The following is a 72,089-nucleotide window of genomic DNA, read 5'->3' as shown; positions in this document are numbered from 1 at the left end:
CGGCCACTAGCCCAGAAATCCGGCCCCTCCGAACCCAAGAGCAACAAATGCCACCACTCCAGCCCGGACATCCGTCCCCCCCCCCCAGCCCGGACATCCGGCGACGCTTGAAAGCCCGGACATCTGGCCCGACTAGCCCACGTCCAGCCTCCCCTGTCTGCGCATAGTGAAGGGCCGAGGCCCGTGTATCCCTTCTCCCCACTAGACTATTTATACTCCACCCCGTACAACTTTCTAGGGTCAGCAATGGTTTAGCTCATTTTAGAGATAGAGCATTGCTCATCCACATCGGATCTACTCCACGAGAGAGACCGCGGCCTCTTCGGAGAAGATCCCTTTGGATTCAAGACCTCCTTTTGGAGAAGAACTTCAAGACCTCCTCATGGAGAAGACCGGTTACCGTGTATCGTCCCTAGTTGATTGTGGATCGTGTATCTTACTTTATGTACTCGAGGATCTAGCACATGTGTGACTATTTCTTGTTGGTTGAGTGATTCTCTCGTGTTTCCCCTTGTTATTTCCATCATTTTCTCCTCGAGTTCTTTGCGGGATCCGCTCCTTTCGTGAAAGATCGGGTGATTAGGGTTCTACCCTACAGCACATTGAAAGTTGACAGGTTCTTCCATTTGCACAATTATGAAGAAGAGAAGAAGATCGCAATGGCATCCCTTGAGTTCCAAGACTATGTGCCCATTTGGTGGGAACAAATCATAGAGCGCCGAGAGGCAAGAGGTGAACCACCCATCACTACTTGGGCGCAAATGAAGGATGTCATGAGAGCACGCTTCGTACCTACCTACTACAACCGCGACCTCTTCAAGAAACTCCAACAACTCAAGCAAGGAACCAAGAGCGTTGAAGAATACTACCAGGAGATGGAGATTGCAATGATAAGAGCCAATGTCACGGAAGATGATGAGCAAACAAGATCTTCCGTTTGTCATCTTCTCCTTGGACGGCCATGGAAATTCGATAGAGGAGTCGTCCAGAACGGCCGAACGAACCACTACATCTTCAAGATGAAGGGTAAGGAGTATGTATTCCGTCCCCTGTCCCCAAGTCAAGTGACCACCGAGAAGCAGGCCACCCATCGTGGAGAGAATAGTGAGAGAGCGAGCCACCTAAAAGAGAGTGAGCGCCACAAGCCCAAATCGAACACCTCCACGATAAGAGAAAAGAAGAACTTAGTCCTATTTTCCACCAAAAGTGAGATAAGAGGAGTGTGTGAGAACCCATCTAGTATCCTACACTATGTCCTTGTGTGCAAGGACAATGCACCACAAACTAAAACTTCTCACACTCTTCCTCTAGTGTTGTCTTCTCTTTTGCAGGAATTTCACGAGGTTTTCCCCGACGAGCTACATCCGGGACTACCTTCACCCCGAGGCATTGAGAACCGCATCGACCTCATCCCCGGAGCACCGCTTCCGAACAAAGCTCCCTACTGCATCAACCCCGAAGAAACCAAAGAAATACAAAGGCAAGTAAAGCATCTCATAGACCATGGACATGTGCGTGAAAGTTTGAGCCCTTGTGCCGTACCGTTCATTCTTGTGCTAAAATGTGACCGTAGCTTTCGCTTGTGCTCCGATTGTAGACCTATCAATGCTATCACCTTTCGCTATAGGTATCCAATTCCACGCCTAGATGATATGCTAGATGAACTTAGTGGTTCCACTATCTTTTCAAAAATTGATCTTAAGAGTGGTTACTATCATATCCGCATACAAGAAGGTGATGAATGGAAAACCGCCTTCAAAACCAAGTTTGGTTTGTATTAGTGGTAAGTCATGCCTATGGGTCTCTAGGAAGCACCGGGCACTTTTATGCACCTTATGAATCATGTCTTTCGCCTTAAATTGATATATTTATTGTTGTTTACTTCGATGACATTCTTGTGTTTAGCAAATCTATCAAAGAGCATGTCACCCATGTCCGCACCATTTTGCAAATTCTTAGAAAAGTGCGCCTCTATGCTAATATGGACAAATGCCTTTTTGGTGTTGTCGGTTTCAAAACCGGCCGATCTCAGGTAGGGGGTCCCAAACTGTGCGTCTAGGCGGATGGTAACACGAGACGGGGGACACGATGTTTTTACCCCAGGTTCGGGCCCTCTCGATGGAGGTAAAACCCTACTCCTGCTTGATTGATCTTGATGATATGAGTATTACAAGAGTTGATCTACCACAAGATCGAAGAGGCTAAACCCTAGAAGCTAGCCTATGGTATGATTATTGTCCTTGGTCCTACGGACTAAAACCTCCAGTTTATATAGACACCGGAGGGGGCTAGGGTGACACAGAGTCGGTTACAAGGAAGGAGATCTACATATCCGTATTGCCAAGCTTGCCTTCCACGCCAAGGAGAGTCCCATCAGGACACGGGACGAAGTCTTCAATCTTGTATCTTCATAGTCCAACAGTCCGGCCAAAGGATATAATCCGGCTATCCGGATACACCCTAATCCAGGACTCCCTTAGTAGCCCCTGAACCAGGCTTCAATGACGATGAGTCCGGCGCGCAGATTGTCTTCGGCATTGCAAGGCGGGTTCCTCCTCCGAATACTTCATAGAATATTTTGAACACGAGGATCGTGTCTGGCTCTGCAAAATAAGTTCCACATACAACTGTAAAGAGAATAATATTTTCACAAATCTAATCTGCCGAGGCATTCCGCAGTGTGACATCACACCACAGCCAGGTCACCATTCGTATCATTCTTCACAACCAACCTCAGCGTGTTTCGCGAGGCAGTTTCCTTGGCACGTCTTGTCGAAGTAGAGATCGTGTCCCCTTATTACGGGATTCCCATCAATACGGACGTGGGTAACCCAACCGCGCCATCAATTACGGCGCATGGGGGATAAGCGAGTTTTACCAGGCTGGTGGGGGCGCATAGTTTCGTCCGCCCTTATAAGGGATAAGGGTTCACCTTTTTCTACCCACACCTTCTTCCTCCTTGCTCATCCATCCTTGCACACTCAAGCTCCAGTGCCCAAGTCCACATCCTTCTCCTCAACCCTCTCCAAACATGTCCGGAGCGGGAGGCAAGTGGATGGTCTCCTTTGTTACGGAGGGAGACATCAAAAAGATGCACGGGGCCGGATACTTAGCCGTGGATATTGCGCACCGGCTGCCAGCCGCGGGGCAGATCGTCCCTACCCCAGAACCTTACGAAAGGGTGGTTTTCCTCACCCACTTCATCCGCGGACTGGGGTTTCCCCTCCATCCATTCGTCCGCAGCCTTATGTTCTATTATGGGCTGGACTTCCATGATCTAGCTCCGAATTTCATCCTCAACATCTCGGCGTTCATCGTCGTGTGCGAGGCTTTCCTCCGCGTCCGGCCCCACTTCGGCCTATGGCTGAAGACCTTCAATGTCAAACCGAAGGTAGTAGGCGGCTGTCGGTGTCAAAACCGGCAGATCTCGGGTAGGGGGTCCCGAACTGTGCGTCTAGGCCGGATGGTAACAGGAGACAGGGGACACTTTGTTTTACCCAGGTTCGGGCCCTCTCGATGGAGGTAATACCCTACTCCTGCTTGATTAATATTGATGATATGGGTAGTACAAGAGTAGATCTACCACGAGATCAAGGAGGTTAAACCCTAGAAGCTAGCCTATGGTATGATTGTTGTGTATGGAGTTGATTGCCTACGGACTACAACCCTCCGGTTTATATAGACATCGGATAGGGTTAGGGTTACATAGAGTCGGTTACAATGGTAGGAGATCTTGAATATCCGCATCGCCAAGCTTGCCTTCCATGCCAAGGAAAGTCCCATCCGGACACGGGACAAAGTCTTTAATCTTGTATCTTCATAGTCCAGGAGTTCGGCCGAAGGTATAGTCCGTCTATCCGAACACCCCTAATCCAGGACTCCCTTAGTAGCCCCTGAACCAGGCTTCAATGACGACGAGTCCGGCGTGCAAATTGTCTTCGGCATTGCAAGGCGGGTTCCTCCTCCAAGTCCTTCATAGAAGATTCGTAAACACCAAGAGTAGTGTCCACTTCTGCAAAATAAGTTTCCACATATTGCCATAGAGAGAATAATATTGACACAAATCAAATCTGCTGACGTATTCTGCAGTGTGCTATCACGCTGGCGCTTTTTCTGTTTCTTGGGGGCGTCATCCCCCACTGTTCCCTCGCCATCTCCACCTTTTGGAGTATCCACCATATATATGTCATATGGCGAGGTGGCCTTCCAGCGCCCTACAGGTGTTGGTTCTTGTTCGTCTCCTGCATCGTCGTCCATGCTGTCGATGTCTTCGGAGTCGAAGTCAAGCGTGTCGGTTAAGTCGTCGACAGTGGCTACAAAGTGGGTGGTGGGCGGGCTTTGAATTTCTTCATCGTCCGTATCCCAACCTTGCCGATCGTCGTTCGGCCAGGGCTCTCCTGATAAAGTGAGAGACTTTAGAGAATTCAGGATGTCGCCGAAGGGCGAGTGTTGAAAGATGTCCGCGGTGGTGAACTCCATTATCGGCGCCCAAACAGATTCGATCGGCAGGGGCGCGGGGGGCTCGGAGTTCGGAGAGGAATCCGGCTCCTCGGAGTCACGGGCCATGCGGAGTGTGGGGCTAGAGTTCGGCTCGATCGCCTCTGAGATCGCAGCCCCTGAGGCAGCATCCAACCGCTGATCCTCGATCGGCGCAGTAGGCTCCGAATCAATGGTCGAAACCGATGCGTGTGCGGCCTCCAAGGCGTTGTTCGGTGGCAGAGCTATATCATGCCCATCGAGACAGTGCAGCGCGCCTGGCTGTGGTTCGAATCCGTCGAAGATCAAGTCCCCGCGGATGTCAGCCGTGTAGTTTAGGCTTCCAAACCTGACCTGATGGCCAGGGGCGTAGCTTTCGATCTGCTCAAGGTGGCCAAGCGAATTGGCCCGCAGTGCGAAGCCGCCGAAGACGAAGATCTGTCCGGGGAGAAAAGTCTCACCCTAGACTGCATCGTTGTTGATGATCGAAGGAGCCATCGGGCCTAAAAGCGACGAAACAGAGGAACCCTCAATGAAAGCACCAATGTCGGTGTCAAAACCGGTGGATCTTGGGTAGGGGGTCCCGAACTATGTGTCTAGGCCGGAGGGTAACAGGAGACAGGGGACACTTTGTTTTACCCCGGTTCGGGCCCTCTCGATGGAGGTAATACCCTACTCCTTCTTGATTAATATTGATGATATGGGTAGTAAAAGAGTAGATCTACCACGAGATCAAGGAGGCTAAACCCTAGAAGCTAGCCTATGGTATGATTGTTGTGTATGGAGCTGATTGCCTACGGACTACAACCCTCCGGTTTATATAGACATCGGATAGGGTTAGGGTTAAACAGAGTCGGTTACAATGGTAGGAGATCTTGAATATCCGCATCGCCAAGCTTGCCTTCCACGCCAAGGAAAGTCCCATCCGGACACGGGACGAAGTCTTTAATCTTGTATCTTCATAGTCCAGGAGTCCAGCCAAAGGTATAGTCCGGCTACCCGAACACCCCCTAATCCAGGACTCCCTCAGCGGCCAACAAGCGGAATGCGGCGGAGCCATGCTGGGTAAAATACCCAACGTTACATGGCTCGAGGGCTCCTACATGGAGACCATAAAGGGGTGGCAATCGGAGTGGTTCTACATCACCGAGCCGCACGACACCAACTATGTGGCGGCCCCCGAGTTTGGATCTGGAATCCCCACGCGGCTCACTTCCTGGAAGGAGAAGGGCCTGTCCGGGGGCTCATCGGTGGAGCTGGACGGACTCCAGAAGTGTATCTGAAACATGATAGCCAAGAAACTCAAGCTTGTCAACATAGTCCAGGTCATGCTCTTCCGCCGGATCCTCCCATGTCAACGACGGGCTTTCAACTTATGGGAGTTCGACTTGGCCCAGCACCAGACTCTACACGAGCTCTTCGACACAACGCATAAGGACGTCTGGAAGGTGCTGTTCAAGGGCATCGAGGTCCCCCCCCCTTACCGAGGACTGCGGGCTATGCGTGACGAGCCCTGCGAATCCGGTAAGTTATGTACACCTCGTAGGGTATTTATTTTCCATAGTTTAACCATGTGCGGGGTCTGAGCTCCCATGCCTTTGACAGGACTGGGTGGAGACATCGAAGCAGATTGACTGTCCGGCCCCTCTGCCCGAAAACCCTGCAGACACTCTCCTGACGGAGATGCGGACTCCGGCTCCTTATGAGGTGCCGGAGAAGAAGATCAAGAAGAAGGCCACGGGAACCCGAAAGAGTTCTCGGTGCTAGGTGGTATCGGACTCATCGTTCGATAACTCCGAGACGCACTCCTCCCATGAAAATGAGGAGGAGGAAGATGATGGTTCTCCCCTTCCAGCCAGGGGAGACAGGAAAAGGAAGGCCGCCCCAACCGGGGAGGCCGGAGGGTCCAAGAAGGGAAGGACTCTCCTTCCGGACTGTTCCACCACTGCCGCCGACAGCGAATACAAGTGGTTACTCAGGGCCAAGCCCCTGGTGAAGTCGTAAGTATTCAGATACCAGAGTAACTCATAGCATACTTTTATTGCACTACTTCTCCTAACGTCGAATACGATCATGCAGTCCGCCCTGAGCCCGCATCGACGTATCCTCATCGAACGGTTCCTTGGACTCGTCGGATATGAATAGCAAGTCACTTCCAACCGCCTCCTCTCCTTGCCCTACGGACAATGTCGAGGTATTGTCTCAAGGGGCACCGAACCGAGGGGAGGTAGTCCTGGAGGCGCCTCAAGGCGACCTTCCGGACTCCAGGCGCAAAGGGAGCAAGACTCCCAAGGGCTCCAAGTTTGTCCCTCAGCCGAACACCGCATCGGAACCTCCAATGGTTCCGGACTCCGGCAGGCGGCCCCCTGCCAAGAGGGGCAAGCCGCCCGTGCCGGTGACCTCTCTCTATCCAGAGGCACCGGACAACCTGCTGGGAGCGCTTCGCGGCGCTTCCATCGACGAAGAGCACCGCACTATTAAGAGTGCGGTGATCAAGAAGGTTTAGTCCGCCAAGAGCAGACCGACTGAAGCCCGTGCCAGCCTGCTAACAGGCTTTGAGGTAAGTATTTAAAATATAGGAAAATATTACCACATAGACAGTAGCCCCTGATGCTCTGTTTGTGTTCACAAAGAAAAGCCAAATAGAGGACCAAATAATATCTGCAGGAGTCTAATACAAGTATGTCTATATGCGTATGCAGGCTTCACTGCTGACCTCTGCCGCACTGACTGCGGAGGTCGCCGCACTGAAGCAGAACCTCGAGCGGTCCGAGAAAGAACTCGGCCTTGCCAAGAGGCAGCTCGAGGAGAACAAAGGTAAGTAATACCTTGTCTATATATATATATATATAAAGATGTGGTTGCAAAATGATAGGATCATCATGGATGTGCCAGGGGCCACGACCAAAGTGGCGACCCTGAAGCGAGCGCTGTCCGAGGCCGAAAACAAAGCGGCCGAGGAGCGCACCGAGCGGGAGAAACAAGAGGCACGGGTGGGCGAGGTGCAGCAAGAGCTCCAGGCTCTTGTGAAGAAGCACGAGACTTTGGAGCTTGACTCGAAGATGCGAGAGTCCGAGCTTGCCGCGGCCCTCGAGAGCACAAAGCATGCCAAGGCTGAAGCCCGAAAGGCCCTCCGGGAAATTGAGGTGATGAGGAAGATAGCTGCGGGTAAGGCATTCATTATGCAAAGCAAGCATGTGAAAGTAAATTACTTATTAGTTACCCGTGTCCGGAGCTCTCCAGGAGCATTCGCAGATTTGCCCCGCAGCGTGTCGGATGCCGCAAAGTACTACCAGGCCGAGGAGGGAAGCTCGACGGAGAACTTGTTCTGGTCTCAGTATACTGGGACCGAACACCCAGTGCCTGTGAGCGACCAGCTGAAGCAACTGGTCGAGCTGCACAAGGCGGCCGAACAGGCCATGAGGGGCCTTATAGTCCGAATGTGGCCTGGCGACTCCCTTCCCAATAGCTACTTCGGCCTGGTGAGGTGGCTTGTGGATGCCTGCCCACGGCTGGAAGTCACAAAGTAGTCCATCTGCATCGAAGGTGCACGCCGGGCTTTTGCCCGTGCGAAGGTGCACTAGGCCAAGATGGACACCAAGAAGCTGGTGAAGGAGGGGCCGCCATAGGGCAAGGAGCATCACCACCCTGAAATGTATTATGAGGGTGTCCTGAAGGGTTCCCGTCTTGTGGCGGACGAGTGTGCGAAGGATGTAATTTTTGAATGAACTTGCTTGTGTGATCCTGTATTATGAAAACTTGTTCATGTGCGCTATGCAACGCTTGTTTCAATTTAAAATATCACCTTATGTGTGGCTGTTTATCAAATCTGAGAGATGGCCAGTCGTTGGCTTCTGCCCCCATGCCACGAGTGCTGGGGTGTTTGGGATATATCGGAGCACTCTTTTTCCCATTGTTGGGTCCTTCGAGGGAGGTGCTCAGCACAACGAAAAAGGCAATCAGACTATAATACTTTATCAATCTCACTTAGCCATAGAAGTCTACAATTTTAAATTTTGGTGAAGCCCCTAGTATTCAGAAGGCCGAATTCGGGGCGCTATACACGCCTAAGACGGACAAAGCCGACTCCTCGCCCTAAGCGGCATAAGTCTTTAGGGACTCGAGACCTCTCGAACAGCGACCAGCTCTCACCTTATCATGATAGTCAGTTTTAGCTTTCTCTACTGAGGTGCTTGCCCAGATGAACCGGGGCACAAACATAGTAGTTCTCCCAGTGCTACCTTAGCCAATATAGCGGAACGTAAGGTACCAAAACATGGGAGCCGGGAAAACCCAACTATTGACCCAAGACATGATTCAGAGCTGATGCATATAATGCTATAAGTTTGGGGTGCCGCACTGTTGAAAGTGTTCGAACTTCTCACGCCGTATTATGGGGTACGCTTAAGCCCCTGGCGTATTGGCCATACCAGAGTGTACGGGTGCTGAATGTCATGAATGAACATATATATAAAAAAGAATAGAGAATGCAGTAATAGTCTAGTGCTATGCATTGTTTATTCAAAAAGGTGCGTCGAAGCATAATGATATAAGTAGTGCGATAAGCAAAAAGTAGGACTATTTGACATGTCCCCTCCAAGGGCAAGCCGAGGAATGGTATTTAAAGTAGGTATTTCACTCGTTATCAGAAATCACATGGGAGTTCCATGGTGCAACGTAGCTTTCTGCCTCCTTGGTTGTTGTATCGTGTGTCCGGCAATCATACTGTCGGACGGGGTTTCTAGAGAGTAAAGTCCTAAAAGAGAGAAAAAATAACAAAGCGGGAAGCCCCTAGTGCAGTTGAGCCGCGTTTTGGGGTGTGCCATAGTCGTGCCCCCCGCCCCCACCTATGCCCATGGTATTTTCAATGCGTAATTATGTACGCGTGGCACGGATTTCATCGTTCGGCTAGGACTGGGGTGGGGGCCGCATTGCTATGCGAGATCGGAACATGCCAGGCGGTCTTGTTGCAGATTACTCTGGGCGTGCTTGACGTTGTCCGGGTGTTTAATCGCCGAACTGGTGGATTGGCTGAAGAGGCTGCTTTGTGCTTCTGTTGCGAGGGCCACAGTGTGCTCCTCCGTGTGGAGAGAGCGCTCTATGTTTCCATTGACTGTGATGACCCCCCGAGGTCCGGGCATCTTGAGCTTGAGGTATGCATAATGCGGTACCACATTGAATCTCACAAATGCGGTTCGCTCGAGCAGTGCATGATAGCCACTGCGGAACGGGACTAAATCAAAGATTAACTCATCGCTTTAGAAGTTATCCGGGGATCCGAAGACCACTCCGAGTGTGACTGAGCCTATGCAATGGGCCTCTACACCTGGTATGACGCCTTTGAATGTCGTTTTTGTTGGTTTGATCCTTGAGGGGTCTATACCCATTTTGCGCATTGTGTCCTGATAAAGCAGGTTCAGGCTGCTGCCGCCGTCCATAAGGACTCGAGTGAGGTGAAATTCGTCGATGATTGGGTCTAGGACCAGTGCGGCGAATCCGCCATGACGGATACTAGTGGGGTGGTCCCTGCGATCGAAGGTGATCGGACAGGAGGACCATGGGTTGAACTTTGGGGTGACTGGCTCCAACGCATATGCGTCCCTTAGTGCACGCTTCCGCTCCCTCTTGGGTATGTGGGTTGCGTATATCATGTTCACCGTCCGCACTTGTGGGCGGAACCTCTTCTGTCCTCCGGTGTTCGGCGGCCGGGGCTCCTCCTCGTCATCGCTATGTAACCCCTTATCTTTGTTTTCGGCATTTAACTTGCCGGCCTGCTTGAACACCCAACATTCCCTGTTGGTTTGGTTGGCTGGCTTGTCGGGGGTGCCGTGTATTTGACATGAGCGATCGAGTATACGGTCCAAACTGGACGGGCCCGGAGTGCTTCTTTTGAATGGCTTTTTCCACTGACTGGGTTTAGAGCCTCTGAATCCGGCATTGACTATCGTATCCTCAGTATTGTCGCTGTTGATGCGGCGCTTGTGTTTCTTGCAACGTGACCTGCCATTGCTATCCTTGGTATCTGAAGTACCATGGTTCTTTGATATGTTATTGCTGCGAGCCATCCAGCTATCCTCTCCCGCGTAAAAGTGGGTCATGAGTGTCGTGAGGGCAGCCATAGATTTCGGCTTTTCCTGGCCAAGGTGCCGGGCGAGCCACTCGTCGTGGATGTTGTGCTTAAAAGCTGCTAGGCCTCTGCATCCGGACAGTCGACGATTCCTCTGGCTGCTGAATTATGTGGCTCAAGTCATCGGCATCTGGTGGTCGCACATAAGTGCCATGTAAGTTGTCGAGAAATGTGGCTTCCAGATCTTCCCAACAGCCAATGGATTCTGCTGGCAGGCTGTTGAGCCAGTGCCGACATGGTCCTTTGAGTTTGAGTGGGAGGTATTTGATGGCGTGTAGATCGTCACCGCGGGCCATGTGGATGTGCAGGAGGAAGTCCTCGATCCATACCGTAGGATTTGTTGTGCCGTTGTATGATTCAATATTTACGGGTTTGAAACCCTCTGCGATTTGGTGATCCATTACTTCGTCTGTGAAGCATAGGGGGTGTGCGGCGCCTCTGTACTGGGCTATATCGCGACGCAGCTCAAATGAGTCTTGTCTGCTGTGTTCGGCTTGGCTGGATTTACTTTTACTGTATCCGGCGTGACGGTTATCATCTCACGTAGTGGCGCGCCCTCGTGATCCGTAGATCGATCTTGCATGTTTTGCTTTGTCCTCCAATACGTCTCGCAGGTCTAGCGTGTTTCCCCGTGCCTGGACATTTTTATTTGAGTGGCATCGGGGTGCGGGCTAAGCTTTTGGCTGAAATGCCTCTCTGTCGCGGCCATGAGGTGGCCGATCAGCCGCATCATACGTTGGAGATGTAGGTTTTAATGCTTCCTCCTCTAGTCGGGGTAGCAACCTGCACTTTGGGTAACTCTTGGAGGGGCGTTCAAGTTCATATTCCTCGGCCGCAAGGACTTCAGTCCATCTATCAGCTAGCAAATCTTGATCAGCTCGAAGCTGCTGTTGCTTTTTCTTAAGGCTATTTGTCGTGGCTATAAGCCGGCGCTTGAAGCGCTCTTGCTAGACGAGATCCTCAGGCACGACAAATTCGTCATCGTCGAGGCTTGCCTCGTCTTCGGGCGGAGGCATGTAATTATCATCCTCCGCCTCTCCATCTGCCACTCTCTCGGGAGGGATGGCTTCTCCATCCTCCTGCTCTAAATCTTGCTGGAGGGGATTGTCGTCATCTTTGGCACTGTCCAGAGTGTTATTATCTCCTGTGCCGGCATCACCGCTTTTGCCTTGGCGAGACTTAGAGCGGCGCCGCTGACGTCGGTGATTGGGTTACTTCTTGGAGGGGTCATCCTCCGCTATCCCGTCGCCATTGCCTTCTTTGGGTGTGTCCACCATATTTATCATATGATGAGGTGGTTGTCCAGTGCCCTGTGGGCAGTGGTTCTTGTTCGTCTCCTGCATCGTCGTCCATACCATCGATGTATTCGGAGTCGAAGTCGAGCATGTCGGTCAAATTGTCGACAGTGGATACTAAGTGGGTGATGGGTGGGCGGTGAATTTCTTCATCATCCGCATCCCAATCCTGCCGGACATAGTTCAGCCAGGACCCTCTTGACAAGGAGAGAGACCTTAATGAGTTCAGTATGTCGCCGAAGGGCGAGTGCTGAAAGATAACCGTGGAGGTGAACTCCATGATCGGCGCCCAGCCGGATTCGATAGGCACGGGCACCGGCGGTTCCGAGTCCGTGGCCGCGGAAGAATCCAGCAGTTTGGCGTCACGACTCTCATGAAGGGTAAGGTCGATACTCGGCTCGATCGCCGCTGAGAATGCGGCCTCCATGGCGGGGTCTATTCACCCGTCCATGGATGGCGCAATTGGCTCCGAATTGAGGGTCGGAGCGGTTGCTGGTGCGGTCTCCTAAACACTGTCCGATGGTAGAGCTAAATCATGCTCATCGTGACCATGTGGCGCACTCGGCAGGGGCTCGAATCCGTCGAAGATCAAGTCTCCGCGGATGTCGGCCGTGTAGTTTAAGCTTTCAAACGTGACCTGGTGGCCAGGGGCGTAACTCTCGATCTGCTCCAGATGGCCAAGCGAGTTGGCCCGCAGTGCAAAGCCGCCGAATACAAAGATCTGTCCGGGGAGAAAAGTCTCACCCTGGACTGCATTGCTACCGATGATCGAAGGAGCCATCAAGCCTAACGATGATGACACAGAGGAACTCTCAATGAAAGCACCAATGTAGATGTCAAAACCGGCGGATCTCGGGTAGGGGGTCCCGAACTGTGCGTCTAGGGGGATGGTAACAGGAGACGGGGGACACGATGTTTTTACCCAGGTTCGGGCCCTCTCAATGGAGGTAAAACCCTACTCCTGCTTGATTGATCTTGATGATATGATTATTACAAGAGTTGATCTACCACGAGATCGAATAGGCTAAACCCTAGAAGCTAGCCTATGGTATGATTGTTGTCCTTGGTCCTACGGACTAAAGCCTCCAGTTTATATAGACACCGGAGGGGGCTAGCGTGACACAGAGTCGGTTACAAGGAAGGAGATCTACATATCCGTATTGCCAAGCTTTCCTTCCACGCCAAGGAGAGTCCCATCCGGACACGGGACGAAGTCTTCAATCTTTATCTTCATAGTCCAACAGTCCGGCCAAAGGATATAATCCGGCTGTCCGGATACCCCCTAATCCAGGACTCCCTCAGGTGTTGATCAGCTCGTTTTCTTGGGTTTTGTTGTTTCTTTCAAGGGTGTTCTTGTTGATGTTTCCAAGATCAATGCTATTAAGACTTGGCCGCAACCAACCAACTTGCATCAAGTGCGTAGTTTTCTTGGCCTTGCGGGTTTCTATCGTCTCTTTGTGAAGGATTTTAGCACCATTGCTTCGCCTTTACATGCTTTGAGCAATAAGAATGCGCCTTTTGTTTGGGGACCATCCCAAGATACCGCATTCAATGATCTTAATAATTTGCTTACTCATGCTCCCGTGCTTGCTTTACCCAACTTTGACAAGCCTTTTGAGATTCATTGCGATGCTAGTGGTAATGGCATAGGAGGTGTGTTAACGCAAGATAAGCGCCCCATAGCTTACTTTAGTGAGATACTTTCCAGAGCGCAACTCAATTACCCCATCTATGACAAAGAGCTATATGCTTTAGTCCGTGTTTTGCATGAATGGGAATATTACCTTCGTCCCCATGAGTTTATCATTTATACCGATCATGAGACTCTCAAGTATCTTAAGGGCCAAACCAAGTTGAACAAGCGTCATGCTAAGTGGAGTGAATTTATTGAGTCTTTTCCTTATGTCATAAAGTACATCAAGGGTAAAGAAAACATCGTAGCGGATGCTCTTTCCCGCATATGCATGCTTGTTACATAGCTTGAGTTAGATGTCATTGGCTTCGAGCATATCAAAGACTTGTATGAGCATGATGCAACTTTTGCTACTCCTTATGTCAAGTGTTTGTCGCACACCTCTTGGGAACCCTATTACATCAAAAATGGATATCTTATGCGAGCTAACAAACTTTGCATCCCCGAGTCTTCTCTTTGTTTGTTGCTTTTCCAGGAATCTCATGGAGGAGGCTTAATGGGACATTTCGGACGTGACAAGACGTTCGCCATGCTCTCGAAGAACTACTTTTGGCCCAAGATGTTTCGGTACGTCAATCGTTTCACTAACCGATGCTCTACATGTCGCAAAGTTATGTCCAAAGCTCAATCTCATGGCCTCTATATGCCTCTACCAATTCCATACCAACCATGGGAAGACATTAGCATGGACTTTGTACTTGGTTTGCCTAGGACTCGAAATGGGAAAGATTCCATATTTGTCTCCGTGGACCATTTCTCTAAAATGGCACATTTCATTCCTTGCAACAAGATAGACGATGCTTCACATGTTGCTAATCTCTTTTGTAGGGAAATTTTGCGTCTACATGGTGTGCCAAAGGCTATCGTCTTGGACCGCGACGTCAAGTTCCTTAGCTACTTTTGGAAGACCCTATGCGCCAAGCTCGGAATCAAGCTACTCTTCTCCACGGCTTACCATCCTCAAACCAACGGCCAAACGGAGGTGACCAACCGCACACTCTCTGCTCTACTTCGAGTACTCATCAAGAAGCTCATCAAGGAGTGGGAGGAGTGTCTACCTATCGCCGAGTTCGCCTACAATCGGGCAAGACACTCAACAACCGGAAAGTCCCCTTTTGAGGTCGTTTACGGTTTCAACCCATTGTCACCATTGGACATTCTTCCCCTACCACTCCAAGAGCGCATCAATTTGGACGCAAGTGCACGAGCGACACATCTCAAGAAGGTGCATGAAGATACAAGAAACACCATCGAGCGCCAAGTACAACGCCTTACGACCAAGCTCAACGTCAACAAGCAACCTATGGTCTTCAACATTGGTGATCTCGTGTGGCTACACCTTCGCAAGGACTGTTTCCACAAGAATGCAAGTCCAAGCTTCGACCACGAGCGGATGGACCCTTCAAGGTGCTCACATGCTAAAACGTTACACTTAAAAGATCGACCTCCCGCGCAACAAGTACTACGTGAGCGACATCTTCAACATCAAAGATCTCTCTCCCTTCCATGGTGATGAAGAATTCGATCCGAGGACGGATCTTCCCCAAGGGAGGGGAGATGATGCAGAGCATCCCACGATCATCCCCATGGACACCACTTCAACTATCCAAGCTCCAAGTGGGCCATGATAAGAGCTAGGACGCGTGCTATTCAATCCGAGGTGACATCACTCCTACTTGAGTTTCCCTCCTCTTCAAGTGAGACATGACTACTGCCTAAGTCCGAGATGCTATGTGTGATCAGTTACAACACTCAAGTCACGGAGCCAAGGGCTGTAGAAGAAGAGACATGCGTCAACACTTTGGACCGCCCGGAACCTCCAGCTAGAGCCCGGAACTTTTGGCCCCTGGACCCTCCGGCAAACCCGGAGCTTCCGGCCTCCGACGTCTTCGACCAGCCCAGGCGTGCCAACTCTCTAGTTAGCCCGGAACCCGTCCCGGACCTTCCGGCACCCGGAACCTCCGGCCAGCCCAGACCTTCCGGCCAGCCCGGACCTTCCGGCCACCGGATGCCAACCCAGCTCCACCCGCGCCAACTCTCGGGTTAGGCCAGACCCTCCCCGGAACCTCCGGCGCCCGGAACTTCAGGTCTCGCCCGGAACTTCCGGCCCTGCATGCGTGCAGTGACTTGGGCAGAGGCCCGTGTACCCTTTCATCACCTAGACTATAAATACTCTTCTCCTACCTACGTTTTAGGGTTAGCAAAGAGATAGCTCATGTTTGTGTGAGAGCTTTGCTCATCCAGTTGGTTACCTTCTCCTTGGAGATCGCACCTCCTCGGAGAAGATTCCCCAAGCGGATTCAAGACCCCTCTTTAGGGAAGAAAATCAAGACCTCCTCACGGAGAAGACCGGTTAACGTGTATCGTCCCTAGTTGATCGTGGATCGTGTATCTTACTTTATGTATTCCGGGATCTAGCACATGTGTGACTATCTTGTTGGTTTGAGTGTTCCTCTCCTATTTCCCTTGTGTTTCCCTCATTTTCCCCTTTGTGTTCTTCGTGTTCATCGCGGGATTTCGCTCCTTTCGTGAAAGATCGGGCGATTAGGGTTCTACCCTACATCGATTTTCACTCTTATTTTTTTCCGGTTTTGCTTTATTAGCTCTATTAATATCATCTTTCAAAATGGAATCAGGAGTCATAGGAAGCAAAGTACTATTTTATCCTTATGAACAAGAGTATACTGATTGTTTCTACCATGGTGTACAGAATTTTTATCAAATTGCCATGGTCTACTAAGTAATAAGGAACATGCTTGCATAGGTACCACATCACAATCAACATAATCAGCATATGTAGAGATACTAAAATGCACATGAACAGTACGTGTTACCTTAACCTTGTTGCTGTTGTTGAACCATTGGATGTAGTAAGGATGTGGGTGTGGTCTTGTGGTGAGAGATAGTTTCTCCACCATCTCCATGCTAGCCAAGTTATTGCAGCTCCCTCCATCTATGATGACGCGAACAGAACGTTCCTTCACAACTCCCTTTGTATGGAACAAATTATGCCTCTGATTTTCCTCAGCTTGTGTAACTTGCACACTCAAAACACGTTGAGCAACTAAACATTCATACCTGTCAGCATCTTCGGCAGCCATATATTGTGTCTCATGATCAGAATCCTCTCCACCGTGTTCTTCATGTGTAATAAGAGCCAAAGTCTCCTCATCATAGTCACTAGCAGACTCATACCCACCATCCTCAGTAACAATCATCACACGCTGAGATTTGCATTCTCTTGCAAAATGTCCTCTTCCCTTACAACAACAACAAATAATATCACTTGTGTGCCCTGATGATGCCATGGAAGAAGAAGAACTCTATGCAGGCCCAGCAGGTGTGCTGATGGCAGATAGTGGTGGTTGTGCTTGCTTTCTTGTATCACGGATGGAGGTGGCACCTGATGGAGGTGTTGGTGCAGTGGAAATAGAGGATGCATGTGGTGTCCATGATGTAGATCCACCTGCAGAACAGTTAGTTCACGCCAATGCCTGTCGATCCTGCACTTCACGTTCAGCTTTACAAGCAAGATGGAATAAACGAGTGATATTAGTATACTCCTTATACTCTAGAATGGTCTGAATCTCTCTATTTAATCCACCCATAAAACGTGCAAGCATAGCTTCATTCTCCTCCACAATATCACATCTAATCATGCCAGTTTGTAATTCCTCATAATATTCTTCTACATAATTTTTTCCTTGTCTTAAACGCTGCAATTTTTGAAGTAATTCACGTTGATAATATGGTGGAACCCAATGAGTACGCATAGCAGTTTTCAAAGCAGCCCAAGTACGTTGATAATAGGATATAATGTACAATGTTCAGACCACAAAACACATGCAAAGCTAGTGAAAGCACAAACAACAACACGAACACGTCTCTCCTCAGGATATTGTAAACATGTAAATCATTGTTCAGTTTCTAACTCCCAAGTAAGATATATATCAGGAATATATCTACCCTCAAATGGTGGAATGTTCAATTTCAGTTTAGGGATATGGTCATGATCATGTACCTGAGGTGGTTGTGGAGCCCTACCATTGCGATGATATGCATCAGGATGACCTGGTGGCGGTGGTGCTGGTGGTTGCACGTAGTTCTGATTTTTATCAACCTCATCCTCGTAATGGTCCTCCACCTCTGAAGTAGCAGTAGGAGCTACAGAAGCATCAACAGCGGCACCAGAATTTTGACCAGGCTCAAGGGGAATGCGCAGTACCCATCCCACTTGATTTGGAAGGCGATGTTGATGTTGTTGTTGTTGTTGTTGTAGTAGTAGAGGTGCGTTAGGTGCTGCCGGTGGTGGTGGTGGAAGACGCGCGAGCAATTCATTAAACTTGTTATTGAGCTTTGTTTCGAACGTCTTATCCCTGCCATCTATCTTCTCCATGGCCTCTTCAAATCCGTTTAGCACATCTTGCACTTGTCCACTCATCATTTGCTGAAATTTATCATGTAGCTCTTTGTTCGTCATGTTCTCCCAATCTGTCTCATCGGCTTGTGATCCTGCCATGGTTAGCAGCAATAGAAACACACAAGAATATGATCCTATGGACTACTAGGAAGTGGTGGTGGTGGTGGTGTATCACAAATCCGGCAAGCGAATCTCAAATTCTTACTAGTTCTTATCCAGCAGCAGGTGGTGATCGGCAACCGTCGTAGTCAAAACTATCAAAGATTGGATAGAACGATTGCCAGGTGGTGTCAAACACACGATGTAGATGTATGTGGAGCTGGGAAGGCTTATGATATGGTAGTAAAAATGTCAGCAATAATCAATTCAGAGATGCAAAGTTGAATAAATGCTCAACGATGGTACTATGCTAGTCGTAGGCTAGACCATACTAGAGACGCGAGCCTAGAACACGAACAAAATCACGGCGCGGCACGTAAACAAGGGAGGAGCACTCTTTGAATTTTTTTTCCTTTTTTTCACTTTTTTGCACTTCTTTTTTCCTCTTTTTTTTGCTCCGCAAAATTTTTTTTTCAAAAAAGTCTACAAATGGTCTAAAAACTGCCTAGGCAGAATTTTCCAGACTTGGATTGGTGGTGGTATATGGCGATGGTATATGTGGACTCGGATTGGTGGTTGTATATGGCAGCGACGAAGTATATGGTGGGGTGGTGGTATATGGTAATGATGATGACGATGGTGCGGCGGCGGCGTGACAACCCGTGAACAGAACTCGAAACTCTAAGGGACTAGACGCTAAGACCAGCAACTCGACACGACAATGCAACCGCAAATTCAACAAAGCAAAACTCTAAAAAGACTATGAAAAGGCTCAGATTGGTTCGGATATGATGGCCTAACCCTAATTTTTTTTGGTTTTTTCGTGGACTATAGGTATGAAGAACAGACTCGATCTAAACTATGAAAAATTGTAAAATATCAGAGAGCAACCTGGAAATCTGATACCACTTGATAGAGGCAAAGGTGTCCCGTCTTTCGATGAGATGGTGGCTATCATTTTAGAGGAAGTCTACTTTGACGATCCGACTACGAACGTACGAGGACGTCGCGCCTTAGCAATCGCTAAACCAACTCCGAGGGGTTATTGACCACGCCGGAGCATGATCAACCTGACCACGAGGGCCTGTTTCCTGCGAGCAAACGAAGAACAAGCAAGAAACTGAGATTGCAATCTGGATATTGCGAATATAAGATGAAAGCTTTATTGATCAAGGTGGGGTTCTGTGACGTCTTGGTCTGGTTGCTGGACACAAACGAAGTACGCGAAGTTGCAGCTATGGTGAACTTTTAATCTAAACAAAACCCAAAGTCTAAACAACGACCTAAGGGTTGTATATATGGAGGAAGAGGGGGGATTTCGTGGCCCTTGGAGGAGGGGTCCGAAACCGACCCTAACTCTTGTTTCCCCAGACATACGGACTCTAAAAACAGCCTATGCATAAGTATTTCGAAAATACATGGGCCTGGCCCAATAATAAGGTGGCGCAGCACCTAAAATAGCCTCTGGACGTAATTTATGAAGTGGCATCTTGTATATTTCGTCCACGGCTTCATGCACTCCTTATGGTGGCTTCAAAGTCCTGAAATCATCACTTGTAACTCCGTTCTTGATCCCCTTGCGCATGCCATCATCTCCATGCTTGAACATGCACCAAGGTTCATCTTTCTTGTCCAAGCTAGGCCCTTCATTTGTAAGAAAAACAAATGTATCCAATTTAGTCAGCATCATATTCTCATGAACATTAGAATCGTTACCAAGAAACGAAAGTACCTGATAATTCAATTGGCGTGCGCGAGCTCTAGTAATTGGTCCAGTATGTATAGCAGCAGGGGCTGTGGGTGTAACAATGGTATTGATGTCCTCATCAATCCGTCTCGATATACCATCACCAATCCGTATGCATATACCACCACCAATCCGTATTCATATACCACCACCAATTTGAATCCATATACCACCACCGCTGCCATATCCTACCACCATATATCCACCACCAATTCGAGTTTCTTTCATATTAGGTTTGTTTTCGAGGTCCGTCTAATTTCCGATTCGTGTTTCCTTGCCTGAGTAGGTTTCGGAAAAAAACATATCATATTCAGTGATCCACAAGTTTTATGTACGATTTCATCACTAACCATGCAAATGACCAATTCATGTTGACTCTCTAAATATATATATATATATATATATGTGAAGCATGAGAGTTTAATTCTTTCTACAAAATACCATTCTCTAATAAATATAGGTGAAGCAAGAGAGCATTCTACAAACAACGGTTTTCCATGTGAAGAGAAATAGGCAATCCAAACTTCAAATGATATAAGTGAAGCGCATGAAGCATTCTATAAAGCCATACTCAAAAGATATAAGTGAAGTGCAATGAGCATTCTATAAATCAACCATGGACTATCTCATACCAGCATGGTGCTTAAAAGAAAAGTAAAAACTAAACACAAAAGACACTCCAAGATTTACACATATCACGTGAATGAAAGAAAAAAGAAAACATACTGATACTTGTTGAAGAAAGATGCGATGCCTTCTGGGGCATCCCCAAGCTTAGACGCTTGATATCCTTGGACATTTACTTGGGGTGCCATGGGAATCCCCAAGCTTGAGCTCTTGCCTCTCCTCCTTCTCCTCATATCAAGACCTCCTCGATATTTGATCACTTCATCCACAAAAAACTTAACCAAACTTTTAGTGGCGGGGTTACTGAATATGGTAGTCAAATCCCATCATGTACTGCCATAACATTATTGTATAATTATAATCAAACATTACCCACTGTATGCTATCACAATTCTATGGCCCCAAGTCAAAGGGGGCTCAACAAGATTTCAAACATACACAAATAATGAAGCTATAACAACAATCTATGAAAACAGGAGAGTCTATAAATATCTGAACATTTGCCATACTTCTGTAACTCTAATTTTTTTGAAAAAATAGGAAAAAAATAAAAACAAATTGTATAGAAATGCTGCGCAAAAAGTTTCATAACCTTTTGACGTTCCAAGTTTCTGTTTTTACACCGCACATACCAACAAGTGATCTAATCATCCTAAAGGCAAATCTTAGCACATTATTTTTGTAATACAATGGATTTGTACAAGGGGAAATTATTTTTGTGAGAAACTTTGATGAAAAATTTACATTGTTTCCATGAGTGTGAACACAAGTGTTCAAGGTTGACCCTCACTTTTCCAATGGATCACCTTTCAATCGCTACTCTTTTTGAAAAAGTTTTTATGTTCCCTGCTATATTTTTTGTTTTTGAACTTTATAAAAGCACTCAATAGAAATAAATTACTCTGTAAAACTTCCGGGTTGTCTCCCTAGCAGCACTTTCTTTAAAGCCATTAAGCTAGGCATAAAGTGCTCGCGTAATGGATCCACCTGGATCCCAAGGTACATCAAAGCCAATTTTAATTAACAATGATTTGGCATTTAGTAGTGAGCACAAAGCAACATATATCATGAAATGACGAAGTCTAACTCTCTTCCTATGCATCGACACGTCATACAAGAACAATTCATGAACATCAAGTAAAGGCCAATGCATAGTTTCTTGCAATTTTATCGTGTTGGAATCATAGAGAGGTGGAGATATAGTTCCTCTCTCATAGTAATTGCAAGTAGGAGCATCAAGCACATGCATATTATATTTATCAAAATTATTATGTGCAATGGTGAAAGCCAACCCACCAATATAATCCTTAATAAGTGCAAACTTCTCCAATATAGTGTTGTTGGGAGAATTCAAAAGGATAATAGGACTATCATGTGTGGGTGCAATAGAAACAATTTCTTTCTTAACCTAAGGAACTATAGTAAGTTCATCTCCATAAGCATAATTCATATTGGCATCATGGCCACAAGCATAGCAATCATCAAGTTCATCAAAAAGCGATATTTCAAAAGAATCAATGTGATAATAGAAATTATCATAGCATTCATCCTTATGTAAGAATGAAGGGACATTAAACAATGTATGAGTTGAAGAGTTACTCTCAGTAGAAGGTGGGCACGAGTGATCAATCCGCTCTTCCTCCGCTTTTTCTTCGCTCTCCTCATCATCTTCTTCATCCAATGAGCTCATAGTTTCATCAACTTCTTCTTCCATAGACTACTGCAAAATATTAGTCTCTTCTTGGACAGCGGAGAAATTCTCAATAAATATATCAACATTGGAATTGTATTTGTAATTATCATAGCAATATTTAAGGATAGCAAACTTTTTAGGTGTATAAATTAAATCATCAAAATCTTCAAACTTTTCAAACAAATATTCAATTTCATAAGCACCCTTAAAAGAAACAAATTCTTCTATTCGTTCCACATCATAATAATCATATCTATGATTAGCATAAGAAGCCAAGGTTCTGTAATCACTAAATTTGCATGAAAAGGGAAGGTGTGGAGACTTCATCTAGCAACAAGTATAATCATATCTCTGGAGTAAATTCCAAGAATACTAATGCAACATATCAATTTGATCCCATAATAATTTCCCTTTTGTGTCAAGCGATAATCCCTAAAGTACTCACATTAATCCAATGTGTCTCCCAGTGTCAAGTTGAATGGGATTTTTCTCAGGATTATCAAAGTAGTGTTTAATATTTTTCACGTAACGAGCATTGAGGGTTTTACGAGGTTCCCCATCTCCATGAGTAGCGAGTACAACTATTTTTTTTGATATTTCGTGTTCCATGTCCATTACTAAAGATAGAGAACAACTTAGAATAGAAAATAAAAACTACTTAGTGATAAAGCAAACAAGCACACACGAGAATATTCACCCACCGCTATTGCTCCCCGCCAATGATGCCAGAAAAAGGTCTTGATAACCCAGATGTGTAGGGGATCGTTTGTAGCCTTCTTCGATAATTAAGAGTGTCAGACCCAACGAGAAGCTAAAGGTAGAACAAATATTCCCTCAAGTTCTATCGACCATCGATATAACTCTACGCACACTTGACGTTTGCTTTACCTTAAACAAGTATGAAAATATTTTGCTAGAATAAAACTACGAGTACTTTGCGAGAATAAGACTATGAATAAATTGTAAGGTAATAAAAGTGGATAGCATTTGTCAACAAGAAAGTCATTTGTCCCTAGGCAATCCATAACTAGACCCGTAATCATTCTTGCAATTTTATATGAGGGAGAGGCATGAGCTAACATACTTTCTCTACTTGGATCATATGCACTTATGATTGAAACTCTAGGAAGCATCCGCAACTACTAAAGATCATTAAGGTCGTAAAAACCAACCATAGCATTAAGTATCAAGTCCTCTTTACTCCCATACGCAACAACCCACTTACTCGGGTATGTGCTTCTGTCACTCACACCACCCACCATAAGCGAATGATGAACATATTGCAACACCCTACAGCGGGGATCCCTCCGTTTGCATGACACAGAGGGCATCATAGGCCAGCACCTTAAATAAACATACAATAATACCAACCAAGATCACGATTAACCCATAGGACAAAATGGATCTACTCAAACATCATAGGATAACCATACATAACTGGGAAAAATATATGGATTTGAGCACCATGTTTAAGTAGATATTATAGCCGGGAGAAGAGGTGTTACACTGCTACATAGAGGGGGGAAAATTGGTGTTGACGGTAGCAAGGCTATTGATGTAGATTTCCATCACGATCCTTGCCCAAGTGGCGTTCTGGTGCCATCAGGAGAGAGGGGGGAGAGCCCCCTCTTTCTTCTTCTTAATTGGCCTGCCCCTAGATGGGAGGAGAGTTCCCCCTCTGGTCCATGGCCTCCATGGTGGCGGAGGGGCGGGAGCCCCTCCGAGATTGGATCTATCCCTATGTTCTCTTTTGTTTCGCGTTCCTCTTTTCTGGCCCTTCACGGTTTCTTAAATTTCCGGATATCCGTAACTCCGGTTGCACTGAAATTTTTACATGATTTTTGTCCACAAATTATCTTTCTTGCACCCGAAGAAGGGCCCCAATAGACTTACGGGGAGGGCACAAGACACCTGGGCACACCAGGGTGATGAGGAGCATCCCAAGATCATCCCCATGGACGCACCTACACCTCCAATGACACCACTTGGACCAATGACACGAGCCCGAGCCAAGGCTATCAAAGATAAGGTGAACTCACTCCTCTCCGAACTTCCACTTTCTATGCATGAGACATGGCTACTACCTAAGTCCGAGGTGTTGTGCATATTTAGGCACCAAGAGGACCCTCCCGAAGATGCGCATGAAGATGTACAAGTCCCCAAGTCCACGGATGAGGAGAACCTACGGAAGGAGCCAACAACATCTCCTAGGCCCCGGACATCCGGCCAAGACCCCAGACATCTGGCCCCTGGAGCGTCATCCACTACAGCAGCATAGCTACCAGAAGCTACAGGCCCCGGACATCCGGCCCCTCCCGAGCCCCCGGACATCCGGCCACCAGCCCGGAAATCCGGCTCCTCCGAACCCGAGAGCAACAAACGCCACCACTCCAGCCCGGACATCCGGCCTCCCCAGCCCGGACATCCGGTGTTGCCTGAAAGCTCGGACATCCGGCCCGACCAGCACGGACATCCGGCCTCCCCTGTCTACGAACAGTGAAGGGGCGAGGCCCGTGTATCCCTTCTTCCCCCTAGACTATATATACTCCACCTCGCCTAACTTTCTAGGGTTAGCAAAGGATTAGCTCATATTTGTGTGAGAGCTTTGCTCATCCACTTGGATACCTTCTCCACGGAGATTCGAGCCTCCACCGAAGAAGAACCCCCAAGCGGATTCAAGACCCCTCTTTAGGGAAGAACATCAAGACCTCCTCACGGAGAAGATCGGTTACCGTGTATCGTCCCTAGTTGATCGTGGATCGTGTATCTTGCTTTATGTACCTGAGGATCTAGCACATGTGTGACTTATTCATGTTGGTTTGAGTGTTCCTCTTCGTTTCCCCTTGTGTTTCTCTTGCTTTCCCCTTTGTGTTCCTTGTGTTCTTCGCGGGATTCCACTCCTTTCATGAAAGATCGGCCGATTAGGGTTCTACCCTACAGCATCTTGGTATCATGAGCCAGGTTGATCATGATTTCGGAGCCTCCCCATTGTGTTTCTAGCCTTGTTTTGTTGTTTTTCGTCCTAATTCGAAAATTCCCCACCAAAAATAGCCCCAATTTTTTTTCTGATTTGTTGGTGTGTTGAGATTTTGTTGGTTTGGATCCGTGGATTTGCTTTGTTTTGAGTGGATCTAGCTTCCCATCCATTTTCCCCCAATTTCCATCCACAAATTCCTCTGAATTTCTCCCGGATTTGACCTTTCCACGCGGTGTTCATCCTGTTCGTCCCCGGATCCACATCCCGGACATCCGGGCCCCGGACATCCGGCCTTCCACCCGGATTTCCGACCCCTGGCAGCAACATCTCCATCCACCGCCCCGTTTTCCATCCATTTTTCACCAAATTTTGTTCCGGTGCCCACCATATACCACATATACTTCCGCATACCTCAACCACTTCTGCATAACCCAACCATTTTGGACCGTTTCGCTCTCCGACACATTTGCTACTTCGAGGTTTGAGAATTTGAGTTGCGGTACCGTATCCTTTTGTGTTTCGGCTATCTAGGTACGGTTCGACATCGACATCACCACCGCTCATCTTCACCACGGACGCCGTCCTACATCATCATCAACAACGACCACCTCGACTACATCTTGGTATTCGTGCCACCATTTTGACACCATACGGGAAGCAATACTGGTAACCTCATCTTGGTATTGGACATATCACTCTAGCCATTACATTGATAACCATCATAGCCTTACTCCTTTGCGCTGCTTACCCATCAAGACTAGCCATTGAGTATTGCCGGCAACGAGACTTGTGCACATTAGTGATCATACTCCTCATATCATCCATATATCATTGTTGCATATATTGGTATCATCTCTTGTGTCACAAAGTTGTCATCGCATACTCACATGCTATATCGGTTCGTCAAGCATTGCATGAGAAAAGAGCTCCAACATCAAAGAGCCAAACAAGCTTTTAAGCAAAGAGGAAAGATAAGCAAAGAGCTTTTAAGCAACAACCATAGCATCATACAACATTAAGATTGTCATACTCGATCATCTTGGATCATATCATAGCAACACCTTGCATAGAGCATACTTGGGATAGAAGTCATTGCATTTTTGCTAAGTAGGTTGTGCACAAGTTCTTGTATCCACCTATTGTGCAATTGTGCTAGCGTCTCTCTAGTGTTGTGCAACAAGAGCATTTTTGTGGATTCCACATTTTGGCTCACCCTTGGTTGCACAACCCCAATTATGTTTTTGCGTGTGTGTTTCCGTGTACCTTATATGCTTGGTCTACTTGTTACATTGCATCCTGTGAATCTTTTCCAACATTATTGAAGCTCACTTACAATTGCATCAAATTTTGTGCCACCATCCTAACCAAGCTCCACCAAAAGCTTTTACTTGTGTAGGTGTGAGAAACCGACAAGAGCTAGTACCAATTGTGCTATTTCCTTGTCCTACATTGGAGTGATCCTCGATACACTTTCAACTTCGGTTAAGGTACATTTGGTACTCGTTCTTCTCTTTCTACCACTCACATTTGTCTTGAAATGATGGATAGGCCAAGTACTTCTACCAACCCACTCTTCAATGAGCAAGAAGACGACATGAACTCATTCATCACCAAGAGTCACCTCTTTGGTGCACAACGTGCTTTGCATCAAGAGCAACAAGCTATGAGTGAAGGCATCGACAACCTTGCCACCGACTTGCGACTTTCTGAGCAACATACAAGGGACTACTTCGAACACAAGCTCGATGATCACAAGCAAGAGAATGACGCAAGGATGGACAAGATTCGCGCTTTGTTGCTCAGCCGCTCTTCTTCCACTTCAAGAAGGAGCCGTTCAAGCCGCCACTCCGACTTCACCCTCTCCGGCTCAAGTACACTAACATCAAACACTCTTTGCCGTGCCACTTGCAATGAGAGTCAAGCAAGCCTCAATCCTCTACGCGACACCGACTCGCTAGAGCACCGACAATGTCAAACCCAAGAGGCCTTTGCGCTAGCACGAGAACGGCAACGACAACACCAACATGAAGAGGAAGAGCGAGCGCGTCTACACCAAAATGCTCAAGATGCCGAGGCACAACGTCAAGAACAACAACTCTTTGACGCTCAAGCACTTGCGGCGCAACAAGCTCTACGTGATTCAAGTCGAGCCATAGCCGACCAAGGCCGACAAGCCCGTGAACAAGAGGAAGCATTTCGCGAAGAAATTCAAGAACGAAGATTTCTAGCTTGCGTACATCGTCAAGTTCCTCCTCGAGCTCGACAAGCTCCTACACAAGCTCTCTAAGAACAACAAGTCAATCCAGAGCATGAAGACAATGGAGATCCTCCACAGCAAGAACAACATGAGGATGACAACCCTCCGCGCCAAGAGCACCACGAGTTGAACAATCATCAACAACATGGGCGTCATCATCCCCGACCCCAACACAATGAAGAGCAATGCTATGGCAAGTTACAGTTCACAATGCCCAAATTCAATGGAAGCAACGATCCCGAAGAGTACCTTTCATGGGCATTGAAAGTTGGCAAGATCTTCCGTTTGCACAATTATGAAGAAGAGAAGAAGATCACGATGGCATCCCTTCAGTTCCAAGACTATGTCCTCATTTTGTGGGAACAAATCATAGAGCGACGAGAGGCAAGAGGTGAACCACCCATCACTATTTGGGCGCAAATGAAGGATGTCATGAGAGCACACTGTCGTACCTACCTACTACAACCGCGACCTCTTCAAGAAACTCCAACTACTCAAGCAAGGAACAAAGAGCGTTGAAGATTACCACAAGGAGATGGAGATTGCAATGATACGAGCCAATGTCACGGAAGATGATGAGCAAACAATGGCACGTTTCTTTAATGTACTCAATAATCCCATCAAGAAGATCGCCGACTTCCAACATACTCCAATCTCATCGAGCTAGTGCACCAAGCAACAAAAGCAGAACGCCAAGTGCAAGATGATTTCAAGTATGCCAAGTCCTACGGCTTCTCCAACAACCAAGCTTCGACGACTCCAACACCGACTACAAAGCCTTCTACTACCAACATCGACAAGTTGAGGTCCAATAAAGCTTCGTCCATTACAAGCCATCCTACTACGAGCAACTTCAAGCCGAGAGCTTCATCATCATCAACCCCAACCGATGCGACCGTCAAGACGAGTTCCTTCAAGTGTTTCACTTGCGTAGGCCGAGGCCACAAGTCCTATGATTGCACCAACAAGTGGACCATGGTCTTCAATGATGATGGCACTTTTGACTCCATGAGTGACGGCAAAATGGAAGCCCTTGAGCAAGTCGCCATGCACTGCCAAGTGAAAAACGAAGAAGAACAAGTCTTTTGTGATGAAGATTCAAGTCCCGCCCTTGTTCTTTCCAAGGTGTTGACTCTCCAACATCACCAAGAAGAAGACCAAAGATGCCACATATTCCACACCAAGGCCGACATCAATGGACGATCCGTCAAGGTCATCATCGATGGAGGGAGTTGTCATAATCTCACAAGTGAAGAACTTTGCTCCAAGCTCCAATTTCCCAGGACGAAGCATCCGCATCCATACAAAGTGCAATGGCTTAGCGACTCCAGCACCATCCAAGTCGAGCACCGAGTACAAGTCTCCTTCAAAATCGGCGCCTACGAAGACAACTTGGAGTGCGACGTCGTTCCGTTTGTCATCTTCTCCTTGGATGGCCATAGCAATTCGATAGAGGAGTCATCCACAACGGCCAAATGAACCACTACATCTTCAAGATGAAGGGCAAGGAGTACGTCCTCCATCAAATGTCACCAAGTCAAGTGATCGCCGACAAGCAAGCCACCCATCATGGAGAGAATAGTGAGAGAGAGAGCCACCAAATAGAGAGTGAGCACCACAAGCCCAAATCGAGTGCCTCCACGATGAGCGAAAACAAGAACCTAGTTCTATTTGCCACCAAACTTGAGATAAGAGAAGTGTGTGAGAACCCATCTAGTGTCCTACACTACGTCCTCGTGTGCAAGGACAATGCACCACAAACTAACACTTCTCACACTCTTCCCCTAGTGTTGTCTTCTCTTTTGCAGGAATTTAAAGATGTTCTCCCCGATGAGCTACCTCTGGGTCTACCTCCTCTACGAGGCATTGAGCACCGAATTGACCTCATCCCTGGAGCACCTCTTCCGAACAAAGCTCCATACCGCGTCAACCCCGAAGAAACCAAAGAAATACAAAGGCAAGTAAAGCATCTCATAGACCATGGACATGTGCGTGAAAGTTTGAGCCCTTGTGTCGTCCCGGTCATTCTTGTGCCAAAACGTGACGGTAGCTTTCGCATGTGCTCTGATTGTAGACCTATCAACGCTATCACCGTTCACTATAGGTATCCCATTCCATGCCTAGATGATATGCTTGATAAGCTTAGCGGTGCCACTATCTTTTCCAAAATTGATCTTAAGAGTGGTTACTATCAAATCCGCATACAAGAGGGTGATGAATGGAAAAGCACCTTCAAAACCAAGTTTGGTTTGTATGAGTGGTTAGTCATGCCTATGGGTCTGTCGGAGGCACCGGGCACCTTTATGCGCCTTATGAATCATGTGTTTCGCCCTTACATTGGTATATTTGTTGTGGTTTACTTCGATGACATTCTTGTGTTTAGCAAATCTATCAAAGAGCATGTCACCCATGTCCGCACCGTTTTGCAAACTCTCAGAAAAGAGCGCCTCCATGCTAATATGGACAAATGCCTTTTTGGTGTTGATAAGCTCATTTTCTTGGGTTTTGTTGTTTCTTCCAAGGGTGTTCATGTTTATGAGTCCAAGATCAATGCTATTAAGACTTGGCCCAACCAACCAACATGCATCAAGTGCATAGTTTTCTTGGCCTTGCGGGTTTCTATCGTCGATTTGTGAATAGCACCATTGCATCTCCTTTACATGCTTTCAGCAAGAAGAATGCGCCTTTTGTTTGGGGACCATCCCAAGATAGCACATTCAGTGAGCTTAAGAATTTGCTTACTCATGCTCCCATGCTTGCTTTACCCAACTTCGACAATCCTTTTGGGATTCATTGCGATGCTAATGGTAATGGCATAGGAGGTGTGTTAATGCAAGAGAAGCGCCCCATAGCTTACTTTAGTGAGAAAATTTCCGGAGCGCAACTCAATTACCCCATCTATGACAAAGAGCTATATGCTTTAGTCTGCGTTTTGCATGAATGGGAACATTACCTTCGTCCCCATGAGTTTATTATTCATACCGATCATGAGACTCTCAAGTATCTTAAGGGTCAAACCAAGTTGAACAAGCGTCATGCTAAATGGAGTGAATTTATTGAGTCTTTTCCTTATGTGATCAAGTACATCAAGGGTAAAGAAAACATTGTAGTGGATGCCCTTTCCCGCATATGCATGCTTGTTACACAACTTGAGTTAGATGTCATAGGCTTCGAGCATATCAAAGACTTGTATGAGCATGATGCAACTTTTGCTACTCCTTATGCCAAGTGTTTGTCGCATACATCTTGGGAATGCTATAACATCAAAGATGGATATCTTATGCGAGCTAACAAACTTTGCATCCCCTAGTCTTATCTTTGTTTGTTGCTTTTGCAGGAATCTCAAGGAGGAGGCTTAATGGGACATTTCGGACGCGACAAGAAGTTCTCCACGCTCTCGAAGAACTACTTTTGGCCAAAGATGTTTCGGGACGTCAATCGTTTCACCAACCGATGTTCTACATGTCGCAAAGCTAAGTCCAAAGCTCAATCTCATGGCCTCTATATGCCTCTACCAATTCCATACCAACCATGGGAAGACATTAGCATGGACTTTGTACTTGGTTTGCCTAGGACCCGAGATGGGAAAGATTCAATATTTGTCGTTCTGGACCATTTCTCAAAAATGGCACATTTCATTCCTTGTAACAAGATAGACGATGCTTCACATGTTGCTAATCTCTTTTGTAGGGACATATTGCATCTACATGGTGTGCCAAAGACTATCATCTCGGACCGCGACGTCAAGTTCCTTAGCTACTTTTGGAAGATCCTATGCACCAAGCTCGGAATCAAGCTACTCTTCTCCACGGCTTACCATCCTCAAACCGACGGCCAAACGGAGGTGACAATCCGCACACTCTCCGCTCTACTTCGAGTACTCATCAAAAAGAACATCAAGGAGTGGGAGGAGTGCCTACCGATCACCGACTTCGCCTACAACCGAGCAAGACACTCAACAACCGACAAGTCCCCCTTCAAGGTCGTCTACGGATTCAACCCTTTGTCACCATTGGATATTCTCCCTCTACCGCTCCAAGAGCGACCCATCTCAAGAAGGTGCATGAAGATACAAGAAACACCATCGAGCGCCAAGTACAATGCCTTGCAACCAAGCTCAATGTCAACAAGCACCCTATGATATTCAACATTGGATACCTCGTGTGGTTACACCTTCGCAAGGACTGCTTTCCCCAAGAACGCAAGTCCAAACGTCGACCACGCGCGGATGGACCATTCAAGGTGCTTGCACGCTACAACAACAACACATACAAGATAGACAGGGGAGGCCGGATGTCCGGGCTGTGGAGGCCGGATGTCCGGGCTGGAGTGGTGGCGTTTATTGCTCTCGGGTTTAGAGGAGCCAGATTTCCCTTTCCCCCCTAGACTGTATATACTCCACCTCGCACAACTTTCTAGGATTAGGAAAGGATTAGCTCATATTTGTGTGAGAGCTTTGCTCATCCACTTGGATACCTTCTCCACGGAGATTCGAGCCTCCACCGGAGAAGATCCCCCAAGCGGATCCAAGACCCCTCTTTAGGGAAGAACATCAAGACCTCATCACGGAGAATACCGGTTACCGTGTATCGTCCCTAGTTGATAGTGGATCGTGTATCTTACTTTATGTACCCGAGGATCTAGCACATGTGTGACTTATTCATGTTGGTTTGAGTGTTCCTTTTCGTTTACCCTTGTGTTTCTCTCGTTTTCCCCTTTGTGTTCCTTGTGTTCCTCATGGGATTCCACTCCTTTCGTGAAAGATCAGCCGATTAGGGTTCTACCCTACATCACAGGGGGTGCCCGGCATGCACTAGTGGGTTGTGGAGGTCGTGGGCCTCTGTTTACATTGATTCCACCTCCCTAGAATCATAAATATTCCAAAGTAATTCTCCATAAATTTTTATTGCGTTTGGTATTGTTGATATGGATATTCTGTGAGACAAAAAACATGCAACAAATAAAAACTGGCACTAGGCACTGGATCAATAGGTTAGTCCAATAAATCATATAAAATGTTGCCAAAAATATGTGGAAGTTGCATAATATTGGCATGAAACATTCAAAAATTATAGATACGGCGGAGACATATCACCAACCCTTCTGTGGAAGGAGGGGGAGAGTTTGCGCAAGTATATGCAGAGGTTCAGTCGAGATACACCCGACATCTGTGATTGCCGCATTTCATCAAATGCGTGCAACCACAGAATGCTGGCCAAGATGAATGTTCGGTTTCCCAAAACTGTCAGCGGGCTCTACACATTGGTGGATAAGCCCTCCCACAGCTAAAGAGATGCCTTTGGTCCTTGTCGTCGAGCCCCAGGCTCCAGCATGGTCACAGCACAAAGTCCAATCCTTGCAAACTAGAGAACTTCCTGGCGATCCAGAGGAATCTGAGAAAGTGGCCCGACAATCGACTATGTACTAGTTTGTGGACAACATTCTATACAGAAAGAGGCCTAACGACGTGAAACTGAAGTGTGTCAGTTAAGAAGATGGACAAGTGTTGTTGGCGGAGATACATGGAGGTGTGTGTGGCTCACATGTAGGATCAAGAGCACTTGTGGGGAAAGCTTTCCAGCAAGGATTCTGCAGGCCCACTGCCCTCCGGGATGCTATTGAGCTTGTCACCAAGTGTGAAGCATGCCAATTTCATTCGAAGAATATTCATCAGCCAGCCCAAGCCTTGCAGACCATGCCTTTATCCTGGCTTTTCGTGGTCTGGGGCTTGACATCTTTGGCCCCTTTCCCCGTGCTACCGGGGCTTTGAATTCTTGTACATGGCTATCGACAAGTTTACAAAGTGGCCCAAAGTAGAGCCAATGAGGAAGGTTACGGCGCAATCAGCTATCAAGTTCTTCAAGGGACTGGTGTTGTTTTGGAGTACCCAATAGTGTAATTACCGACAATGGCACACATTTCACAAGCCGTGCCTTCATGCAGTACATCCAAAGCCTTGGAAAGTGTAACATCCCAAATTTTCAATTTGGAATGTTATACATTAGATCATAAATGCATATCATATTTTATTTTGCATTTTGGTTGATCCTAGAAATTCTACGCAACTCAATGACCCACGGAGAGAGTTGGGGATTTCGTTATTTTCATATTTGAGTTTTCTCAAATTTTGAGAATAGGATCATTTGATTTTATTTATTTTATCATCAATTATTTCTATTACAAAAATATGAGAGAGGGAATAAAATGACTTTACCAAAATAAAGAAATATTGAGGATTTAATAATAAAATCAAATAAGATTTTATTTCGGAGTTTTTCGGTGTTTTATTTGAATTTAGGAAAGAAGTGTGTTTTTCAAAATTGCATTTAGGTCCCAAATAAATGTTCACCTTGTGCGACTTGATTTTAGAAGCCCGTGAAAATTTATTTCGGAATTTTTGGAGTCCGTTAGTATTTATTTTTATTTTTCTTCCGAGCGGAATAATTAAAAAAACGAACCGACTTTGGGCCGTACCCGAGCGGGACACCGCCCGGGGGCAGCCTTTAAATAGCGCCGCCCCGAGCCGCCCCAGCCCATCAGCCCTGCCTCGATCCGCGCGCGCCGCCGGAGCCGCCGCCACCGCCGCCGACGATCCTGCCGCCCAAGGTTCGTCGCACCTCGTTTTCTGTGCCGAAAAAAAGAGAAAAAAATTCGGTGTTTGTCGTTTTTCTTTTTCTCGGATTAAATCCGCGATTTTTCTGATCGCGATTCCTGATCCGATTTTCGTTTTAGTTTAACTTTTCGCTCGTTTATCAGAATCGGGCGATTCAAGCGCCTAGGGATTCGTCTCGAAACCCTCTATCCGTTTAACCAACTTAAACAAGCTTTTGTTACTGTAAAATTTTCCCTAGATCCAGATTACTAGAATGAAGTTGTTTTCTTTCGCCGTTTGATTTTCGTTGCTTTGTTCAATTTGATTCTTTTTGCCAACCAGAGTTCTTGAGTTGAACCTTCTAGTTAGATCTCTTATTTGAGTTTTACCTGTGCTTTAGATGAGTACTTATTGTATGCTTGTTTGTTTGTCTGCAATAGAATACCCGGAGTGCGTCGCTTGTTACTTCGAATCGTTAGGTTTCGCGGATCATCAGCAAGGCAAGTAACACTTTGATCATACCTTTTCTACTACCCAGTTTTATTGCATTAGATCAATCCTCACACATTGCATGATTAGGATCTAATTAAATTGTGGGATGGGAAGTAGATGAGGTAGTACATATTACCTGTTTATTATCAAACCTTTGGGAGTTACTTCTACGTTTGCTTATTATGCCATGCTATGCTAGTAGACGTGGATTGGGTGAGTGATATCCATGACAGATGTGAGATTGTTAATTAATGGTTTACCTAAGGTGGCAACTTAAACACACATCTGGGTGGATTGGGGCACCTGGGTATTCCAGGACTTGCCTGTTTTCTTTTGGACCGCCACCCAGGCTCAAAGGGATCATGAGACTATTCATACTAGAAACTTCCGTATGCAGCCACAAGCTATTATGGGCTCTAGCATAGTTGACTAAGTCGTGCGAACTCTTACAGTGGTAGACCAGCAGATGTAGCAGATGTAGGTGGTACGGTCTACCCATCGTAAGGTGCCAGCGCTTCTGAAAGACTATGTCTCGGTCATCCGTCTTCTCAAACACCATATAGTGCGAGAAACCAAACGGAGGCGATCGAGTCTTGTGAGGAAAAGTGCGCAAACCTCTACAGAGTGTAATAAACTAATCATGGTTAGCCGTGTCCCCGGTTATGGATATCTTGAGTATCTAGTACTTGGATTTTCATGTGAATCTCAACATGTTACTCTAAATTAAATTTTGTTGGGTTATGTTTAATGATGATGCTTAATTGGGATTGAGAATGCTGTCAACCATTCTCAATGTTTAACAACCACCATGATAGTAATTAAATTTTATTCCTTTGAAGTAGGGAAAAATTGGCTTTACGCAAAACTGTAACCATAGAGCTTTCCACCAGCCAGATATGCATATAGTATAGCTATTTCATTCCATTACTCTCTATGTGTTACCTTGCCAGCATATTCCATGTGCTGACCCATTTTGGGCTGCAACGTTAATGTTGCAGACTTTTCAGATGACGATTAAGGAGTTTTTAGGTCGTGGTTCTATACTCAGTGATGCCGTTGGAGTTGATGGACTCACTTATCTTCCAAGCCTTCCGCTGTTATCGTTATTAGATGGCCTTAAGCCATATTTATTGTAATAAGTTCTCTTTTGAGACACTCGATGTAATAAGTGTGTCATTGCTACTCTGCTATAAATCCTCCGAGTACTGTGTGGTGTCAGCATTACTGATCCAGGGATGAAACCGGAGCACAGAGATCAGACTGTTTGAGGTCTGGTCTCTATAGAGATGGTATCAGAGCACACGCTGACTGTAGGACATGACCACTAAGCTAAAGACCTAGATCACTATTCACTCTCTTCTCTTCTGACCTCTCATCTTTTCTACTCTTTAGGATGGCGGATGCAAGGAACAAGTTCACACAACCGGATGAAGATACACCCTTTGGACGTCACTTGAAGGAAGTCACTAGATACTTGAACATAGGAGTACCAAGTTTCACAGGAACCTACAACGCCACTTTACCTGAAGAAGAGCGCTCGATGATTCAAGTTCAAGTTCCAGGAAGGACGTTCATGCCAGTCACTGAGCCCATAGAATTTTCTTTTGATGCACCAACTTGGAATCTAGGAAAGAGCATGGCAGCTCACATCGCCATGCGACGCATTGGAGAAGTCTACCGCAAGGATCTCAAGGATACTATCTACCAGATTTGTGGGTGCCGAGATGAACACTGGAAGATGATCAGCACCAGGAAGGATAGATCAATTGTAGCTTTTATCCAGGAGTTAAACCAGCACATTCGACGACAGGAGAACCAGATGTGTGCCGACATGATAGATCTAAAGAAGGCTAAGACTAGAATCAAGGAATTAGAGGAAGAACTCAAGGCTACACGTGAAGATTATGAAGAAGAAATTGAAGTATTGGTGGAGAAGAATGACGACCTGATCAAGAAGATTGGAATATTTATGGGAGACCCTACGCCAGTAGATGAAGACGAAGAACCTCAGGAAATTAGCCCGGAAGACTACATCATCATCGACGGCACCGACTCGGAAGCAGATAGTAGCGATGATGACTATGTTGATGAAGCTGGAGCAGATATTATGGAGTCAACGACCGTAGAATATTTCTAGTAGACCACCTCATCAGTAGTAGTAGTCCACCATGTAAATATAGTAGTCCGAGCACTTTTGCGATAGGTAGATCGATTGTATGCCTTTGTTTGATTGATTGAAGTGAATTGTTTGCTTTTGCCTCATGTGCATATGGGTAGTGTTTTCTCTTTAGACCCACTCTATTCTTATATCTCATCTTAGCTAAACCCTCAGATGCCTCCGAGACGTGACCCCGGATTTGCCTTTCCACCGGAGCTCACCCGGTTGATCCAGCAGCAGAACACATTGATGCAGTTGCTAGTCCAGAATCAGAATCAGGGGAACAACAACAACAACCCACCACCACCACCACCACCTGTTGACCACTTAGCCCGTTTTTTTAGGCTGAATCCGCCGGTGTTTTCCAGTAGCACTGAGCCGATAGTAGCAGATGATTGGCTCCGCAAGACAGCTAGGTAGTTGACCACAACAGGATGCACAGATGCGGAGAAAGTGAAGTTTGCCGCACATCAGTTAGAAGGACCCACAGCATCATGGTGGGAGAATTTCACAGCCACTTTCCCAGTAGACACTGTCACATGGGACCAGTTTCAGCAGGCTTTTCGTACTGCACACGTTTCAGCAGGAGCTATGGCCATGAAGAAGCGTGAGTTTCGCAACTTGCGCCAAGGAGGAAGGATAGTTGGCCAGTATGTGGAGGAATTTGGTAAGTTAGCACGTTATGCCCCAGATGACGTCACTACGGATGCAGCGAAGCAGGAGAAGTTTCTGGAAAGACTGAATGATGAGTTGAGCATGTAGTTGATGGTAGCCACCTTCAACAACTACCAGGAGTTGGTAAATCATGCTCTTATGATTGAAGGGAAGCAGCAGCAAATTGAGAATCGCAAGAGGAAGTATGGACAAGGAAAGTACAATTCAGGAGCTCAGCAGAAGCCACGTTTTACCCCTAGACCGGGAGGACATTTTCAGCATACCCATGGAGGAGGTAGCTCGCACAATCACAATGGCACCAAGAATGGTAATGGCAATGGAGGAAGCAACGGTCAGAACCGCACCAACCCCTCAACCCCAGCCAAGAAGGACTTGAGCCAAGTCACTTGCTTTAAGTGTTCGAAGACCAGACATTATGCCAAAGAATGTCCTGAAGGCCAAAATGGCAATGGAAGTTCTTGGAATAAGCAGAACCCTTTTAACAGGGGATAGGTGAACCACGTTAGCATGGAGGAGGTTGAAGCTCAGCCCGATGCAGTAATACGTAAGTTTTTGGTTAAGTCATTTACTGCACTCGTTCTTTTTTATACTGGCGCATCGCATTCATACATCTCAAGGGGATTTGTGGATAAGTATAACCTACCAACCCAAGCCCTTAGGTCACCCATGTTAGTAACCTCGCCCGGAGCAGAGTATGTGGCTAGTCTACGGTGTGATCGGTTACCATTAAGGATTGGTAACTATGTTTTTCCCTCAGACATAATAGTATTGGAATCTCAAGGATTGGATGTGATATTAGGCATGGATTGGTTATCAAAGTATGAAGGGAATATTGAGTGTGCTAGTAAGTCAATTTTTCTTACCACCCCAGAAGGGAGAAGGATCAAGTATGTATCCCGGCATGTGCCAAAGAGGACTCAAGTAAATTGCCTAACAGGAGTTGTGCAGGAGGAAGTACCAGTGGTAAGGGATTTCCCTAATGTATTTCCAGAGGAGTTGCCAGGCATGCCACCGGATAGAGATATTGAGTTTTTGATTGAGCTATTGCCAGGAACAGGTCCAATATCAAAGAGACCATATAGGATGCCAGCAAAGGATTTGGTGGAAATTAAGAAGGAGATTAAGGAGTTACTGGATAAAGGATATATTCGCCCAAGTTCTTCACCTTGGGGATCGCCAGTACTTCTAGTGGAGAAGAAGGATGGATCGTTAAGGATGGTTGTTGATTATCGAGGATTGAATGAAGTAACGATCAAGAACAAGTACCCGCTACCAATGATCAACGATCTGTTTGATCGATTGCAAGGAGCTAAGGTATTTTCCAAGATCGATCTGCGATCAGGATACCACCAGTTGAAGATTCGAGAACAGGATATTCCGAAGACAGCTTTTACCACCAGGTATGGGCTGTATGAGTATACCGTTATGTCATTTGGTCTGACTAACGCACCTGCCTATTTTATGAACATGATGAACAAAGTGTTTATGGAGTTTTTGGATAAGTTCGTCGTAGTGTTCATTAATGATATCCTGGTTTATTCGAAGAATGAAGAGGAACATAAGGAGCAATTGCATTTGGTACTTGGAAAGCTCCGAGAACATCAATTATATGCCAAGTTCAGCAAATGCGAGTTTTGGTTGAAGGAAGTGGGATTCCTCGGACACGTTATATCTGGAGAAGGTATAGCAGTAGATCCCGCTAAAGTTGAAACCATGACCAAGTGGGAAGCCCCAACAACAGTTGGAGAGATCCGGAGTTTTCTTCTACTCGCAGGGTACTACCGGAGATTTATTGAGAATTTCTCAAAGATTGCGAAGCCTATGACTGAGTTGTTGAAGAAAGATACCAAGTTCATATGGACAGAGGAATGTGAGGCTAGTTTCCAGGAGTTGAAGAAACGCTTCGTTACCTCACCAGTGTTGATTTTGCCAGACCAGACCAAAGATTATGAGGTGTATTGTGACGCTTCACGTCAAGGACTTGGAGCAGTGCTTATGCAGGAAGGGAGAGTTGTTTCATATGCCTCAAGACAACTAAAGCCTCATGAGTTGAATTATGCTACGCATGATTTGAAGTTAGCAGCCATAGTGCATGCTTTGAAAACATGGAGACATTTTCTCATTGGAAATCATTGTGAAGTGTACACGAATCATAAGAGTTTGAAGTACATTTTCACCCAGAAGGAGTTAAATCTCAGACAAAGAAGATGGTTGGAGCTTATCAAGGATTATGATATGAAATTGCATTATCACCCCGGAAAGGCTAATGTAGTAGCTGACGCATTAAGCCATAAGAGCCATGTCAATACATTAATGACGGGAGAAATACCCAAGGTGATGAGGACATCAATACCATAGTTACACCCACAGCCCCTACTGTTAGATATACTGGACCAATTACTAGAGCTCGCGCACGCCAATTAAATTACCAGGTACTTTCGTTTCTTGGTAATGATTCTAATGTTCATGAGATTATGATGCTGCCTAAATTGGATACATTTGTTTGCTTACAAATGAAGGGCCTAGCTTGGAGAAGGATGAACATTGGAGCAAGAACACACATGGAGTTGATGGCATGCGCAAGGGGATCAAGAACGGAGTTACAAGTGATGATTTCAGGACTTTAAAGCCGCCATAAGGAGTGCATGAAGCCTTGGACGAAATATACAATATGCCACTTCATAATATTTGTCCATAGGCTATTCTAGGTGTTGTGTCACCTTATTAATGGGCCAGGCCCATGTAATTTCGAAATACTTAAGTATAGGCTATTTTTAGAGTCCGTATGTGTGGGGAAACAAGAGTTAGGGTTGGTTTCGGACCCCACCCTCAAGGGCCACGAAATTCCCCCCTCTTCCTCCATATATACAGCCCTTAGGGCGTCGTTTAGACTTTGGGTTTTGTTTAGATTCAAAGTTCACCATAGCTGCAACTTCGCGTACTTCGTTTGTATCCAACAACCAGACCAAGACGTCACAGAACCCCACCTTGATCAATAAAGCTTTCATCTTATATTCGCAATATCCAGATTGCAATCTCAGTTTCTTGCTTGTTCTTCGTTTGCTCGCAGGAAACAGACCCTCGTGGTCAGGTTGATCATGCTCCGGCGTGGTTAATAATCCTCGGAAGTTGGTTTAGCGATTGCTAAGGCGCGACGTCTCGCACGTTCGTAGTCGGATCGTCAAGGTCGACTCCCACAGAAAATGATAGGCACCATCTCATCGAAACATCGGGACACCTTAGCCTCTATCAAGTGGTATCAGATTTCCAGGTTGCTTGGTGAGATTTTATAGTTTTTCGTAGATTAGATCGAGTCTGTTCTTCATACCTACAGTCCACGAAAAAGCCACAAAAAAATTTAGGGTTAGTTCATCATATCCGAACCAATCTGAGCCTTTGCATAATCTTTTTAGGGTTTTTGCTTTGTTGAATTTGCGGTTGCATCGTCATGTCAAGTTGCTGGTCTTAGAGTCTAGTCTTTTAGAGTTTTGAGTTCTGGTCATAAGTTGTCACGCCGCCGCCGCACCATCATCATCGCCCATCTAACACTTTTGCTTATCCGCCACCGCTCTGAATCCATATCCATATACCACCACCAATCCGTATCCATATACCACCACCAATCTGTATCCATATACCACCACCGCTACCATATACCACCACCGCTGCCATATACCACAACCATATATCCACCACCAATCCGAGTTCTTCTCATATTAGGTTGGTTCTTGAGATCAATCTAAATTCCGATTCGTGTTTCCTTGCCTGCGTAGGTCTCGGAAAAAAAAGAGTCTGGAGACCCCTGGGCAGTTTTTAGGCCAAAATTTTCACGGGCAATTTTTTTCCCTATCCTATTTTTAGGCTTTTCTGAGTCTTTTGAGCCACGTGCCATCATAGTGATTTTTTTGTCGCACTTTTTCGTCGTCGCTGCCCTGATTTCCGAAAAAAAAGTGAAAAAAAAAAATTCGTGCCCGTCCTATCAGTTTGACGAGGGAAGAGTTTTGAGACACTCGCCATTATAGTGATTTTTCGCAAAAAAAAGAGGAGCACAAAAAAAAAGGAGCGCAAAAAAAAGAGAGAAAAAAAAAGAGTTCCAGAGTGTGCTTTTCCCTTATTTACGTGCATCGCCGTGATTTTGTTAGTGTTCTAGGCTCGCATCTCTAGCACGGTCTAGCCTAGGACCAGCACAGTACCGTCGTTGAGCGTTTATTCAACTTTGCATCTCTGAATTGATTATTGCTGACCCTTTTTTCTACCATACTGTAAGCCTTCCCAGCTCCACATACATCTACGTCGTGCGTTTGACTCTCCCTGGCAATCGCTCTATCCAAGCTTTTGAGAGTTTTGACTATAACGGTTGCCGATCACCGCCTGCTGCTGGGTAAGAACTGGTAAGAATTTGAGATTTGCTTGACGGATTTGTGACACCCTCCACCACCACCACTTGTTAGTAGTCTATAGGATCATATTCTTGTGTGTTTCTATTGCTGCTAACCATGCCAGGATCGCAATCCGACGAGACTGACTGGGAGAACTTGACGAACAAGGAGCTTCATGACACGTTTCAGCAAATGATGAGTGTACAGGTGCAAGATGTGATAAACAGATTTGAAGAGGCCATGGAGAAGATAGATGGCATGGAGAAGACGTTTGAAACAAAGCTTGATAACAAGTTTGCTGAATTGCTTTCGCGTTCTCCACCACCACCACCGGCTGCTCCTGCCGCACCTCTGCAACAACAGCAACAACACCGACTACCTCCACGTCGGGAAACAGCCCTCCGCCGAGCAAGCCGTGTCCCTCTTCAGTCGGGCCAAACTGCTGGTGCTGCTGTTGATACTTCTGTGGCTCCTACTGCTGATGTGGAGGAGGATGATTATGTGGGAGATTATGAGGATGAGGTTGATCAAAATCAGAACTACGTGCCACCACCAGCACAGCAACCACCAGGTCGTCCACATGCAAATAATGGCAATGGTAGGGCTCACCCTCAGGTACGAGATCATGACCATCTCCCTAAACTAAAATTGAATATTCCACCATTTGAGGGTAGATATGTTCCTGATATATATCTTACTTGGGAGTTATAAACTGAACAACGATTTACATGTTTACAATATCCCAAGGTGAGACGTGTTCCTGCTGCTGTTTGTGCATTCACTAGTTTTGCATGTGTTTGGTGGTCTGAGCATTGTAGATTATATCCTATTCCGGCTACTTGGGCTGCTTTGAAAACTGTTATGCGTACTCGTTGGGTTCCACCATATTATCAACGTGAATTACTTCAAAATTTGCAGCGCTTAAGACAGGGGAAAAATTCTGTAGAAGAATATTATTAGGAATTACAAACTGGCATGATTAGATGTGGTATTGTTGAGGAGAATGAAGCTATGCTTGCACGTTTTATGGGTGGATTAAATAGAGAGATTCAGACGATTCTAGAGTATAAGGAGTATACTAATATCACTCGTTTATTCCATCTTGCTTGTAAAGCTGAACGTGAAGTGCAGGATCGACAGGCATTGGCGCGGACTAACTTTTCTGCAGGTCGACCTTCATCATGGACACCACGTGCATCATCTACTTCCACACGTTCTGCTACACCGGCGCCTCCGTCGGCTGCCACCTCCAACTGTGATACAATAAAGCAGGCACAATCACCACTATCTGCCAAGAGCACAGCTTCTGGGCCTGCAAAGAGCTCTTCTTCATCCATGGCATCAACAGGGCAAACACATGATATTATTTGTCGACGTTGCAAGGGTGGACGTCATTATGCGAGAGAATGCCCATCTAAGCGTGTGATGATTGTTACTGAGGATGGTGGGTATGAGTCCGCTAGTGACTATGATGAGGAGACTTTGGCTCTTATTACACGTGACGAACACGGTGGAGACGATTCTAATCATGAGACGCAATACATGGCTCCTGAAGATGCTGACAGGTATGAATGTTTAGTTTCTCAACGTGTTTTGAGTGTGCAGGTTACACAAGCTGAGCAAAATCAGAGGCATAATTTGTTCCATACAAAGGGAGTTGTGAAGGAACGTTCTGTTCGCATGATCATAGATGGAGGGAGCTGCAATAACTTGGCTAGCATGGAGATGGTGGAGAAGCTATCTCTCACCACAAGACCACATCCACATCCTTACTACATCCAATGGTTCAACAACAGCGGCAAGGTTAAGGTAACACGTACTGTTCGTGTGCATTTTAGTATCTCTACATATGCTGATTATGTTGATTGTGATGTGGTACCTATGCAAGCATGTTCCTTATTACTTGGTAGACCATGGGCAATTTGATAAAAATTATGTGCACCATGGTAGAAACAATCAGTATACTCTTGTTCATAACGATAAAAATATTACTTTGCTTCCTATGACTCCTGATTCCATTTTGAAAGATGATATTAATAGAGCTAATAAAGCAAAACAGGAGACAAATAAGAGTGAAAATCAGATTGTGGCAAAAGAATTTGAGCACCAAATGAAGCCTAATAATAAACCATCTACTGTTGTTTCTGAAATTAAATTGAAAAGTGCATGTTTACTTGCCACCAAATCTAATATTGATGAGCTAGATTTCAGCAAATCTGTTTGCTATGCTTTTGTGTGCAAAGAGGCATTATTTTCATTCGAGGACGTGCCTTCCTCTTTTTCCCCTGCTGTCACAAACATTTTGCAGGAGTTCGCTGACGTCTTTCCACAAGACGTGCCACCGGGATTACCACCTATTCGAGGGATTGAGCATCAAATTGACTTATTTCCCGGTGCTTCGCTACCCAACCGTGCACCATACCGTACCAATCCAGAGGAGACGAAGGAGATTATGCGTCAAGTACAAGAACTGCTCGACAAAGGTTATATACGCGAATCCCTTAGTCCTTGTGCTGTTCCTATCATTTTAGTGCCGAAAAAGGATGGTACGTCGCGTATGTGCGTTGATTGTAGAGGCATAAATAATATTACTATTCGTTATCGTCATCCTATTCCTAGGCTAGTTGATATGCTTGATGAATTGAGTGGTTCTACAATATTCTCCAAAGTTGATTTGCGTAGTGGATACCATCAAATTCGTATGAAATTGGGAGATGAATGGAAAACAGCATTTAAAACTAAGTTTGGATTATATGAGTGGTTAGTCATGCCTTTTGGGTTAACTAATGCACCTAGTACTTTCATGAGGTTAATGAACGAAGTTTTACGTGTTTTCATTGGACGATTTGTGGTAGTTTACTTTGATGACATATTGATTTATAGCAAATCTTTGGAGGAACATTTGGAACATTTACGTGTTGTTTTTATTGCTCTACGTGATGCACGTTTGTTTGGAAACCTTGGAAAGTGCACCTTTTGCACCGACCGAGTATCTTTTCTTGGCTATGTTGTTACTCCACGGGGAATTGAAGTTGATAAAGCCAAGATTGAAGCTATTGAGAGTTGGCCGCAGCCCAAAACGGTCACACAAGTGAGGAGTTTCCTTGGCCTCGCTGGTTTCTATAGGCGTTTTGTGAGAGATTTCTGCACCATTGCTGCACCTCTCAACGAGCTTACAAAGAAGGATGTGCCTTTTGTTTGGGGTATCGCACAGGAAGAAGCCTTCATGGTATTGAAAGATAAGTTGACACATGCTCCTTTACTCCAACTTCCTAATTTCAATAAGACTTTTGAGCTTGAATGTGATGCTAGTGGAATTGGATTAGGAGGTGTGTTATTACAAGATGGAAAACCTGTTGCATACTTTTCTGAAAAATTGAGTGGGCCTAGTCTGAACTATTCTACTTATGATAAAGAATTATATGCTCTTGTTCGGACCTTAGAAACATGGCAACATTATTTATGGCCCAAGGAATTTGTTATACATTCTGATCATGAATCTTTGAAACACATTAAAAGTCAAGCAAAACTGAACCGTAGACATGCTAAATGGGTTGAATTCATTGAGACTTTCCCTTATGTCATTAAACACAAGAAGGGTAAAGAAAATGTTATTGCTGATGCCTTGTCTCGTCGTTATACTATGCTTTCACAACTTGAATTTAAAATATTTGGTTTGGAGACCATCAAAGATCAATATGTTCATGATGCTGAATTAAAGATGTATTGCAGAATTGTAAGGAAGGGAGAACTTGGAACAAGTTTGTTCTTAACGATGGATTTGTGTTTCGTGCTAACAAGCTATGCATTCCAGCTAGCTCCGTTCGTCTTTTCTTGTTGCAGGAGGCGCATGGAGGAGGATTAATGGGACACTTTGGCGTCAAGAAGACGGAGGATATACTTGCTACACATTTCTTTTGGCCAAAGATGAGACGGGATGTTGAGCGTTTTGTTGCTCGCTGCACTACATGTCAAAGAGCTAAGTCACGACTCAATCCTCATGGTTTATATATGCCTTTGCCTGTACCTAGTGTTCCTTGGGAGGATATATCTATGGACTTTGTTTTAGGTTTACCTCGAACAAAGAAGGGGAGGGATAGCATATTTGTTGTCGTGGATAGGTTCTCGAAAATGGCACACTTTATACCATGTCATAAGAGCGATGATGCTGTTAATGTTGCTGATTTGTTCTTTCGTGAAATTATTCGCTTACATGGTGTGCCAAATACTATTGTTTCAGATCGTGATACTAAATTTCTTAGCCACTTTTGGAGATGTTTATGGGCTAAGTTGGGGACTAAGCTGCTTTTTAGTACTACTTGTCACCCCCAAACTGATGGACAAACTGAAGTAGTCAATAGAACATTGTCTACTATGCTTAGGGCTGTTTTGAAGAATAACAAGAAAATGTGGGAAGAATGCTTGCCTCATATTGAATTTGCTTATAATCGTTCATTGCATTCTACTACTAAGATGTGCCCTTTTGAAATTGTGTATGGTTTCCTACTCGTGCACCTATTGATTTGTTGCCTCTTCCATCTTCAGAGAAGGTTAATTTTGATGCTAAAGAACGTTCTGAATTGATTTTAAAAGTGCATGAGTTAACTAAGGAAAACATTGAGCGTATGAATGCTAAATATAAACTTGCTGGAGATAAGGGTAGAAAACATGTTGTGTTTGCGCCTGGAGATCTTGTTTGGTTACATTTGCGTAAAGATAGATTTCCTAATCTGCGCAAATCAAAGCTAATGCCACGTGCTGATGGTCCTTTTAAGATGTTAGAGAAAATAAATGATAATGCATATAAACTTGAGCTACCTATAGATTTTGGGGTTAGTCCCACTTTTAACATTGCAGATTTGAAACCTTATTTGGGTAAGGAAGATGCGCTTCCGTCGAGGACGACTTCATTTCAAGAAGGGGAGGATGATGAGGACATCAATACCATTGTTACACCCACAGCCCCTACTGTTAGATATACTGGACCAATTACTAGAGCTCGCGCACGCCAATTAAATTACCAGGTACTTTCGTTTCTTGGTAATGATTCTAATGTTCATGAGATTATGATGTTGCCTAAATTGGATACATTTTTTTTGCTTACAAATGAAGGGCCTAGCTTGGAGAAGGATGAACATTGGAGCAAGAACACACCTGGAGTTGATGGCATGCGCAAGGGGATCAAGAACGGAGTTACAAGTGATGATTTTAGGACTTTAAAGCCGCCATAAGGAGTGCATGAAGCCTTGGACGAAATATACAAGATGCCACTTCATAATATTCGTCCATAGGCTATTCTAGGTGCTGCGTCACCTTATTAATGGGCCAGGCCCATGTAATTTCGAAATACTTAAGTATAGGCTATATTTAGAGTCCGTATGTGTGGGGAAACAAGAGTTAGGGTTGGTTCCGGACCCCACCCTCAAGGGCCACGAAATTCCCCCCTCTTCCTCCATATATACAGCCCTTAGGGCGTCGTTTAGACTTTGGGTTTTGTTTAGATTAAAAGTTCGCCATAGGTGCAACTTCGCGTACTTTGTTTGTGTCCAACGACCAGACCAAGACGTCACAGAACCCCACCTTGATCAATAAAGCTTTCATCTTATATTCGCAATATCCAGATTGCAATCGCAGTTTCTTGCTTGTTCTTCGTTTGCTCGCAGGAAACAGACCCTGGTGGTCAGGTTGATCGTGCTCCGGCGTGGTCAGTAACCCTCGGAAGTTGGTTTAGCGATTGCTAAGGTGCGACGTCTCGCACGTTCGTAGTCGGATCGTCAAGGTCGACTCCCACAGAAAACGATAGCCACCATCTCATCAAAACATCGGGACACCTTAGCCTCTATCACAAGGAGTTAGCAGAAAATCTTCGTGAACTATGTTTGGAAATAGTTCCGAGAGGCTATGTAGCAGCATTGGAGATTCAGTCAACTTTGCTGGATAGAATCAGAGAAGCTCAGAAAGCTGACAAAGAGATTGCTGCTATAAAGGAGAAACTGATCAAAGGAAAAGCTAAAGGATTTCGTGAGGATGAGCACGACACCCTATGGTTTGAAGACCGTGTCTACGTGCCCAATGACCCGAAGATCAGGAAATTGATTTTGCAAGAGGCACACAACTCACCATATTAAATTCACCCAGGAAATACCAAGATGTATATGGATTTGAAGGATATTTTCTGGTGGACCGGAATGAAGAAGGATATAGCGGAGTATGTAGTAGTTTGTGATGTATGTCAGAGAGTAAAGGCAGAGCATCAGAAGCCAGCAGGATTGTTACAACCATTGCCGATACCCAAATGGAAGTGGGATAAGCTAGGCATGGATTTTATCACGGGATTGCCCAGGACTCATTCAGGCTATGACTCGATTTGGGTTGTAGTTGATCGATTGACGAAGGTAGCTCATTTCATCCCAGTAAAGACCACTTACACTAGTGCTAAGTTGGCAAAGATATACATGACCAGGATCGTATGTCTGCATGGAGTTCCAAGGAGTATCGTATCAGATAGAGGAACCCAGTTTACCTCAAAGTTCTGGAAGCAGTTGCACGAAACTTTGGGTACCAGGCTAGAATTCAGTACAACTTTTCATCCATAGACAGATGGACAGACCGAGAGAGTCAATCAGATTTTGGAGGATATGCTGAGAGCTTGTGCGCTAGATTACGGATCTAGTTGGGACGATAATTTGCCATATGCAGAGTTCTCTTACAGCAACAGTTATCAAACCAGTTTAAAGATGGCCCCTTTTGAAGCTTTGTACGGCAGGAGGTGCAGGACACCGTTGTCATGGGACAAAGTTGGAGACCGCCAGTTGTTTGGACCTCACTTGATTAAAGAGTCTGAATAGAAGGTGAAGTTGATTCGTGATAGGCTCAAGGTAGCTCAGTCCAGACAGAAGAGTTATGCAGATTCTAAATGGAAGGAGACTGTTTACGAAATTGGAGATAGAGCTTATCTTCAAGTATCACCACTTCGGGGAACAAAGTGTTTTGGAGTTAAAGGGAAGTTAGCACCATGATTTGTAGGACCCTATCGAGTTTTGGAGCGTATGGGAGAAGTGGCCTACAAGTTGGAATTGCCCAAAGGATTGTCAGGAGTACATGATGTGTTCCATGTTTCTCAGTTAAAGAAATGTCACGCGGTGATGGCTGACATACCGTTGAGAGATACAGTGCCATTGGAAACTATTCAGTTGGATAACGATTTGACCTATGAGTAGAAACCAGTTAAGATCCTCGAGTTTGCCACCCGAGTCACTCGCAGCAAGGTTATCAAGTTTTGCAAGGTTCAGTGGAGCCACCACACGGAGGATGAAGCCACCTGGGAGCGAGAGGAAGATTTGCTCAAAGACCACCCTCACCTATTTTCTAGCCAACCCAAATCTCGAGGGCAAGATTCATCTTAAGGGGGGTAGGTTTGTAACATCCCAAATTTTCAATTTGGAATGTTATACATTAGATCATCAATGCATATCATATTTTATTTTGCATTTTGGTTGATCCTAGAAATTTTACGCAACTCAATGACCCACGGAGAGAGTTGGGGATTTCGTTATTTTCATATTTGAGTTTTCTCAAATTTTGAGAATAGGATCATTTGATTTTATTTATTTTATCATCAACTATTTCTATTACAAAAATATGAGAGAGGGAATAAAATGACTTTCCCAAAATAAAGAAATATTGAGGATTTAATAATAAAATCACATAAGATTTTATTTCGGAGTTTTTCGGTGTTTTATTTGAATTTAGGAAAAAAGTGCGGTTTTCAAAATTGCATTTAGGTCCCAAATAAATGTTCACCTTGTGCGACTTGATTTTAGAAGCCCGTGAAAATTTATTTCGGAATTTTTGGAGTTCGTTTAGTATTTCTTTTTATTTTTCTTCCGAGCGGAATAATTAAAAAAACGAACAGACTTCGGGCCGTACCCGAGCGGGACACCGCCCGGGGGCAGCCTTTAAATAGCGCCGCCCCGAGCCGCCCCAGCCCAACAGCCCCACCTTGATCCACGCGCACCGCCGGAGCCGCTGTCGCTGTCGCCGACGATCCCGCCGCCCGAGGTTCGTCGTGCCTCGTTTTCCGTGCCGAAAAAAAGAGAAAAAAGAAATTTCGGCGTTCGTCGTTTTTCTTTTTCTCGGATTAAATCCACGATTTTTCTGATCGCGATTCCTGATCCGATTTTCGTTTTAGTTTAACTTTTCGCTCATTTATCAGAATCAGGCGATTCAAGCGCCTAGGGATTCGTCTCGAAACCCTCTATCCGTTTAACCAATTTAAACAAGTTTTTGTTACTGTAAAATTTGCCCTAGATCCATATTACTAGAACGAAGTTGTTTTCTTTCGCCGTTTGATTTTCGTTACTTCGTTCGATTTGATTCTTTTTGCCAACCGGAGTTCTTAAGTTGAACCTTCTGGTTAGATCTCTTATTTGAGTTTTACCTGTTCTTTAGATGAGTACTTATTGTATGCTTGTTTGTTTGTCTGCGATAGAATACCCGAAGTGCGCCGCTCGTTACTTCGAATCGTTAAGTTTCGCGGATCATCAGCAAGGCAAGTAACACTTTGATCATACCTTTTCTACTACCCAGTTTTATTGCATTAGATCAATCCTCACACATTGCATGATTAGGATCTAATTAAATTGTGGGATGGGAAGTAGATGAGGTAGTACCTATTACCTGTTTATTATCAAACCTTTGGGAGTTACTTCTACGTTTTCTTATTATGCCATGCTATGCTAGTAGACATGGCTTGGGTGAGTGATATCCATGACAGATGTGAGATTGTTAATTAATGGTTTATCTAAGGTGGCAACTTAAACACACATCTGGGTGGATTGAGGCACCTGGGTATTCCAGGACTTGCCTGTTTTCTTTTGGACCGCCACCCAGGCTCAAAGGGATCATGAGACTATTCATACTAGAAACTTCCGTGTGTAGCCACAAGCTATTATGGGCTCTAGCATAGTTGACTAAGTCGTGTGAACTGTTACAGTGATACACTAGCAGATGTAGGGGATGTAGGTGGTACGGTCTACCCATCGTAAGGTGCTAGCGCTTCTGAAAGACTATGTGTCGGTCATCCGTCTTCTCAAACACCATGTAGTGCGAGAAACCAAACGGAGGTGATCGAGTCTTGTGGGGAAAAGTGCGCAAACCTCTGCAGAGTGTAATAAACTAATCATGGTTAGCCGTGTCCCCGATTATGGACATCTTGAGTATCTAGTACTTGGATTTTCATGTGAATCTCAACATGTTACTCTAAATTAAATTTTGTTGGGTTATGTTTAATGATGATGCTTAATTGGGATTGAGAATGCTGTCAACCATTCTCAATGTTTAATAACCACCATGATAGTAATTAAATTTTATTCCTTTGAAGTAGGGAAAAATTGGCTTTACGCAAAACTGTAACCAGAGAGCTTTCCACCAGCCAAATATGCATATAGTATAGCTGTTTCGTTCCATTACTCTCTATGTGTTACCTTGCCAGCATATTCCATGTGCTGACCCGTTTTGGGCTGCAACGTTAATGTTGCAGACTTTTCAGACGACGATTAAGGAGTTTTTAGGTCGTGGTTCTATACTCAGTGATGCCGTTGGAGTTGATGGACTCACTTATCTTCCAAGCCTTCCGCTGTTATCGTTATTAGATGGCCTTAAGCCATATTTATTGTAATAAGTTCTCTTTTGAGACACTCGATGTAATAAGCATGTCATTGCTACTCTGCGATAAGTCCTCTGAGTACTGTGTGGTGTCAGCATTACTGATCCAGGGATGACACCGGAGCACAGAGATCAGACTGTTTGAGGTCTGGTCGCTACAGACAGCAAGGTCTCTTTCGCTCTGTTGCTCACCCAAGGAGCAACGGATAGGCAGAAAGGATGAACGCTGAAGTGTTGTGAGGGCTGAAATCAAGAACTTTTGATAGATTGCGAAAATGCGGCAAGCGCTGGATTGATGAGTTGCCAGTGGTTCTTTGGTCAATCAGGACGACACCAAATCGAGCTACTGGCCAGACTCCCTTCTCCCTAATATATGGTGCAGAAGTAGTGCTACCCACGGAACTCATATATGGGTCGCCTCAGGTACTTGCCTATGATGAAGTAGTGCAAGAGCAGCTACGGCATGATGATGCCATGCTCCTCGAGGAAGATCGTCTTTGGGCAGCTATAAGTGTTGCACGATACCAGCAAGCCTTGCGCCACTATCATAGTCACAGGGTTCACGCCCGGATCCTTGAGGAAGGTGACCTTGTCCTGAGGCATGTTTAATCCACCAAGGGTTCAAACAAGTTGACATCAAAGTGGGAAGGCCTTTACCGTGTAGTACGTGTCACCAGACCTAGCGTAGTCCGTCTTGAGACCGAAGATGGCATCCCAGTGCAAAACTCATGGAACATTGAGCATCTTCACAAGTTCTACCTGTAAGGCGCGGTTGCCGGGCCTTGTTTGCCAACCTGTTTTGTACAAGCATAGTCCCTTGGACTTGTAACCCTTTGTACAAAGCCAGACGCAGACCCTGTGCAAAGATAATAAAATGAAGCGTTGGCACGAAACTTGCATGCATGTTTTATTAAGCACGGCTTTATTGTGATTACAATAATCCTAATATAAGGTGACTAACCCATTAAGGAGGATCATATACATTCGTTTCTCCCATGTCCTTCTTTTTGAAGTTAACAACAGGGTTCTGCCGCGGATGGACTCTCCGAGAAGAAGAGTGAGAACGAGCCCGCATATTGGTCCTCGAGAACTTTTTCTTATCGGAAACGGTAAGAATAACACCAAACACAGATAAGTCCACCTCTCCATCTGTGTCGTATTCATGTATGAAAAACTTGTGCGTAGGGAAACCTTGTTGCTTCTGTCATCTGTGTTCCCATCTTTTGATTGGAAGTCTTTTCGGTCAAGTTGGTTGTCATGACATTTGAGGGGAGCTAACAAGGGGCGAGCCTTCATCTACGCTCCTAACTCATTTTTCAACTCATCGGATGAGGTTTAGTGGCAGCTGTGATGAGGGCCGGTAGGATGTCTAGCCGAAAAGATTCGTTGACTTAAGAGTATAGAAGGATCATTCCTCAGCATGTTTTAACACATGCACAAGTGCCTGGCAAGCATTCTTCCATTAGTACGTGGATAAACAAGTACAAATCATACATAGTACAAACATGGATAGATGATTGCATGATTTAAACTAAAACTTGGCAAATGCCTACATCTTTTAATTTGAAAAATGATAAGTGCCCCATAATGCCTTTATTGTCGCTCTCGTCCTAGGAATTGCATCAGGAAGGAAAGAAGGCAAAAGGAGTGCATGTGCAGAAGCCCAGCCCGACCCCATCAGGACCCGCGGGACGCAGCCTGACAAGATGGGAGGGAGCCTCCCTGACAAGGAGAAAGAGGCCGGGGATGGGGAAAGTGACTAGGCGATGACCTGGTGACCACTACCAGGACGAGAGGAACGCGACAAGAGGGACACTGGCAGGGAAGACAAAGCCGGAGTCCATGAGGAGGCCCATAGGGGTCTAGCTAGAGGAAGCGATGTCGACCAGGCCAAGCACCCCCGCCAAATTGTTCTGTCGGGGTCCAGCTACAGATGATGGTGCTGCCGGTTCCTAGCTGATGGTGACGGTGCGTCCGGCGCTCAGCCGGAGTCCGAGTCGTCATCCTCATGCTTGACGATCGGGAGCTCGGCGTTGCCGTCTTCACCATCAGTGTCCTCTTCATTGTTGTCGCTCGAGGAGGAGCCGTCATCATCAGTCGAGCTCTCCGCGCAGCACCCTAAGCGAGCACCCGAACGCCCGAAGACCTTGATGGAGAGCAGATCGACCTCCATTAACTTAAAATGGAGAACGTGCCCCTCCGCAGGGCTATGGGCACAAGCAAAACTCTTCTAGCCACGCAGAAGAATAATGACATGAGGTGAAGGGAACTCCACGTCCACCTGAGTGGTGCCATTACAGCAACCCCCCTTGTGCAGCTTCAACTTGTGTGGCTGATCGACCACCATCACCCTTGGTAAAGGGCCAGGGAGCCGCAAGCAGATGCGTGGGGCCTCACACAGCCTCACGATGAATTCCAGCGTTGTGTCTCCCACATGGCCCTCCATTGGTGTAGGAGTTAATGCATAAGTGCTCCCTGGGTGATTTTGGTAATTAATGTCAACATATCTCTTGTTGGACTAATACTTCTATCTAGTGTATTTCAAACAAGTTCAACAATGGCATGGGAAGGACAAGAGGATGTGGAACCCCTTCAAAATGCTAAGGACACATATTGGCAAAATCCCAAGCCTCTTCATTTATATTTTAGTGATTCAAGATCACATTGAGTCCATAGGAAAGCTGATACTATTAATAAGGGATGAGGTGTTGTTTAATGGTCTACTTGCTCAAAGTTCTTAGTGATATTGCTCCAAAGCCCTCAACCACTTTCTCATTTCCAAATGTGGGTAATGGTTGGATTTTATGTGGAGGCTATATATACCCCTCCACCCCCTTCTCCATTTGTGAGAGAGACATCAGAACGTGCCTACACTTCCAGCCTACATTTTCTAAGAAAGAACCACCTACTCATGTGTTGAGATCAAGATTTGCCAGCCGCCCCTCTATGCCAATCCAGGGCACTAAGCTTTCTACCATGGCACACATTCTCGTGCCCTCCGCATCCGCCACCAACCTTGCACAATGCATGCAGCGAGCGTGGTGGAAACGGCAGGCGTGGTGGGAAAGGTGAAATTGCAGTTACCCATGGATCAGGCGCGGGCACTCTAATTAACCCCCATGAATGTGGGTGTCCTCTGGCCCACTGCATGGGTGAACCCACGGCGTTTTGATGTTGCACTACTTGCAGGAGCCCGGAAGTTAACTCAATTCTAGGTTAATGAAAAAGCAAAGAACTCAAAGACATGGATTCCACTGTGGCAAGGTCGGGGTGCCAGCCTGTGCATTGTTTGGGACTACCCCAACGATGCACGGCGCATGTATGGGCCAGACCCGGGGGCTCCTGTCGGTGCAGCAAACATTCACATTTGCTGACCAAACTCATACACAGGTGTGCTGACAATTATACATCCAGCACTAGTGCATGACATAAGGATAAACCAGCGAAGCCGCTCTTCTTGAGATCAAGGAGATCATTAAGGAGAGAAAGCTAGCAGAAGACACCTTGGGAAGGCAGGAGTTCCTTCCTAGGAAGGAGAGCCTAGCCAGGTCGAGGTCGCACCTAAGGATAATTCCAGTTCTCCCCAGTACGGTTGCCGGGGCCGCCAAGACCACGACCCGCCAAGCTCCTTTGCCGGGAAACCTTCACCAAGATGCCACTGTGGGAAGGCCTCCCTTGACAGGCAGGAGAGCCTAGCCAGGTCGAGGTCGCACCTAAGGATAAGTCCACTTCACCCCAGCAAGGTTTTACGCTGCAAAGCGGCCCGATACTGGGTAAAAGAGAGTTGTCCATCAACGTGATGCCCCCTACTGCTTCTGCTCTTTGTGCAACGTGGTCGTCCCCTTGCCGAACCACAAATGGGTAACCCTGCCCCATAGGTGATCGTGCTTCCATGTCGACAGTAGACACTCCATTTGATGACCTCAACTTGCCCCTGGGCCCAAGTCATGTACTATCTGCTTTCATACTCAATGAGAAGCACAAGATTACACATGCAAAGCTCGTGAAGAAACAACAAATTCAGAAGGGGAAGGAATTGAAGAAAAGCATGATTATCATATCTCCTCAGTAGCTCGTGACACTACAGCCTAAAATTAAACAACTGTCTGAAGAATATGAGCGCCAAGCCAATCACTGCTGTGGCATCAAGGATAGATTCATCACTGCCACCGCGAAGGTAGTTGATGACCACAACAAGCATGAGGCAGCGAAGTTTGGTATTGTGCCTCCTTAAAATTCTTCAGCTCCTCTGCCAACTACTCAGGCCAGTGAGATTGCGCCTTCATCTCCTCCGCACGCACAAGCTAGGGCAACTAAAGAAGTTGTGCGTGAAGAAACTGCCAGGGCGACTGCATCAGTCATGCCTGAAGAAACTGCTCCACCAAGTTCCTCAGCAACAGCGCCTTCAACGACTTCATATTTGAAGATCGTCACTCTTCCTTCTACATCAGAAGCGAAGAAGACTAAGGCAGCTAAGAAGGAAGCCAAAAATAGAAAGGCTTCAACTCCTCCTACCAGTAGTGAATCACTGAAGAAGCTAAAGACGACCCCATTTTCTTCGGTTATTCCTATTGATGCAAATCCTATTTCATCAGCATCCCCTGCTCGTACAACTGACAATCGTCAAATTGTTCCTTATGGGGTATAATATGTCATTCCTCCACCTGATGAAGATGAAGAAACTAATGCCTATTATGCTACTACCATAGAGCAAATGGATGAAAAAATTGAAGTGGAAGCAGATGCTTCACTTCATCAAGTGTTGTCACGGAAGCCTTCTCAAGCTCCAATGACTAAAGAAAATGCCTCTGCTTCATCTAGAAGTAGTGAAGAAACTAAAGAGGATGCGGATATTGATGGTGCAACCACGCCCGTACTCCATGATGAATATTTGGAAGCAGCCCATCCAAATTGACCCGTCACCATAGCTCTGACGCAAGTGCCTCAATTGCCCGCGTGCACTGAAGACATTCACACTGATTCTGAATAAAGACAACCTTCTCTTCAAACCATTGATGAGGAAATACCAGCTGCAACAACTAATGAGACTACACAAGAAGACCCGATGGTGGATGTTGTGAGGTAGAGTAGAACCCTAATCGCCCGGTCTTTCATGAAAGGAGCGGAATCCCGTGACGAACATGAAGAACACAAAGGGGAAAACGAGGGAAACACAAGGGAAATAGGAGAGGAACACTCAAACCAACAAGATAGTCACACACGTGATAGATCCCCGAATACATAGGATAAGATACACGATCCATGATCAACTAGGGACGATACACGGTAATTGGTCTTCTCCGTGAGGAGGTCTTTATATTCTTCCCTAAAGAGGGGTCTTGAATCCGCTTGGGGAATCTTCTCCGAGGAGGTGCGATCTCCAAGGAGAAGGTAACCAAGTGGATGGGCAAAGGTCTCACACAATCATGAGCTATCTCTTTGCTAACCCTAAAACATAGGTAGGAGAAGAGTATTTATAGTCTAGGTGACGAAAGGGTACACGGGCCTCGGCCCAAGTCGCTGCGCGCAGGCAGGGCTGGAAGTTCCGGGCGCCGGAGGTTCCGAGTAGGGTCCGGCCTAACCCGAGAGTTGGCGCGGGTGGAGCTGGGTTGGCATCCGGGGGCCGGAAGGTCCGGGCTGGCCAGAGGTTCCGGGCACCGAAAGGTCCAGGACGGATTCCAGGCTAACCAGAGAGTTGGCACGCCTAGGCTGGTCGAATTCATCAGAGCCCGGAAGCTCCGGGTCGCCCGGAAGGTCTGGGGGCCGGAGGTTCTAGGCTGTCCAGAGTGTTGACGCCTGTCTCTTCTTCTACAGCCCTCGGCTCCATGTCTTGAGCGTTGTACCTGATCACGCATAGCATCTCAGACTTAGGCAGTATCCATGTATCACTTGAAGAGGAGGGAAACTCAAGTAGGAGTGATGTCACCTCAGATTGAATAGCACGCGCCCTAGCTCTTGTCATGGGCCCACTTGGAGCTTGGATAGTTGAGGTGGCGTCCATGGGTATGGTCGTGGGATGCTCCGCATCATCTCCCCTCCCTTGGGGAAGATCCGTCCTCGGATCGAATTCTTCATCACCATGGAAGGGAGAGAGATCTTTGATGTTGAAGATGTCGCTCACGTAGTACTTGTCTCACAGGAGGTCAATCTTGTAAACGTTGTCGTTGTAGCATGCGAGCACCTTGAAGGGTCCATCTGCTCATGGTCGAAGCTTAGACTTGCGTTCTTGTGGAAAGCGGTCCTTGCGAAGGTGTAGCCACACGAGATCACCAATGTTGAAGACCATAGGTTGCTTGTTGACGTTGAGCTTGGTCGCAAGGCGTTGTACTTGGCGCTCTATGGTGTTTCTTGTATCTTCATGCACCTTCTTGAGATGTGTCGCTCGTGCACTTGCGTCCAAATTGATGCGCTCGTGGAGTGGTAGAGGAAGAATGTCCAATGGTGACAATGGGTTGAATCCGTAGACGTCCTCGAAGGGGGACTTGCCAGTTGTTGAGTGTCTTGCCCGATTGTAGGCGAACTCGGCAATAGGTAGACACTCCTTGATGTTCTTCTTGATGAGTACTCGAAGTAGAGCGGAGAGTGTGCGGTTGGTCACCTCCGTTTGGCCGTCGGTTTGATGATAGTAAGCTGTGGAAAAGAGTGTCTTGATTCCGAGCTTGGTGCATAGGGTCTTCCCAAAGTAGCTAAGGAACTTGACGTCACGGTCCGAGACGATAGTGTTTGGCACACCATGTAGACGCAATATTTCCCTACAAAAGAGATTAGCAACATGTGAAGCATCATCTATCTTGTTGCAAGGAATGAAATGTGCCATTTTAGAGAAACGGTCCACAACGACAAATATGGATTCTTTCCCATTTCGAGTCCTAGGCAAACCAAGTACAAAGTCCATGCTAATGTCTTCCCATGGTTAGTATGGAATTGGTAGAGGCATATAAAGGCCATGAGATTGAGCTTTGGACTTATCTTTGCGACATGTATAGCATCGGTTGGTAAAATGATTGATGTCCCGAAACATCTTGGGCCAAAAGTAGTTCTTCGAGAGTGTGGCGAACGTCTTGTCGCGTCCGAAATGTCCCATTAAGCCTCCTCCATGAGATTCCTGCAAAAACAACAAACGAAGAGAAGACTCGGGGATGCAAAGTTTGTTAGCTCGCATAAGATATCCATATTTGATGTAATAGCATTCCCAAGAGGTGTGCGACAAACACTTGGCATAAGGAGTAGCAAAAGTTGCATCATGCTCATACAAGTCTTTGATATGCTCGAAGCCAATGACATCTAACTCAAGTTGTGTAACAAGCATGCATATGCGGGAAAGAGCATCCACTACGATGTTTTATTTTCCCTTAATGTACTTTATGACATAAGGAAAAGACTCAATAAATTCACTCCACTTAGCATGACGCTTGTTCAACTTGGTTTGGCCCTTAAGGTACTTGAGAGTCTCATGATCGGTATGAATGATGAACTCATGGGGACGAAGGTAATGTTCCCATTCATGCAAAATGCGGACTAAAGCATATAGCTCTTTGTCATAGATGGGGTAATTGAGTTGCGCCCCGGAAAGTTTCTCACTAAAGTAAGTTACGGGGCACTTCTCTTGAGTTAACACACCGCCCATGCCATTACCACTAGCACCGCAATGAATCTCAAAAGGCTTGTCGAAGTTGGGTAAAGCAAGCACGGGAGAATTAGTAAGCAAATTCTTAAGCTCATCGAATGCGGTACTTAGGATGGTCCCCAAATGAAAGGCGCATTCTTCTTACTGAAAGCATGTAAAGGCGAAGCAATGGTGCTAAAATCCACAAAGTGACGATAGAAACCCGCAAGGCCAAGAAAACTACGCACTTGATGCAAGTTGGTTGGTTGCGGCCAAGTCTTAATAGCATTGATCTTGGACTCATCAACATGGACACCCTTATAAGAAACAACAAAACCCAAGAAAATGAGCTTATCAACACCAAAAAGGCATTTCTCCATATTAGCATAGAGGCGCTCTTTTCTAAGAGTTTGCAAAACGGTGCGGACATGGGTGACATGCTCTTTGATAGATTTGCTAAACACAAGAATGTCATCGAAGTAAACCACAACGAATATACCAATGTAAGGGCAAAAGACATGATTCATAAGGCGCATAAAATTTCCCAGTGCTTCCGAGAGACCCATAGGCAACTAAGCACTCATACAAACCAAACTTGGTGTTGAAGGCGATTTTCCATTCATCACCTTCTTGTATGCGGATTTGATAGTAACCACTCTTAAGATCAATTTTTGAAAATATAGTGGCACCACTAAGTTCATCTAGCATATCATCTAGGCGTGAATGGGATACCTATAGCGAACGGTGATAGCATTGATAGGTCTGCAATTGGAGCACATGCGGAAGCTACCGTCATGTTTTGGCACAAGAATGACCGGTACGGCACAAGTGCTCAAACTTTCACGCACATGTCCGTGGTCTATGAGATGCTTTACTTGCCTTTGTATTTATTTGGTTTCTTCGGGGTTGATGCGGTAGGGAGCTTTGTTCGGAAGCGGTCCTCCGGGGATGAGGTCGATGCGGTGCTCAATGCCTCGTAGTGGAGGTAGTCCCGGAGGTAGCTCGTCGGGGAAAACATCGTGAAATTCCTAGAAAAGAGAAGACAACACTAGAGGAAGAGTGTGAGAAGTGTTAGTTTGTGGTGCATTGTCCTTGCACACAAGGACGTAGTGTAGGACACTAGATGGGTTCTCACACACTCCTCATATCCCACTTTTGGTGGGAAATAGGACTAAGTTCTTCTTTTCGCTCATCATGGAGGTGTTCAATTTGGGCTTGTGGCGCTCACTCTCCTTTTGGTGGCTCGCTCTCTCACTATTCTCTCCACGATGGGTGGCTTGCTTGTCGGCGATCACTTGACTTGGGGACATGGGACGAAGTACATACTCCTTGTCCTTGATCTTGAAGATGTAGTGGTCCGTTCGGCCGTTGTGGATGACTCCTCTATCGAATTTCCATGGCCGTCCAAGGAGAAGATGACAAACGGACATTGGAACGGCGTCGCACTCCAAGGTGATGTTGAAGGATACTTGTACTCGGTGCTCGACTTGGATGGTGCCGGAGTCACTAAGCCATTGCACTTTGTATGGATGTGGATGCTTCGTCTTGGGCAATTGGAGCTTGGAGCAAAGCTCTTCGCTTGCGAGATTATGACAACTTCCTCCATCGATGATGACCTTGATGGGTCGTCCATTGAGGCCGGCCTTGGTCTAGAATATGGTGCATCTTTGGTCTTCTTCTTGGTGATGTTGGAAGGTCAAGACTTTGGAGACAACGAGTGCGGGACATGAGTCTTCATCGCAAAAGACTTGTTCTTCTTCATTGTTCACTTCACGGTGCATGGAGACTTGCTCAAGGGCTTCCATTTCTCCTTCACTCATGGAGTCATAAGTGCCATCGTCTTTGAAGACCATGGTTCGCTTGTTGGTGCACTCATAGGACTTGTGGCCTCGGCCTCCGCAAATGAAACACTTGAAGGAACTCGTCCTTGTGGTCTCATCGGTTGGGGTTGATGATGATGAAGCTCTCGGCTTGACGTTGCTCGTTGTAGGATGGCTTGTAGTTGACGAAGCTTTCTTGGAAGTCAACTTGTCGATGTTGGTAGAAGAAGGCTTTGTAGTCGGTGTTGGAGTTGTTGAAGCTTGGTTGTTGGAGAAGCCGTAGGACTTGGATGAGAACTTGGCATACTTGAAGTCATCTTGCACTTGGCGTTCCGCTTTGGTAGCTTGGTGCACTAGCTCGATGAGATTTTAGTATGGTTGGAAGTCGGAGATCTTCTTGATGGGATGATTGAGTCCATTCAAAAAGTGTGCCATTGTTTGCTCATCATCTTCTGTGACATTGGCTCTTATAATTGCAATCTCCATCTCCTTGTAGTATTCTTCAATGCTCTTGGTTCCTTGTTTGAGTTGTTGGAGTTTCTTGAAGAGGTCGTAGTTGTAGTAGGTAGGTAAGAAGAGTGCTCTCATGACATCCTTCATTTGTGCCCAAGTGGTGATGGGTGGTTCACCTCTTGCCTCTCGGCGCTCTATGATTTGTTCCCACCAAATGAGCACATAGTCTTAGAACTCAAGGGATGCCAGTGCGATCTTCTTCTATTCTTCATAATTGTGCAAACGAAAGATCTTGTCAACTTTTAAAGCCCATGAAAGGTACACTTCGGGATCGTTGCTTCCATTGAACTTGGGCATGGTGAACTTGAGTTTGTCGTAGCGTTGCTCGTCATTGTGTTGGGGTCAGGGATGATGACGCCCATGTTGTTGATGATTGTTCAAGTCGTGGTGCTCTTGGCGCGGAGGGTTGTCAACCATGTGTTGCTCTTGTCATGGGGGATCTCCATTGTCTTTCATGATCTTGAGGGACTGGTTGTTCTTGGCATGCTTGTGGAGGAGCTTCTCGAGCTCGAGGAGGAACTTGACGGTGCACTCGAGCTTGATAAATCCTCTCGTGGACTTCTTCGTGAAGTGCTTCGGCATGTTCACGAGCTTGTCGGCCTCGGTCGGCTACGGCTCGACTTGAATCGTGTAGACCTCGTTGTGCCTCAAGTGCTTGAGTGTCATGGAGTTGTTGTTCTTGACGTTGTGCCTCGACATCTTGTGCATTTTGGTGTAGACGCGCGCATTCTTCCTCTTCATGTTGGCGTTGTCGTTGCCGTTCTCATGCTAGTGCAAAGGCTTCATGGGTTTGACGTCATTGGTGCTCTTGCGATTCGGTGTCATGTAGAGGATTGTGGTTTGCTTGATGCTCATTGCGCGCCGCACGACGAAGAGTGTTCGATGTCGGTGTACTTGAGCCGGAGAGGGTGAAGTCAGAGTGGCAACTTGAATGGCTCCTTCTTGAAGTGGAAGAAGAGCGGTTGAGCAACAAAGCGCGAATCTCGTCCATCCTTGCGTCATTCTCTTGCTTGTGATCGTCGAGCTTGTGGTCGAAGTAGTCCCTTGTACATTGCTCAGAGAGTCGCAAGTCGGTGGCGAGGTTGTCGATGCAGTCACTCATGGCTTGTTGTTCTTAATGCAAAGCATGTTGTGCACCAAAGAGGTGACTCCTGGTGATGAAGGAGTTCATGTCATTGTCTTGCTCCATGACGAGTGGATTGGTAGAAGTACTTGGCCTATCCATCATTCCAAGACAGATGTGACTGGTAGAAAGAGAAGAACGAATACCAAATATACCTTGACCGAAGTTGAAAGTGGATCGATGATCACTCCAATGGTGGACAAGGAAATAGCACGATTGGTACCAATTTTTGTCGATTTCTCACACCTACACAAGTAAAATCTTATGGTGGAGCTTGGTTAGGATGGTGGCACAAAATTTGATGCAATTTGTAAGTGAGCTTCAATAATGTTGGAAAAGATTCGCAAGATGCAATGTAACAAGTAGACCAAGCATATAAGGTACACGGAAACACACACGCAAAAAGATAAGTGGGGTTGGGCAACCAAGGATGAGCCAAAATGTGGAATCCACAAAAATGCTCGTGTTGCACAACACTAGAGAGACGCTAGCACGATTGCACAATAGGCGGATACAAGAACTTGTGCACAACCTACTTAGCAAAAATGCAACGACTTCTATCCCAAGTATGTTCTATGCAAGGTGTTCCGATGATATGATCCAAGATGATCTAGTATGACAATCTTAATGTTGTATGATGCTATGGTTCTTGGTTAAAAGCTCTTTGCTTATCTTTCTTTTTTGCTTAAAAGCTTGTTTGGCTCTTTAATGTTTGAGCTATTTCTCATGCAATGCTTGACGAACCAACATAGTGATTGTGTATGCGGTAACAATGTTGTGACACAAGGGATGATACCAATATATGCAACAATGATGTGTGTATTCTATGGGAGGTATGATCACTAATGTGCACAAGTCTCGTTGCCGGCAATACTCAAAGGCTAGTCTCGATGGGTAAGCAACACAAAGGAGTAAAGCTATGATGGCTGTCGGTGTCAAAACCGGCGGATCTCGGGTAGGGGATCCCGGACTGTGCGTCTAGGCCGGATGGTAACAGGAGACAGGGGACACTTTGTTTTACCCAGGTTCGGGCCCTCTCGATGGAGATAATACCCTACTCATGCTTGATTAATATTGATGATATGGGTAGTACAAGAGTAGATCTACAACGAGATCAAGGAGGCTAAACCCTAGAAGCTAGCCTATGGTATGATTGTTGTGTATGGAGTTGATTGCCTACGGACTACAACCCTCCGGTTTATATAGACACCGGATAGGGTTAGGGTTACACAGAGTCAGTTACAATGGTAGGAGATCTTGAATATCCGCATCGCCAAGCTTGCCTTCCACGCCAAGGAAAGTCCCATCCGGACACGGGATGAAGTCTTCAATCTTGTATCTTCATAGTCCAGGAGTCCGGCCGAAGGTATAGTCCGGCTACCCGAACACCCCCTAATCCAGGACTCCCTCAGTAGCCCACGAACTAGGCTTCAATGACGATGAGTCCGGCGCGCAGATTGTTCGGCATTGCAAGGCGGATTCCTCTCCAAATCTTGTGTACCTGTAGGAATAATGTCCGATTTTTGTAATGTAGTCCTCATCGGCTTCCATGCCCAATAATGGCCGTCTTCCACGTGTTCAAACAAATGTGAAAAGCCGGGGAATTTTACATCCACACCCCTAACCGTATAAACGAGCCGCCTATTTAACGGGATGGGGATTTAGGTCGAAACCACATCTTCTCCTTTCCGTGAGTTATCATCAGAGCACTTCCAGCAAAGGTCCATTCCAACATGACCAGCCATCGCAGCTCCTCCCCTCGCCCCTCCGGTCCCAAAACCGGGGACTGGGAGAGTTGCACCATCCCGCATAGCAAGTTAGCGTCACTTCAGGCCCAGGGATTCCTCCCTCAGGCATGCATGGTCCCGGTCCGAGCCGGTCTCGCCACCTATAATGGCGGAAAACAAGCGGAGAACACCCCCAATCCTTCTAAAGGAGAGCGGGTGTGCCTCGTCCCCTATCTAATAAGGGGACTGGGATTTCCAATTCACCCATTTCTCCGCGGGCTTCTGGAGTTCTACGGCCTCCAGCTGCACAATCTCACGCCCGCCTCCGTATTGCACATTGCGGGTTTCGTCGCCCTCTGCGAGCTATTTTTAGGCGTTGAGGCTCATTTCACGCTGTGGAAGAGGTTATTCTGCCTGGTGCCCCGTTCTGAAAAGGGGTCCATATATCAAGTGGGCGGAGCCGAAGTATGGCGCATCGTCGGGACCGGATACCTATCCGGAACCCCAAAGAAGGCGTCCGAGGACTGGCCTTCGAAATGGTTTTACATAGATGACGTCCCGCTACCGGACCCTATCCGGGTCGGTCTCCCTGAGTTCAACAGTGCTCCATTGAAGAAACGCTTGAGCTGGCGTCTGCGGAGCTCTCAGAGAGAAAGTGAAAGAGACGTCCTTTACCTGATGGGCCAGATAAGACTGTTGGCTCATTCCGGACTAACCATGATTGGAGTCATGGTCGCATGCATTATGTGGGGGGTGCAGCCGCTTCAATATAGAGGCCACCCCATGTGGGATTTCAACGGGGAGGATGACGCCACACGTTACGGTCGTAAGGGGCCGGACTCAGCCGCCGCCTTAGTAAAGATCTTATCCTCTTTGTATAAGGGAGAAAAGGAGGAATTCCTCCGCGTCAATCCGCAGGCCGGATTCATTATGTACGATCCTCCAAGTTGGGTAAGTGAACAATTGCACTTGCCCGTTTGTTTTATACTCCCATGGTTAGATAGGTAGTCTAATGACTTCAATGCAGGAACTACGACAGGAGGTAAAGGACATAACCAGCCGCCCTCCACAGCCCGAGGACCTAGAACGGTCCCTCAATCCGGACTCCGAAGAGGATCCGGACATATCGATGGATCTTATCGACGGGGTGTTCCATCAGCTAAGCAAGGGCAATACCTTGGTAGCCATCATGGCTGATTACCCAGGGTTAATTCCGGCCTCCCAGGTGACAGAAACCGGAGTCTCATTCCCTTGAGAGAGATTGCACTCTTGCGTATTCCGGTGTTTCTGACGACAACCGCATTTTGCAGGAGAGTTTTCCGAGGCAGGAGGCCGAACCTGCGGTGGCTAGCCAACGAGGGGCCGCAGGGCCCCGTGGGGCAAAAAGGAATGAAGTCCGGACTGAGATGCCAACGCAAAGGTATAGCACACCCTCTGTTTCCCTGGTGTTATTCTGTCAGGGCATATTTAACGTTCGTGCTATCTTCAGAACGAAGCGACCTCGCCGGACTACATCCGGAGAGGTTGCCAATCGCGCCTCCACCAGCCAGGCTCCAACGGCTGTCCAGGAAGTGGAGGCGAGCACAAGGCGCGTACTGGACGCTCCTCCGACAGAGGATGAAGACAGGCTGTCTGCCACAAATTCTAAAGTGGAGAGTGCCATGAACCACAGGCATCACTGGACAGTTCTACACGACGCTTGTTTCTCCCAAGAGGCTTTAGATGCCTTTAATTCGGGAGATGCGTACCTCCGTGCCGCTCAAAATGGTTTAGCCAGAGCCACGGAGCAATATATAAAAGACATACGGGTAAGAAAATTTTGGTCAAATATATATATACCAGTAGCCCCCGAGACTTGAAACAGTTAGAGCAACTGATTTAAGGATCTTTTAATATGCAGGTTCTTACAGAGAAGAATACTGTACTGTCCCAGGAGCTGGAAAAGTGCAAGGCCCAACTAGAGGCCGCACTAGCCGCAGTAGGGGAGTCCAAAGAGACCCCCTCAGGTAAGATACACTTCGAAAGATTAGTATTGTGCGGTGTGGGTGTAAATCTGACAAATCATATTGCAGATGGCGCCGGACTCGATCCGGACAAACAACAACTCTTACGCCAGCTAAAGGCCGATGAGAGTATGTTGACAAGGGTGAGGCGAGAGAAGAATGATCTTCAGGATGCCAACACCAAGCTGGACGTCGAACTTAAAGATGTTCGTGGCCAGCTGTCGGACTCCACGAAGGAGAATCAGCGGTTTCGACGCGGCATTTTTAGTAAGTGCTTGAACGAACTTTGAAAAAAGAGTTCGGCGAAGAAGTCGACTAACAGAGTAATGTCTGTAGGTATGCTCATAGGTCGTCCTGCAGAGGAGATGCCCGGTTCTACGGGAGACCTTCTTCCCGAACTCATGCAACTGCATGAGCGAATTCGGCAGGCGATGCGAGGTGTTGCCCAAGCCTTATGGCCTGCCCACTCCATGCCCGAGGGCCTTGGAGAGCTTGCGGAGAAGCTGAAGGGAGCTCGGTGGCGCTTCCGGTTGTGGAAGATATCGGCCTGCCGACAAGGCGCTAGGGAAGCCTGGGCCATGGTGAAGACCCGTTTTACGAAGTCTGACCCAAACCACATGGCCGAGGTCGGACCAGTGGGGCCTGACGGGAAGGAGATCCCTGTGAGCTTAGTATACGGCCAAGTAGAGTTGGCCGCGAAGTATTCCCAGCAGGACTGTAAATTAGACAGCCTGTTAGATGGTATAGAAGAGGAATACAATCAGTCAGAATGACTATGTAATTTTGAATTGACATGTGTAATGCCTTCTAGCCAGATTGTAGATCGTTTGTCGTTTCCGACCTTTTCGCTTCGACCTCGGGACCAGACGGTGCGGAGTGTGTCCGAATACCATAGCGGTTATATAAGAACCGTGGTATGCGTGGAGACCAGGCGTAGGGGTCATTAGTGCTTTATCAGACAAGTGCCCGACTAGTTATGTTATATTACATGGTTAGTAAGAAACATCTTCCAGAGAGAATAGTTCCGTTAGGGGTTCCTTTCGCTGGGAGGCATGCCCTAAAGTGCATGTCCGGACTGCGTAAAAAGACGCAGAAAAAAGCATCTGGGGGAGCATATAAAAAAAGAAAAAAGATCATCTTTCATCTCACCGACCGAATATTCCCTTAAGAACGCTAGCTTTTGGCTTCACCCAGTCTGAGGTACACATCCGGCTGACCCGGCAGTAACAATCGCAGAGGTGCTCCCTTTACCACCTAGCCGAACAATCGGGAACGTAGGGGTAAGAACAGGAGCCAGGCAACCCAGCTTGGCCAAAACTTAAGTCATATCGATGCATATAATGGTGAAGAAGAAGGTACATGCGGAAGTTTGACGCATGTGTTGGGCGTGAAGCCCGTATAAATAAGCTTCTGTTAAAGAAGCCCCCAGGTTTAGTGAGCACGAGTGGCGCGTCACTAGATAAGCCTTTAAGGGCTATAAAAGAAAAGAAGGGAAGGAGAGAAATGTAAGATAGAAAAATGCAAAAAATGGACAGAGGAAGGAGATGAACACAGAGTCCGACGCTAGGCATAGAATCTTCGGAGACGGGTGGCGTTCCACGGGTTCGGCTCGAGTCGGTTATCCGATGCATCTCGCAGGCGGTATGCCCCGCCAGTCAGGACTTGGTCGATTATGAATGGACCTTCCCACTTGGGCTTGAGTTTGTCCTTTTTCTTATCCGGCAGGCGTAGAACTAGTTCGCCAACATTGTAATTTTTGGCCCATACTTCTCTGCTTTGATATCTTCGGGCCTGCTGTTGATAAAATGCGGAACGGGCTTTTGCCACGTCGCGCTCCTCCTCCAGGGAGTCCAAGTTGTCCTGCCAATCGAGCTCGGCTTCTCTTTCTTCGTACATGCGCACTCTAGGTGAGTCATGAATTATGTCGCAGGGCAGAACTGCCTCTGCGCCGTACACCATAAAAAATGGTGTGTATCCGGTGGTGCGATTTGGCGTGGTCCGTAGCCCCCATAGCACGGAGTCGAGCTCCTCTACCCAGTGCATGTTAGATTCCCTGAGGGACCGCACCAGTCTGGGTTTAATGCCGCTCATGATAAGACCATTTGCACGTTCGACCTGGTCGTTGGTTTGTGGGTGATAGACGAAAGCATAATCGAGCTTGATGCCCATGTTTTTGCACCAGAGTTTTACGTCGTCAGTGGTAAAATTTGTACCGTTATCGGTTATGATGCTGTGGGGGACACCATAACGGTGTACAACCCCGGATATGAAGTCTATCACAGGTCCGGATTCGGCCGTTTTAACAGGCTTGGCTTCTATCCATTTGGTGAATTTATCCACCATGACCAGTAAGTATTTTTTCCTATCGGTCCCACCTTTAAGGGGTCCGACCATGTCAAGCCCCCAGACCGCAGAAGGCCAGGTGATGGGTATAGTTTGGAGTGCGGTGGGTGGCATATGGCTTTGGTTGGCAAAAAGTTGGCAACCAGCGCATCGTTGGACTAAGTCCTGAGCGTCTGCCCGGGCCGTCGGCCAATAAAAGCCTGTACGGAAAGCCTTGCTAACAAGGGACCGAGCAGCGGCGTGGTGACCACCGAGTCCGGCATGAATTTCAGCCAAAAGGTTCCGCCCTTCCTCTTCGGAGATGCACCTTTGAAGGACTCCGGTAGTGCTTTTCTTATAAAGCTCTACCTCATGGACTCTATAGGCTTTAGATCGCCGCACTATGTAGCGGGCCTCGTTTTGGTCCTCCGGGAGTTCCTGCCTAGTAAGGTAGGCTAGGAATGGTTCTGTCCACGGGGCGATGACCGCCATTATTACGTGGGCTGAAGGTGTAATTTCATTAGCAGAGCCTCCAATTGTGTCAGATTGTTCGGCATTGAATGGTGCGGTTGTGTCCGGGCTGTTATTTATGGGTTCCCCCTCCCATGTTACGGATGGCTTGAACAATCTTTCCAAAAAGATGTTGGGGGGACTGCATCGCGTTTTGCTCCGATGCGTGTCAGGACGTCCGCTGCTTGATTGTTTTCTCAGGCTATATGGTGAAACTCCAGCCCTTCGAACCGAGCTGACATTTTTAGGACGGCGTTGCGGTAAGCTGCCATTTTTGGGTCCTTGGCGTCGAAGTCTCCATTTTTTTGGGATATCGCGAGGTTTGAATCCCCACGTACCTCTAGGCGCTGGATACCCATGGATACTGCTATCCGGAGACCATGTAGGAGGGCCTCATATTCGGCTGCATTGTTGGAATCCATGTACATGATATGGAGCACATATTGGACTGTGTCTCCTGTGGGGGACGTCAGGACGACGCCAGCCCCCAGTCCGGCCAACATTTTGGATCCGTCAAAATGCATAATCCAGTTTGAATATGTGTCGTACTCTTTAGGGAGCTCGGCCTCCGTCCATTCTGCGACGAAGTCGGCCAAAACTTGCGATTTAATAGCTCATCGTAGCTTATAGGTTATATCAAACGGGAGAAGCTCGATGGCCCATTTTGCAATCCGGCCCGTTGCCTCGCAGTTGTTGATAATATCGTTGAGTGGTACTTCCGAGGCTACTGTTATGGAACACTCTTGAAAGTAGTGTCATAGCTTCCGGGATGCCATGAATACCGCGTATGCAATCTTTTGATAATGCGGGTATCGTGATTTGCATGGAGTGAGGACAGTGGATACATAGTAGACCGGCCTTTGAAGGGGGAATTTGTGTCCGTCCGTTTCCCGCTCGACAACGAGCACTGCGCTGACAACTTGATGTGTTGCTGCAATGTTCAATAACATTGGTTCGCCGGTGTTCGGTGCGGCCAGGACTGGGTTTGTTGACAATATGGCTTTTATTTCATCAAGTCCGTCCGTGGCGGCCTCCGTCCACTCGAAGTGTTCGGTGCGCCGAAGGAGGCGATAGAGGGGTAGTGCCTTTTCTCCCAAGCGGGAGATGAAGCGGCTTAAAGCAGCCACGCATCCGGTTAATTTTGGTATTTGTTTGAGGTCCTTTGGGATATCTAATTGTGACAAAGCTCGGATCTTGGCTAGATTTGCTTCAATTCCTCTACCGGATACAATGAAGCCCAAGAGCTTTCCGGCTAGAACGCCGAAGACGCATTTTTCCGGATTGAGCTTGATGTCATATTTTCGGAGGTTATCGAATGTAAGCCTCAAGTCGTCTATTAGAGATTCGACATGTCTTGATTTGACGACCACATCATCCACATACGCCTCCACTGTTTTGCCGATCTGATTTGCCAGACATGTCCATATATGTTGCGTCGGCGTTCTTCAGCCCAAAGGGCATTGTGTTGAAGCAGAATGGGCCGTATGGTGTGATGAATGCTGTTGCAGCTTGGTCTGATTCTGCCATCTTGATTTGATGGTAACCGGAGTATGCGTCGAGGAAACACAACGAGTCGTGTCCTGCGGTGGCATCGATAATTTGATCGATACGGGGGAGGGGGAAGGGATCCTTTGGGCAAGCCTTGTTAAGGTCTTTAAAATCGACACACAGGCGCCAGGATTTGTCCTTCTTTGGTACCATCACCAAGTTTGCTAGCCAGTCCGGATGTTTTATGTCTTTAATGAATCCGGCCTCCAATAGCTTGGCTAGCTCCTCTCCCATAGCCTGTCTCTTGGGTTCGGAAAAACGCCGAAGGGCTTGTTTGACAGGTTTGAATCCTTTTAGGATATTTAAGCTGTGTTCGGCAGCCTGCGTGGGATCCCTGGCATGTCTGAAGGGTGCCAGGCAAAAATGTCCCAGTTCTCTCATAGGAACTCTCGCAGTGCGGTGTCTACATCAGGGTTCAGTCGTGCCCCGATGGAAGCTGTTTTATTGGGGTCCGTTGGATGGACCTGGAATTTGACTATTTCGTCAGCTGGCTTGAAGGATGTGGATTTGGATCTCTTATCGAGTATCACATCATCCCTGTTAACCGTGGAGCGCAGCGTAGTCAGTTCCTCGGCCGCTAAGGCTTCGGATAGTGCCTCAAGGGCTAATGCGGCCGTCTCATTTTCGGCGCGGAGTGCTATGTCCGGATCACTAGCTAGAGTGATAATTCCATTTGGCCCGGGCATCTTAAGCTTCATGTACCCGTAATGGGGTATTGCTTGGAAGATTGTGAATGCTTCCGCCCTAGTAAAGCGTGATGTCCGCTCTTAAACGGGGCCACCTGAAACGTGACTTCTTCGGACCTGTAATTATCCGGCGTGCCGAAAACCACATCTAGTGTGATTTTTCCTGTGCAGCGCGCTTCCCGATTGGGGATTATTCCTCTAAAGGTTGTGCTTCTTCGCTCGACGCGGTTCCAGTCTATTTCCATTTTTTGAAGGGTTTCCTCATAAATGAGGTTCAATCCGCTGCCTCCATCCATGAGCACCTTGGTGAGGCGAAAGCCGTCCACTATGGGACTGAGGACCAATGCGGCTGGTGCTCGGGCTATTCGGAATCTAGGTTCATCACTTGCGTTGAAGGTAATGGCAGTGTCGCTCCATGGATTTATTGTTGCAACTTGATAGACTTCGGCGAGGCTGCGGAGTGTTCTTTTTCGCCTATTGTTTGATGCGTAAGTCTCAAAGACCGTGAGAACGGTACTGGTGTTCTCGGGCTGGTTTTCTGCGGCCTCCAGAATTAAGAGATCCTCGCCAATTTTGGCCACCTGCCGGAGTATCCAACATGCTCTAAGGCTGTGAGTTGGTGTGGTGTCCTCTGTACTGTGAATTCTATAGGGTCCATCAAGCCACCTTTCCAGTACAGTTCCATGCCCTATAGAGGGTTTTGGCTTTTTGGTGTTTATCCCGGGTGTGCTATGATGATGCACCCTCTTAGTTCGGACGGGATTACTATTCAAGGCCGGATTATCCCAAAATTTTATTTAGGTTTTCCAGGCGCTTTCCATCGCACAATATTTTTGTACTATGGACGCCAAGTCAGCG

The sequence above is a fragment of the Triticum aestivum genome, chromosome 6A (genome assembly GCF_018294505.1).
Source record: "Triticum aestivum cultivar Chinese Spring chromosome 6A, IWGSC CS RefSeq v2.1, whole genome shotgun sequence".
Taxonomy (NCBI): Eukaryota; Viridiplantae; Streptophyta; class Magnoliopsida; order Poales; family Poaceae; genus Triticum; species Triticum aestivum.
This window is presented reverse-complemented; position numbering follows the sequence as displayed.